The 71,904-nt window shown below is 42.3% G+C and overlaps 3 protein-coding genes across 3 annotated transcripts; 2 read left to right on the plus strand and 1 right to left on the minus strand.

Moving 5' to 3' along the window:
* Positions 1-15,339: 15,339 nt before the first annotated feature.
* SEC61B (SEC61 translocon subunit beta) lies at positions 15,340-20,642 on the minus strand. Its single transcript, XM_069004281.1, has 4 exons — positions 20,533-20,642; positions 20,332-20,429; positions 19,645-19,746; positions 15,340-15,673 (listed from the first exon to the last, which is right to left on the minus strand). Exons 1-4 carry the CDS (start codon positions 20,533-20,535, stop codon positions 15,586-15,588), a joined length of 291 nt encoding a protein of 96 aa, XP_068860382.1. The 5' UTR covers positions 20,536-20,642; the 3' UTR covers positions 15,340-15,585.
* A 236-nt stretch (positions 20,643-20,878) lies between these two features.
* ALG2 (ALG2 alpha-1,3/1,6-mannosyltransferase) lies at positions 20,879-25,326 on the plus strand. Its single transcript, XM_069004280.1, has 2 exons — positions 20,879-21,269; positions 23,165-25,326. Exons 1-2 carry the CDS (start codon positions 20,937-20,939, stop codon positions 24,065-24,067), a joined length of 1,236 nt encoding a protein of 411 aa, XP_068860381.1. The 5' UTR covers positions 20,879-20,936; the 3' UTR covers positions 24,068-25,326.
* A 26,652-nt stretch (positions 25,327-51,978) lies between these two features.
* LOC138105846 (interferon alpha-inducible protein 6-like) lies at positions 51,979-56,199 on the plus strand. Its single transcript, XM_069005920.1, has 3 exons — positions 51,979-52,195; positions 54,953-55,099; positions 56,025-56,199. The coding sequence occupies exons 1-3, from the start codon at positions 52,048-52,050 to the stop codon at positions 56,051-56,053; spliced, it is 324 nt and encodes a 107-aa protein (XP_068862021.1). The 5' UTR covers positions 51,979-52,047; the 3' UTR covers positions 56,054-56,199.
* The last annotated feature ends 15,705 nt before the right edge of the window (positions 56,200-71,904 follow it).

Below are 71,904 nucleotides of genomic sequence, written 5' to 3' on the forward strand. Positions count from 1 at the left end.
AGCTACTGCCTTTGCATTCCTACAAAGGTCCTCAGTGTCCCATGCAGCATGAAACTGTCTTACAACAACCAGAAGTTGTTTAATTTTGACACCAGAAGCGAAAGGACTTATCTATACTGACAGTAGGAAAAGAAAATCACCCACCTCTCTGAGGACAGAAAGCTGGTGCAGCAACATAAGTGATCTGGCAGTTCGTGCATAAACAGGAAGAGAAGAATTCCACAAATTTGATGGCATGTGGTCTTTATTTTCAGAGTTGTTTGATTGACGAGTGACTGTGAAGGGGTGCTGTATACAGGGAGCTCTGCTGATGGGCCCTGTGATCCAAAGCTGGAAGGAGCTCTAGACTGATATCACTGCTACCTGATGACAATTTTCTGGCTCTGGGGGCTATTTCTTCTGTCAGACATGCTGAATGCCATCTCCTTCATTTCATATGTCTTTTTTTCTTAGGCTTTTTTTCCCCCCTGAGTTTCCTTACAGTATAAAACGTGTGAATGGGTATGGGTTGTACTCTTAAATCATGAATGTGGTGTCTCTGTTTCACTCAGATTTTTACAATCCTCACTTTAGACCCAGTAAAATCTACCAGTAAAAAAACTTGTTTTATTCCACTCTCTGGTAAGCTTAAGCTGCAGGTTGAAAACTTCTCAAAAGGTCAGCCTTTGTAAAAAGCCTACAAAAGTGGCAGGGGCCAGAGCCTAATGCCACACCTTCAGACCCTCCATCAGTAAAAGCATGGAAAAATGACTTACTTTCCAGAAGCAGGACAAGGTTAGTAAATAACAAAATTTTTGAACCAAATAACACAGATGTAAAAAAACAAAACAGGTAAGATTTGGTATATACAAGCACTTTAGGGGATTCTTTACCATAAAGTGGTCATGGTTTAAAGCTTTAGATACCAGCCTTTATTCCCACAGATTCCCAGTGAATTTTAAGGAACAAAACTGAGCACACCATGTTCAGTTTACCCATGAAATGCAAAGACCAGATTCCAGAAATTACAATTCTGGCTATATGAAACACACTTATATTCCACGTATCCAAAGTATGTTGTTTAACGTAGTCGTTTGTTTTATGAAAAGAAAATGAAAGACATAATTTCTATAGCTGCTTAATGTTTTATTCCTGGCTGGGTATTTGGACTAGGAAAACAACAGCTTTCCTTTTGGCTGTTAGTGCTTAATTATTCAATGTTAACAGCCAAGAAGTAAGCTGTTAGCCCTCCTCCTCTTCTTCACAGCTTTTCTTTCCCTCGTGGGTCTAAATCTGTCCTTCACACATATGAAGAGCAGTTTGAATTGTAGGGATTGCATTTTGGCCTCACAGGAAATGGCCTATGGCTTACAATATTTCCCCTTAATATCTGTGTGGCTTGTTCTCCAATCTTTTAAAGCAGCACAGTAGCAGCTTAATTTCCTCTGTCTTTGATGCTCTTCTTTAAATACCATCACAGACTCTTCTCCTTCACAGATCTGCTCCCAAGCTAAGCTGTCTTGGTACAATTTCTGAAATGTAATGACGGTTCTACCTAAATCACTGTACACACTGCTAGACAAAGTAAATAAGCTCTAAATCTAGTGGGTTTCCTTCTTGTTCCTTAGAAGCCTCAACAGCAGAAGACTTCACAAGACCTAACCAGATTGACTCTAGCAGCACTTAAAGGATATCCTGTAAGATGGCAAATGCTGGTATCAGAGGATGATGACTGCTTGAAACATCTCCAAATAATATCTCATAAATTAAACCACATATTCAGCGTATGTGGGTCAAGTGCATGAAGGCCAAATCCAATAGTGTCATCCAGAGGAGCGTGTAAGCTGTGCTTTCCTAAAGAGTCTAAAAAGTCATACAGCTTGCCTCTCTAGGATGAGGGCAACTCATGACATAACCACACCCCTTCCTTGAGTACAGCTTTTGCCTTTACCCTCTTCTGAAAAAAAAATCTCTGGAAACAGATTCATTTGCTCCAGCTAAGCATAACAGAAGGTGGGCATGTACCCCTTGAAGACAGGCCACCCCAAGATACTTTTACTTTACCAGTCAGGGATACACAGCTCATGACTGTTCCCTAACCTTTGCTACCATATCATTGCATTTAGGTTATATTATAGACTGCTTGAATTCCCATCAGTCGATAAACTTGCAAACTTAAGGGCAAAGGGAACATATGATATGTACAAAGCCATGATCTTACTGTGAGTCTAGCTGAAGTCTTAATAACAGTCTAATAAAAGAATTACCCACCCAGTTACAATGACACTAATGCTTCACAGTTCAAATTATATTACTTAAAATTGTATATACACAAACATTTTAGCATCACAGAATCATTAATGTTGGAAGAGACCTTAAAGATCATCTCATCCAATCATCAACCCAGCACCACCCTATCACCCCAAAAACCATAGCTTCAAGAGCCATATACAGATGCTACCTCAAGACTTCCAGAGACAGCAATGCTACCACCTCCTTGGACAATTTATTCCAGTGCCTAACCACACTTTCAGTGAAAGGTTATTTTCTAATATCTAATATCTAATATCTCCCCTAGCACAACTTAAGGCCCTTTCCTCTCATCCTTGCACTTGCAACATGACAGAACAGATCAATCCCCACCTCACTGCAACCTCCTTCCAGGGAGTTGTAGAGAGTGATGAGGCCCTCCCTGACCCTCCTGTTCTTCAGGCTAAACAACAACAGCTCCTTCAGCTGACCCTCATAAGACTTGTGCTCCAGACCCTCCATCAGTTTTGTTGTCCTTCTCTGGACACTCACAGCACCTCAACGTCCTTTCTGAAGGGAAGGGCCAAAACTGAACACAGGAATTGAGCTGCAGCCTCAACAGTGCTGAGTAGAGCAGAATTATCACTTCCTTTGTCCTGCTGGCCACACTATTTCTGATACAAGCCAGGATTCCATTGGCCTTCTTGGCCACCTGGGCCAAGGTGTTCAGCCGCTGTCAAAACCGCACCCCAAGTCCCTTCCTGTTGAGCAGCTTTCCAGCCACTCTGCTCCCAGCCTGCAGCACTGCCTGGGGTTGTTGGATTCTCATTGTTGAATCTCATGGAGCAGTCTTCAGCCCATCAATCCAGCCAATCCAGGGCCCTCTGCAGATCTTTCCTGCCCTTCAGCAGATCAACTGCCACCTAACTCGGTGATGCCTGCAAACTTACTGAGGTGCACTTGATCCCCTCATCCAGGCTGTCAATAAAGGTATTAAGCAGGACTGGTCCCAATACTGAGCCCTAGGGAACATCACTTGTGATCAGCCACCAGCTGGATCTAATTCCATTCATCACAACTCTCTGGGCCCAGCCATCCAGGCAGTTTTACCCAGCAAAGGCTACACCTGTACAAGCCATGAGCAGCCAGTTTCTGCAGGAGAATGCTGTGGGCAATGGTATCAAATGCTTTACTGAAGTCTAGATAGATGAGACTTTCCCTCATCTACTAAGTTGGTCAGTTTGTCGTAGGACATCAGGTTGGTCAAGCAGGACCTGCCTTTCATAAACCCATGTTGGCTAGGCCTTCAGGACTGACTCCCACAGGACTCTGGCAATCAATCTCCTAAACACACCAAAGTCTGCCTCTAGGAAGTCCAAGGTGGCAGTTCTGCTGGCACCACTCCTAACTTCACCCAGAATTGAAAACTCTTACCATTTTGTGGTCACTATGCCCAGGATATACCAACCCATTTTTTGGTGGTGTGCTTTCCTTTCCACTGCACCTCTGGGTCTTAACAAGGACAGCTTCAAAGCAGGGGGAGAGGAACAGTGAGCTCCCAGTGTTCAAATCTTTTGCTAGTATGATGTTGATGGTTTCTTCCATCTCAACTTGGAATCTGCTTGGAGTCCTTTTTACATGTTTTCTAGCACCCTCTGCACCTTGCTCTTTCTTCACTGTTCTCCAACTGTTACACATGTGTAACACTGTTCCATACAGTGTGTATTACATGTGTCGGATACTTAGTATTAGTTCTTTTGTTATCCCTAACTGGTTTTACCCATTTCTAAAGACTGCTTTTCTTCAATTGCTTGCAAGGGACCTCTGGTAAGCTTTTCATAGCCCTGGGGCCTCTGGTTATCATCCTGTCCCTGTAACCCACAAGGTGTTTTATTCCAGGATCAGTCATACACAGTTCATTCTACAGAGAATAAGTGCTTGTTATTAATATCTTCTAGTTACAAAAAATATGTAAGATTAGGTGTTGTACCACACAGTTGTACGAAGTGATCAAAAGCTAAAATGAAGTAATTAACAGTTACATGGTCATTAGACAATCATTAATACAGGTAAATAAGCTAAAAATAAATCTACAAGTAGGCCAAGACAAGTCCATACAAAGCCCAACAGGTTCAGAAGTCTCCACTGTTAACTTGGCACAAAGCCTGTGGCCTCTTACAATAAATGGAAACACCTTATCTACTTGGCTACAAGGCTACAGCTATTCCTTGAACCCATGCCTTATGATGGAGTCTCCAGTCAAATTGTGAGCTTGAAAAAAACCTCTCAAGAATTCCTGTCTTCAGATCAAGTGAACCTCTGGGAAGCGACAGGGACTGTGATGCAAATGCTCTCTTTGAGATCAAATATTCAATTCAGACTAGAGTAGAAGGGACTAGACTTCATTACTCATCAGTCAGTCTCCATGACAAATGTCTGAATTACAAATTTGCCATCATACAGGAAACAAACACACATTTTTATTCATTGCAAAAAAAGAGCACAACTGAAGACTTCATGGCTGTGAAGAGCACTTTAACACTCTCTGGTCCAAATGAAAGCTTACTTCTCACCAGAATGAAGTGATTGTACTCCTGATAGGTGCTTACTGCTCTTTCTCTAGCTCCAAATATGGAAATAAACAGTAGATGTGAGTCTTCAGGACAGTAAACATAATCCTCAGTCTCTGCTTGCATATCAAAACATAAATGCAGATTTAGACTGAAGCTCACTGTCTCGGACCTCTCCAGCTCCATTTCAATGTGTGTTACTTTGAAAAAAGTGGTTGTTACTGATTATGTAATGAAAGAAAAAGACACCTATGAAAGCCACATAATACTTAGCTCAGCCCTTACTCTTTCATGGCTTTTTTCTTGTGAGGTTCTCTTATTTCAAGAGAAGTTACTATCAGATGTGGAGTCTCATAGCTCATGAAGAGGCTATGTAAAGTGACCTTTACATCTATTACCTTCCAAAGATATGAGATGGTAATTTCATGCTAACATGCTTCATGTTATTTTCAGGCACCTTCAACACCATCATTCTCATCTACCTCTATGCAGAGCCATTACAAAATTTGGTGAAGAAAATTTCAGTGGACAATGTTGTTTAGAGAGGTGTTAATCAAGGACCACTGAGCTAAGCTCTTCACGAACAGACAGAATGCAATCGTGGACCACAGAGACTGACTTCTGAGATCTGCTCCGGGTAGTTTAGCAAACATTCTCATGTTCTGAGTCTACAATGCATAGAAAAGAGGAGGCCAAGCTTTTCAGGACTGGGTCTTTCATTTGCAACCTCTCAACCACATTGATTTAAGTGACTCCTCCAAAATAAAGGGAACAGGAGAAAAAATAGTAATTATACCTGCAGAATTTTTCAAAAATCATAATTGCCCCAAAAAGTTTAAGATTTCCTGTCTATCCTGTGTAGTGTAAGTATTACAAAAGCAAAGACACTTGCCTACAGATACAAAACAGATTGGAAAACCCCTGCCTTTGTGATTGAAGAATGTCTCCACCTCTTAAATACTGGAAGCTGTTATTGATTTCCCCAGCAGATGGAGTAGCATGTACAGTTTTGATAATTCCTGCAGACTTATTTATGGGACTTATTTATTTGCAATATATACTATATTACTTTTTACCTTATATCATGGAACTCTACTTGGTTCAATGTATCAAAAAATCAAGCTCCAAAGACTGAATAAACCAACAGATAAAACTAAGAATCTTCTTTATCTCCATAAGTCTCCAAGACCTTTGAAAATCTGAAGTAACTTCTATTGAGGTTCTGCTTTACCTTCAGCTCTTCCCATCACCTGCTGTGCAGCAAAGCAGCAGAAACATCACAAGTTCCAGAGGATGCAGACATTCATGTCAGTGTCATAAAGGCTCCACAAGAATCATACGGTCATAGGATAATTCAGGTTGGAAGACACCTTGAAAGGTCATCTAGTGCAACCCTCTATTACCTAGACCTCAAAGGTAGGTTACTCATGAGATCAGACCAGGCTTCCCAGGGCTTCATCCATCAGATCTTGAAAACATCCAGTGGAAAAAGGAGACTGTGTAACTGCTAGGGGCAACCTTAGCTAGACCACCCTCATGGTGACAAGGTATCTCCTTATATCCAATGTATCTCGTTTCAACTTAACCCCGTTGTTTCTTGTCCTCCTGCCATGAAAAGACTGCCTTCAGCTTCTTTATGACCTCTGTGTAGCTCTAGGAAGGATGTTATTAAGCCCCAATTTATCACTGTCTTTCCTATATTGAAGGTGATCACATAGGGTGACAGGTGGACACAGCCAATCTCTGCAGTAAACTGACACACTGTGCCACTATCTTCCGGTATTTCCTCGCGCTCAGAGCTCATGCACAGGCTCACATGGACTTTATACTTTTATGCCAAGCACAGCATTATATAGAGGAATATCTGTAACTTAAGGACCCCAGAAATCCTGAATCCCAGCCTGACCTGTGTCACTGAATTGCTATACAAAAAAGATTAAATTCTTTCATTTCTACAATGCTTCCATGCAAGGACAGCATGCATCTCATAGAAGATACATATATTCAAGGTTCAGCCCAACTCAGCAAGTCTGGCCTGAGACAAACACTATTATTTCTTCTTCTTTAATGTGACAAAAGAACACATCCCCTAATGCACAGAGATCAGTTTTAGAAGCAAATGTCGTAAGGTGGGACCGACTCAATGCTTTCAGGTCAATTTGTTTTTTTCCTGGAAAAGGCAGGATGACGCTAGATCCCCTCAGCAGAAATCCAAGCAGTGCTTTCTGGCAATGAATGAAGGTGGGCACATACACAAAGAAATTGGGAGTGGCACTGATGCAGTGTGGAAATGAGAGCTGGAGCAAAGCACTGGCATTGCTTTGATGTAAACAGCTTTATATCACACACAGCAACGAAGAACATGACCTCTGTTTACTGCCTTTCTCAGCAAGAAAAAGGTCTTGCCTGTGCAAGACCAACAAAGACCAAGACCAAGTCAATTCTTCAGTGAACTACATCCAAACTTGAGCTACACAGAATCACAGAGCAGCAGAATGGCTGGGATTGGAAGGGACCTTAAAAAACATCTAGTTCCAACCACCATTAACACACGAATGATGCCCTCCTACAAAGTAGCCACTGCTACTTTTCAGGAGGTTATCAGGAGGTGAGCAGAAGTGTTATAATTTCTTAAAACAGAAAAGAACTTGAGGGGTTACTCTGGCCAAAGTTTGAAGGCAGGAAACTGGGAGAATAATGAAATGATGGTGGTATAGCTTATTACTAATAGCTAGTAAGTAGCAGTGGTTCTTAGTGCTATAGGGGTTTTACCCAGCAGCATCAAATGAGGGTGAGAAGGGAAATGTAGGATGGGAAGCACTGCATGAAAGCTCTTCTGTCACAGAAGGTACTGGAAATATTTAGCATGGGCGTGCTAATTAGGCATTGCAGTTACACTTTCAAATCCAGGACCTGATGGTGTTAAATGTACAGTGAAAAAATGGGACTTTGTATGCTAAAGTACAGCTTTGACTCCATACATGTGCTGGTTTACAACAGCACAATGGAGTTACACTGGAATGCCAGAACCCATGGTGCCATCACTCTCCCACGTTAATCTGCCTCTGCAGGTTTTTCACAGTTGGGTACTTCACAAAGACACTTAGAGTAAGATAGGATGCTGTGTTTGGAATGTATGCCAGTTTTTATGACAAAGTTCCTTGCAATCTGATCCATGAATTATCAGTAGCAGTACTGTTCCCAACTTCAGCATTATCTGAAAGCCACTGTTTTACAGTAGATGGTGGAAGAACAGGTTTTGGAGCATGAATACAATTGTCTCACAGCACTTTTCTACACAACATGGTGAGTAGGCGGCTTTTTAAGATATCTTTTCATTACCTGATGCTCATGCATTGTAGGGGTAAGGCACAGACTGACTTCCATCAACACCATCTTCCTGAAGTACAGGCGTATTTACATTGCCTGTGAATCAGCTACAGATTTTACTAAACCTAGCATGACTACACCTACAACTTCACTACCAAGAGGTGCCTTTTTATACAGGGAGGCAGATAACTGCTGTACTTATTCCAGTGTACCTTCCCAGAGAAGACATGGGAAGTTCATAAATCTTAAATTGTGGAGTTTGACTAGTGTGTAAAATGCTTTAATGCTGAATTGCCTGCAAGAGCAGGGAAAGTGAACTTTGAGACATAGATATTATTTTCTCCCACTCAGCTTTGATGTCTATATGGCAAAGATAAGCCAGGTGTAAACATTCTAACCCAAACTCCCTGGAAAACATCCACGCTTCAGCCACTACACGGGACCTGGCTGGTCAGCACTGGCAATTACCTGGCATTATATGAAGACAGTTCTCCCTCAATGCTTTTAGCCTCCTGTCTTGAGAATGAGGAGAAAACCACTCAGCCTTGAGACTCTGGACACACAAACGTTCCAAGAGAAAGAACCAGGACTTTCATCCCAACAAACAATGAGCCTGCCAGAGGCTCTTAAGCCAGAGAGCAGACAAGAGGGATGGGAAACAGGATCACTGGTAAAGTTACCTAAGAATCTGTGTGGAGACAAGAGGAAGAGAAGCTGTCCACCAAATGGAGCACTTGGACACACAGGTATCACACAGGTATGCAGTGGCATTAACACATTTTAGCAAAATATCTTAAAGATCCATTTTACTGGCAAAGAAGCGCCTGGAAGAATGGTTACAGTTGTGTTCTTAGAGCCCCTTTTCCTTTCACAGAATTAGTCAGTTCAAGGGGAGAAAGAATACAGGGTGAATATATACTTGGAAGTTTTCTTCCTTCTTCTGGATTCACTGGGAATGCTAAGAGGAAATTCAGAAAAACACACTTTTCAACAGAAATCATACCAGAAATTAACTTTTATGTGTTGCTCTGGCCACCTAGTGCATGTTCTAGGCATCTTCTAGTATAGTCTGTGTGAGATCTACACATAACAGAAATGGTGCAGGCTATTGAGAAGTTAGAACTTTATATAAATCAGTTTATGAGCCAGCAGATAGATCTGAATGCACAGGTGGTGAGTGAGAAATGAATAAGCAGAAGGCCTGGGAACAGTGCCTAGTGAATTTTGGGAAGGCACTCTCAAGCACGTCTGAGTTTTCACTTGCATCCTCCATGCATGAGGCTGGAGCCTGTCCTTATGTGAAATCCAGTATCTCAGTGCCAGATTTACACTCAAGCCCAGACATATCAGGTTTTTTGAGGATGGTCATAAACAGGGACAGAAGCCTAAAGTAATCCTGCAATGATGCAAACTCACTGTCGTGCTGCTGGCAGGAAGGCAATTGGTCTCATTATCTGCATTTCAGCAAGTTTATGAGGACACCAAATTTCACAAAGTGGTAGCTGATGGAAAAGAGCACTGCAATTTCAGGGACCCTAGCAGTGTGGAAAAATGAGCCAACAAAAACCTCCTGAAGTACAGGACAGACAAATGTTAAGTCCTGTATCTTGGATGATGAACTCCATGCAGTGAGACATGGCCTGACTCTCCAGAGAGCAGCTCTGCACAGAATGTCACCATGGACACACTGGACATGAACCAGTGGCACACCCTTGCAGCGAGGAAGGTGGCTGTTGCTCCTACCATGAGAAAAAAACACACAACCAAAACTGATTTCCCAGTGAAAGATGATGATGATGATGATGACAGGGGATACACATCATAAAGTCACACCAAGACAGAGGGCTAACTATGGAGCAAGATGCACAACAAGCATGTCAAGCGAAGCTCTCCTAAAGATACTCCTTTATTACACACTCATTTGGAAAACTGAGTTTTGTGCCCCCAGTGCAAAAGAAACACTAACAAACTGGAGAATCTAGGAGAGGGATATTTAGATGGTGGGAGGCTTGAGCACATGACACACAGGGACAGAGACAACCATACTTGTTTAGCTCAAGAGGCTGAGGGTAAAACAAGCTGCTGTCCTCACCTAAGGTTAGAGAGTAGATGGAGCTAGAGCCCTCCCTGCAATGCATAGCAAGAGGCAATCACTGCAAGGTCCAACAAAGGAATTCTAATTGGATATAACAAACAGTATCTTCACCAGAGAGTGCTTAAGCACAGGGATGGGTACCCAGAGAAACCCTTTCCTTCGAGATTCTCAAAATGCAATTGCTCAAGGCCCTCAGCAACCTGATCAAGCTTTGATGATTACATCATCAAGTTCCTACCAAAGTGCATTTTGCTATGACATATACACATATTTCCAATACTATTTCACACTGTTGTAGCTATCTAGTGGTAAGGGCAGGTTCCAATCTGAATTTCCATTTCATGGAAAATGTTGGCATTTGCAATTACTTTTCATTATAATTTCAATCAAACAAAAAAATCTTTAAGAATTTTTAAATTGCTTTGAGATTAAAGAAAGTTAAACATATTAATTTTAAAAAGGTATTTAATATTACATTTAATTAATTTTATTCATCGTTTACTTTTTGAAGTAAAGGAAGGAATATGGAAACAAAAATGGAACAAAATTAGAAAGCGAGGTCTACCAAACCCCACAACTGCATCAGGTTCAGATTCACACTGAATTACAATAGTTTGGTCCTTTACAAACTTCTGTGCAGTTGTATCATGCAGTTATGTTTTCTCCATCACAGCTGTCTTCCTGAGGTGAGGAACACATATGCTCTCCTTCACTGATTACAACAAATGTCACATTCTAACTGCATGGAGCATTTATGTAAGACAGGAGTAATATTACTTACCAGCCAATCTTGGGAATTTAGGGCAACATTGCGTTAGGTTCTTTTCCTATTACCTTACCAGGAAAACAATCAAAACAGTAGCTAATAAACTGGACAGTCTACAGAATAGTGTTTGATAATTAAGCAATGTTGGGAATGCAGCCCCTCTGAAACCACAGCATACTAACCACAAATTTAGTTCTGATTTTGGAAGCATTTCACTGAGATAATGTCTTAGCTCTGCAGCATTTGTAAACACATTTTCCATCTCTCTATAGTATCTGAGAAGAAAACCAGGTCAGTATATTTACTCAGTGATAAATGCTTGAACTAAAAAAAAAAAAAAAAAAAAAAATCACACTAAACTAGCTGGAATTTCACTTTTTTAAGACAAGAAGCTCTTTGGAGGAAGCAGTGCATGGGAAGCTTTGCTTAGTTCTATTTTATGAAATAAAAGTGTAACTTCAAAGAATTCCTCAATTTTTGTTTGGTCAAAAAGTCACTGATACTATTCTGAAAGGCAGCCATGTGAAAAATCCTTCCAAATAAGAAACAAGGATAATTATTTGCAACCTGCTGCCAAATGTGCGACAGTGGTATCAAATCTGTGGTGATCCACGTCTGAACTTGGATTTTTGACTTAAGTAAAATGGGTCTGTTCTGTTCGTTATTGTTACTACCTGGCATATCTCTGCATCAGAGCCTTATCCTACTACATGGCACAATTCAGTATCTTCAGAGGCCTCCAGAGAAAAAGAGATAACTAAACCACAGAAGGAAGAAGAGAAGATAACAATACATGTCAGGGACGAGATACACTCAGTAACTTCACACCTGCTCTTGCTTTGCCTGCCTTTCCTTTCAGCAACTTCTGAAATCAAAGCAGAAATCACAAATGCTGTACAAGTTTCCCCTCAAAAAAAAAAAAAAAAAGAGCCAAAAGGCAGAGTCCTCCTCAGAGATCTTAAGCTGAGAATCATTAATATTCTTAGTATATTACCAATGTCACGTCTAGAAAAGAGCCTTCTCTGAAACACATCTCTATCAACAGCTAATACAAAGATGCCAATGCAGCCTTATTACCAAAGCAGGAAGTATATAACAAGTTAGACTTTGAAGTCATCTTTCTCCAGAAAAAAAACAAACAAAAACCAATGGAAAGAGCATGTGTGTGTGTGTGTGTTGTGCAGTACAGCTGGCTTCTAAACAGATGGCAAAAGTAAAAGGCAATTCTGAAACACCGGAACTAACGAAGCCCATATACCTACAGATCAACAGCTCGTGGGTGATTTGACTTCTGTGTGCAAATAGGTGCAAGAGCAAAGATAAAAATTTTCCTTTCATAAAAGAAGAAGACTCTCTCCCCCTTTCCTAGGTAACACGTGCAAGGCTTTTGCGCAGGAGAGTTGACCATCAGTTACCTAGTCCATCCAACCCTCAAGAATGGTGTCTTTCAGCTTCTAAGTCTCTGGCAAATTAGACTGAAGCTGCTTACACACTCAGACCTATTGCTGGGAGGGGGAGGGAAGCCTTAAGACACAGATGGACTCATGTGCAACAGAACCATCTCCTTATAAACCCCTTCTTCAGTTGAGGGATAATGGAGTCTCAGGGGTTTTTTTCAGAAAAAGTCTCAGACTTTTTTTTAAGTCGAGGATAAAAGATTCTAGTACTTTATCATCTCTTCTATGGAAATACAAGTTCTTCCAGATATCTTGAATCTTTATTGTTAAGGAGACAAAGTAAAGATCTTGAGGACTTAAGAGCCTTCTGCAGCACCTAAGTAAAGATATTTACAACAGTCAGCTCAGTCGAGCTTGTATTCCAATCACATACCAGTAGGCATAAAAATCCAAAGTCTTACTAATTCATAGTCACCTGATACAAAGCTTTTCAAATGACTGTCCTTTCTTCTTTTCTACCTATTACTGAAAGACTAGCTTTCTCTATCACAGATTAGCTACTGTTTATCAGTATGGCCATAATTTATTCAGGTCAAACAGAATTTCACATTCATTATTAGCCAGAATTCTGGTAAGTCTTTGCCACCTGCATTTCTTTACCTGTACCTCTCTGGAGCTGAAGTTTGATAAACATCAGTTGCAAGACTCCACTACAACTTGTGTACATGAAATACTAAGAATATGAGCATGAATATCCAACACATTCATGTTAATAATTAAAATAAGCACAACTTGAAAACATACAATATAGAGTATCTGGGTTTTAATGAAGTACAACGAATATAAAACTATGGATGTTTCAGCTAGCTGAATCCAACTAAAGTATCACCAGAGGTAAGCTGACACAAAATATAAAGCCAAGAAAGGGTGGGAAGTAATTTGTGCAAAACTAGAGACATTAGACCCATTTGACAGTGCAATCCATGACACAGGCCATTCTAGAAAACAAAATATTTAAGCAAGGACAGCCCTATCAAAATAGTCAACATTTTTATACTCAGTTGAATTAAATGTATTAAAATGTATTTAAATGCACTAAAAATTTATCAAAAGGCTGTACAGCAATAAGCCTTCCGCTCATCACTCTTTCAAGATCATCACTAATGCTGGTCTTTAGAAGCAGCAGGACTCCAAAAAAGAAAAAATATGTGGAGGGCTTTAAATGGAATTACTTGATGTGGGAAAGCAGCTTTTAGGGAACGGAAGTGTTTCAAAGAAAATTGTTTCCTTCTGTATTAGAAAACAGTCAAACAGTGTATTAGAAAAAATAGTAGAGAAGAAGTTACCTCCTTTGATATTACTGTTATTCCTTACCCTTACACTATTTTAGAGTATTCCATTCCTTTTCCTTCGAGCACCACAAATTAGCTCAGCACAGTCTGTTCACGTGGTCAGCAGAACTGACCTGCATTTGGTCTCTCTATTTTCTTGCCTTAAGATGAAATCGCTGACTGTGCAGATTTTATTTTCTTGCTAAGCAAAGCATTTAAGGGAGAGATCCTTATCTCTGCCTTTTGAAGTGGTGAGCTAACCCCCCTACTTACTTTGTTTTCCCTTGTGGTTTAACTTCCCTTCCATATGCGTAGAGGTAAATGATTTATGGATCCTTTTCCCTTTGATACATGATTTATTTGTATCAGTTTCCACCAATTTAGTGTTCTGCTACCCCACTGCCTTTGAGTCTCCAAAATTCCCTGTTCCTCAACTTCCAAACCTCTGAAAATATAACCTTCCTACTATTACATTTTCTAAGATAATTTTCAGTTTCTGCTCCAAGTCTTCTATCTTCCCCTCCACATTTATACTGGGTACTATGGCATAAGCACAGCTCAAAACAATTATCTCTGTAGCCCCGAGACCACATTCCTTATTCTTGTTTTTGTTCTGAACAGTTTGGTCTCTTCAGAAGTAATGCTAATTTAAGAACTGCTTTAAGGAAGCTGGTAAGGGAGGCTGCTTCTATAACATGCAGTTGGCACTTCTATCAAGGCTGCATAACCAAGAATATTGTTTTCCCAAGATAAACTGATACTCAACCAGGACTTGATATGAACAGCAGGCTAAAATAATTCTATTCAACTTCAAGACCATATTAGCAGTGAGAAATGCTAATGCACAGATATGTAGATATCTTTAAAAAGAGAAGGGAAAGCTGTCTGACTGTTCAAAAGGAAAATAAAGAACATCCAGAGCTGGAGTGATTATCTGAAGCAACACTTAGCTGTATCTCAGCCTATCTGCATGTCCTGTTACTTAAAATGCAGTCATTGCTTTTCCAGTCCTCCCATTCTATTTACTTCTCCTTGAGTCTGGACCTCCAGTCATCAAATCACAGAATATCATAAGTTGGAAGGGACCCACAAGGATCACTGAAGTCCAACTCCTGGCCCTGCACAGGACAGTCCCAAGAATCAAACCATGTGACTGAGGGTGAAAAATGTCTTTGACAGTTGTGCAATTTTTCTTTTTAAAATCAGTTAGGTACCAGTTCATGTTGTTCCTCAAGTGCAGTTTGAAAAAACAAGCATACTTATATATCTTTTCTGTATAATGAGCACTGAATAAAGCTTAACTTGCATTTAGGAAATAAATTAAATAAATACAGCTATATTTCTGGAGTTAACAGAAGAACATAACCATCTCAGCACCAGTACGTCAGTTTTATTTCAACAAGGATGTTGGTTACCTTCCCATGTTTGAGAACCTGATTTTGTCTCTTCCATCCACAAAAAAAGATCTTCTAGCATAAAATTACATAGCAATGTAGAGATGGGAGAATCTGGTCTGAACTGTCAAATAGCGTTTACTCAGAAATATGATTATATACGAAAACCACAAGTATCATGTGTTAGCTGTGGTATGCTGCAAGAGGAAAAAATACAGTTAAGACTCTTTCTATTTCCATATACAACTTTTATTGCAATACCTGTATTCTAAGTGTACAGATACAAATATAAAATGACCCATGACAGGCTTTAAAGCTGCCCAATTAGCGAATTGAGAAATTAGTTCGGTATTATAGCCAAAGTTGACAGGACTTCAACAGGTGATAGGAAGCTTCCCCAGTCTCTCTCCAAGAACAACCAGGATCCACCATAGTTTTGGTCCAAGATGTATGCTTTAAGTTGGCAGCTGAGTCTAGGAACGAGTGTATTTGCCCCAGATGTGCAGCATAAACACAGAAGCAATAAAAAGAAGACTCATGACCAAAACTGGAACAGGTCCACTAAAAATAAAGAGAAAATACATTAACATAAAAAAGAAGCCTGTCTTGCCCAAAGGCCAGTCATTATCAGCCAAGTGAGCTTATCAGCTCATAAGAAATCATACAAGAAAACTCCCCTTCCCACAGAAACACCTTAAAGCCCATAGAAATGAGATAGCCATCGCTATCAAAAACTGCTGCTGCTGCCACTGTTTTTAAAGACAGTTCTACACACCCTAAATGTACATTAAAAAGCACAACAGAGTAACAAAAACCTCACTTGTTTAAAAAGCCATTAATGGTTCATTTATTATGCATTACCGTTTTCACAGTCTCTGGAAAAATATCCACTGTGTTTACAACTCAGATAGCCACCTGAGCAGAGATACAGTCCGATGCAAAAACCAACAGAGTCCTCTAGCGGCTACTAAAATTTTGGCATAAAATTCTCATTAGCTGTTTTATTTTAGGGGTTTTATTTCATTTGAAAACAATGGCAGCAGTGGGTGAGAGGACTTCTGCTTTCTTGAAAAACATACACCAAGTGGCAAAGCTCCATCATTAAATCTTTACCTCAAATGAATAAACTAGTATTTTTTTCCTTCTTACTTTTATAGATTGTTTAGAAATTGTATAGTGATGTTTTAAAAAAACAGATTAATCTTAGGGTGCATGTTGATAGCTTCAATCAGCTGTTTCATGCTGTTCTGAGATACAACAATTACATGACTACACACACTCAACACTCCTTCATACAACAATCTCATTTCTGATTTTCAACATGCTATTGGGAAATCTGTTATCCAGCCTGTGTTACCCTCCAGGGTACTGATTATAAGCATGTAAATGCTACCTGAATACAAAGCAAAAAAAAAGGAAACTGAAAAGGGATTCAAAGAGTTTACTGTCATATTCTTCCACAAGATCATGATCCACATACTTCAAATGTTCACAACTGTAATCTTACATTGAGTTTTAAAACTCAATTATTATCTATCATACTTATTTTGGTATGGAGAACCCTGAACATAGACATAAAGCATTTAGCAAATAAGCCAATAACAAAATAAACAAAGTCCACATACATGGTGACTACATAAGCAACCCCTTCAAGGGCTATCTTTCACTAAGCAATAGAATGCAATTCTCAAACCCCAGCATTTTTTATATATTTATACATATAAATATATATATATATTTCCTTTATAATTTATATTTATTTTTGTGCATTTATGCATGTAAGTTTATATGCTACATAGTATAAATCATAATAATATTACGTGCAGAAAGTCCTCACACTGTGTCTGAATTACTGTTTAATTCATTTGAGCCTTTAGCAGTAGGAATAGGTAAGCTGCGCTCTGCCAAAGACACTCGGGAACAAAGGAGCACCACTAATCAGAACAGAACTACATGGAAATAAACAGTGGGGACTGACTGTATATTCAGTGTGTTTTTTAAACATGCAGATGACATTGAACCCCTAGAGAATGATCAGCTCTCCAATTCTGACACATGTATCTCATCTGCTCCAGTCCCAAAGAAAACCTGTTGAAACCCTGCGATTCTCCTCCACACACCTGCATCTTCTCAGCCCACCACAAAAAAATAAATTGATTCAGACACCTCTAAAGATTTGGTACTGTGCATTCTCAGAATGTCTGTCATAAGGCTGCACATTGGGCACAAGCCCAATTTGACTGGCTTTCTATCCACAGGAAACACTGCCTATAGCTCTTAAAGTAGGAAAGCTCAAGACAAGATACAGGAACCACAGCTACCAAGTGACCCAAAAAGAGGAAAAGTTTGGTTTAGTTTTCTTTTCAAAGCATGTAATCTCCAAGCTTTAAAGAGAAAAAATATCATATCCCACTCTCAACCAAATCCCCCACAATTCCCTTTTGCTAATAGTTGTTTTTAAAGGCATACACATCTTGAAGCATCTTGTAATGCAAATAAAGGAACTTTCTTGGGGGGAACCAACTTGCCTATTCAACATATTTATTATTTTGGATGTTGAATACAGATACAAAATACCCAAAGCATCAACATAATTCTACACAACATAAAAATACAAAAACTTTTTTATCTGGAGCAGAATTCCCCTCATTGTAGCCAGTATTAATTAGCCTGTCTTCAGCTGGTTTTATGTATTTTTCATAGTAATTTTAAGAGCTTGCATTTTAAACAATATGAAAAAACGCCAAAAAAGCCCACCTACCAGCACTACCAGGCTAAGCTTTCACATTGCTTTATGCAGTAGTGATCACAACCACTTCTAGAAACAGTTTCAGCTGAAGCACTTCACCGAGGCAATCACAAACCCTCAATAACCCTTTCTCACTTTAAGTCTACTAAACACGACAATTGGTTGCTATAAAAAAAAAAAAATTAAGAAAAATACATGGAAAGCTGTAAGCAAGAAAGTTGCTACCAAGCCATGGCTCAGAAAATGTTACATCTATTGTGGAGTGATTCGTAAAAGCAACTCACTTTTACAGATTTGATTCTTCCATTAAAAGCCTGAGCATACAGTTACCCAAAGTAGCTTCCAAAAAACACTCCCAGTGTTCCAAACCTTAAAACTGGGAACCACTGTGTTGCAACATAAATAGATGGGAAAATCTCTTTACTGATCTACTTGCACTGAAGATAAGAACTAAATGGCCATTCAGCACCAAAAGTGAAATCAAAGGATTCACAAGGAAACCTAGCAAAATTGTTAAAGCTTGTATCACAAGTCTATTAAAAAAAAATCCTAACGCCCTTCTGGTTTTTATTGTTTGGTTTAACTGAATTTTTTAATTGAAATTTAGTAGACCAAACAACAGAGAAAACAGTTGCCCTGCCTATCTGCACAGATTTGCTCTAGAACACTATTGCTGCTTATTGTCTTTTTTTTGCCTTGTCTCCTTTCCGCACTCAGAATGGAGTAAGCAAGGCTGAACTGCAGTACTTCAGTGGTTTGTTGGATACATCTTGTTTTTTGAAGTGTCAAGCACATATGAAAATGAAAACACATAAGACAACTTCAAAGGAAGGATTACTCATGGAACAATCACTGAGCAGCATATAACCAGCCCTTCCCCAAGTGTTCTATTTCTGCAGCCAGCAGCAGCCCTCTTAAAGAATTCCAAAAGAAAATATTAATGGATTTGAGAAAAAAACCCAAGCAACAGGGTCAGCCCTGAGCACCTCAAGACTTTTCAACCCAGTAAGAACAAGAGGTCACGAACTGTAATTCTACAATAAGCACGAATTCCTACTTGGGATATAACTTAGGAGGCACTCATCTGCTGAAATACACCTTCCACCTTTGTTACCCAAGTATTGGGCTGCAAAGTTTGTTTGGGGAAGTCATCCAAATGACTCAAACTGGTCAAAAAAGCAAAAACTTAGGCTCTCTTTATAGTTTAAGGGATATTACTAGGTATTTGACCATAATCTTAGAATATTCATCTTGTAAAAATGGAGATATACAAGGTACTGGCATGCTATTTGGCAGGCAAGTTCAGCTAAAGTAATTTATCTGCAGCTTTTTAATAAAAACACCAGAGATTATGCAAGCATATGGTATATCAGTTATATTGTATTTTCAAGGGGTGCACAGGGTCACAACACAGCTACTGTAAAACAAACCCCAAAATTTTTACTTAAAAGAGAATGAAAGCATGACCATAGATGCCTAAATTCAGAGGCAAGTGATCTTTCTCAACTTCAAAGTGATGCTCACAGTCTTCCAAGACCACTTAGGGTAAGCTTTGGCAGTTACAAAATATAACTTGTACCTACCTTTTAAAAACCATTGTAACATTAAAAACTACTTCTCTGGGGTTACAGATTAAATATGCCATCCCAGCCATCAACTCAGCAAGCTTTCCCATGCACACCAGAACACTGACAGCTTATTATTAATTCAAAGACTGCAAGACTCCATAAGCAAGGGAACTCTACAGCTCCCAAGCCTGCCACTACCCATTAATCCAACTTACACTTTGAGCCCTGGAGAGTCTTCAGTGTAGAACCGCCACATCCCACCAGTCCCTGTGGACGTGGCACGGCCTGCACTCCTTGTCCCGCAGCTGGCATTTTTCCTGTAATGGGCAACAGAAGGAAACAAAGACCAAACAACACGTTAGTACTCCATTAGCTTCTAGGACCAAACAGCCCAAGAGACTCGGCAGAAACAATACACTTCACAGAATCGATTACGTTGGAAAAGACCCGAGTCCAGCCTGTGACCCAACACCACGTCAACCAGACCATGGCACAAAGTGCCACATCCAGTCTTTCCTTACACACCTCCAGAGACGGTGACTCCACCACCTCACTGGGCAGCCCATTTCAATGTCTAACTGCCCCTTCTGTGAAGAAATTCTTCCTGATGTCCAAGCTAAACATCCCCTGGCACAGCTTAAAACTTGTGCTCTCCTATCCTGTCACTAGTTACCTGGGAGAAGAGAATGACCCTCTCACCTGGGTACGCTCTTCTTTCAGGTAGTTGTAGAGAGTGAAAAGGTTTATCCCTGAGCCTCCTCTTCTCTACGCTAAACACCCCCATTTCCCTCAGCCGCTCCTCATAGCACTTGTGCTCCAGACCCTTCCCCAGCTCCGTCGCCCTTAGAAGGCACGAGGGAGGCAAGAGCTGCCCCCACTAGGGAGCCACGGCGGGCACCCACCTCTGCCGGACGGTGGATCCCGCGGCGCGGGGAGCCACAGCCTTGCTAGGGGAGCGGCCGGAGGAGCCGACGCTGGTGGCGCTGGGGTTGGGCCCGGGCTGCGGAGAGAGGAGAGAAGCGGGAGAGGGTGAGAGACGGCGGGCACTGCCGGCAGGGAAGGGCCGCCTCAGCCGCCGCCCCCCGCCCCGGGCAGCCCCTCACCATGGCGGCGGCGCTGACTGGAGCTCGGCGTGGTTTCACACACGCTCCGCTACAGCCGCTTCGGCCACGTCCCTGCCCGCATCAGGCTCCGCCCCCGCGACGCGCATCCCGGGACCATGCGGCTTCCCAGGATAATGCCTGAGCAACGCCAGCCCCTTATCCCTACACCCCTCGCTCGGCGGCCGCTTTCCGAGACCGCTGCCGCCCGTGACACCTCGGTCGCGCCCCCTCCTTGCGCAGCGGCCGGGCCGGCGCGGGACCGCGGGGAACGACGCGTCGGGCAGCGCCGGGGCCGCCCGGCGGGCGGGGCGGGCGGGAAGGCCCGGGAGGAAGGGAAGGAAGGCTGACGTGTCCCGCCGGGGCTGCCGGGCTGCGCATGCGACCCCGTCCCCGCGGCAGCCGTCATGGAGGAGGAGGAGGAGGCGGGAGGAGGGGGTCCGTCCGTGCTGTTCCTGCACCCGGACCTGGGCCTGGGCGGCGCGGAGCGGCTGGTGGTGGACGCGGCGCTGGCGCTGCGGGCGCGGGGCTGCCGGGTGCAGATCTGGACGGCGCACTACGACCCCGGGCGGTGCTTCGCGGAGACGCGCGGGCTGGCGGTGCGGCGGGCGGGCGGGTGGCTCCCGCGCAGCCTGTGCGGCCGCGGGCACGCCCTGTGCGCGGCCCTGCGCATGGCCTTCGTGGCGCTCTACGTGCTGCTGCTCAGCGGCGAGACCTTCGACGCCTTCGTGTGCGACCAGGTGCGGGGATGGACATGGGCATGGGAGCAGGAGCGCCGCTGCTGCCGCTGGCCCGACGGGAGGTGGGGAGGCTGGTGGGCTGCTTTTCACAGAATCACAGAATTCTTAGGGTTGGAAGGGGTCTCTGGCGATCATCTGCTCCAAATCAAGGTCACCTGCCAAAGCAAGGTCACCTAGAGCAAGTGATACAGGTACGCGTCCAGGTGGGTTTGGGATGTCTCCAGAGAGGGAGACTCCACGACCTCCCTGGGCAGTCTTTTCCAGTGCTCTGTCACTCAGTGTAAAGAAGTTCTTCATGTTGATGTTGAAGTTCTTGTGTTCTCGTTTATGGCCACTGCTCCTCATCCTGTCAGTGGGCACAGCTAAAAAGAGTCTGGCACCATCTCCTTGACACCCACCTTTGAGATATTTATATGAGTTAATAAGATCCCCTTCCAGTCTTCTCTTCCCTAAACTAAACTGGCTCAGTTCCTGCAGTCTCTGATAAGATAGATGCTCCAGAACTCCAGATGCTGGAGTATCAAATCCCCACAAAATCTGATTCATTATGTGGAGTGCAACAAGCCAATAATGATACACTCACGAGAGAAACATCAATTGTTCATTTCAGAGCTGTGCAAGCCTGGCTGCTCCTTGGTGTTTGACAAATCAAGGACACCCCATCAGGCTTTCTGTACCATCTTTTATACACAGAAATTCAGAGTTAGTAACTTTCCAAGTTCAGCCTCTCATTATAATATGATTGGTTAATAATTTCCAGAGAGGGGCAGTGAAGCTGGGGGAGGATCTGGAGCACAAGTCTTATGAGGAGCAGCTGGGGGAGCTGGGGTGTTTAGCTGGGAGAAAAGGAGGCTTGGGGTCACCTTATCACCCTCTACATCTGCGTGAAAGGATGTTCTAGCAGGTGGGGGGGGTTGGTCTTCCCGACAGCTAGTGACAGGACAAGAGAACGTAGTCTTAAGCTGCACCAGGGGAGATTCAGCTTGGACATTAGGAAGAATTTCTTCAGAGAGAGTGATTATACATTGGAATGGACTGCCCAAGGAGGTGATGGAGTCACCATCCGTGGATATATTTAAAGACTGGACGTGGCACTTTATGCCATGGTCTAGTTGACAGGGTAGTGGTGAGTTATTGTTTGGACTCAATGATCTCAGAGATCTTTTCCAACCTAATTGATTCTGTCATTCTATACAAGTTGCATAACCCAGTTCACTTCTACACGTGCTCAGGGAAATGGTCTTCACCTGAGCAAGGGTATTTCTGACCTGTAGGTGTGTTTTCTAGTGTTAAAATGAACACAGTTTAGCTATACGATACATGGACCTTGAGTATTCTGCCGAGTTAGCAGTGTATACATAGACACAAATCAACATCTTTATTTACTGCAACCTTAAAGCTTGTTAGTTCCAGGATGTTGTTGACTAAGGAATGCTAGCTGCTGCCTGGTCCTCTGATTGGGTGTCCTTTCTTGCTGATGAGGCTTGAAAGTATACAGAGAATATCCTGAATTATAATAATCTTGATGTATTCCACATCAATTTTGCAATTTATCTCTTACAGTCTGGAGCAGCTGGAGGGAGAGGATGCCACTGCCACTTGGGCTCTGCTCCCAGCACCCCTGGTAATGGCAGGAGGAGGTGGTTGGAGAAGTCTTGGGGCATGATGGGGCTTAGGTGAGGAGTAGGGTGCTCCTCACCTAATTATACGGCCACAACAAGGGGTCCTGGATGAGGGAGTACAACTTGATGTGCTTGTGGAGGGGAGAGGGAGAAGGCACTTGTCTTGCAAAGCACTCAGTCCCAGAGCATGGGTTTGAAATCACACGTACACACTGGTGGCACTGTCACAAATAATTAACCTCTCCTATTGTCCCCTCTCTCCGGTTGCACTAGGTGTCTGCCTGCATTCCTGTACTTAGACTGGCCAGAACCCGTAAGAAGGTTTTGTTTTACTGTCACTTTCCTGATCAACTTCTGACCAAGAGAGAATCTTTCCTAAAGCGCCTCTACAGATTGCCACTTGACTGGCTGGAAGAGTACACGACTGGCATGGCAGACTGTATCGTTGTGAACAGCAAGTTTACTGCCAGCGTGTTCAAAGACACGTTTAAGTCCCTATCTCATATAAACCCAGATGTCCTCTACCCATCGCTCAACATCAGTAGCTTTGAAGAAATTGTTCCTGCAGACATAGCTGACCTGATACCGAAAAAGAAAAAGTTCTTGTTTCTTTCCATTAATAGGTATGAGAGGAAAAAGAATCTAGCATTGGCTCTCGAAGCTTTGCACGAACTTCGAGGGAGGCTTGATTCTCATGAGTGGGATGAAGTTCACCTGGTTATGGCAGGTGGTTATGATAAGCGAGTTCTGGAAAACGTGGAGCACTACGAAGAGCTGAGGAGACTTGCAGCCAAACATAGTGTTAATGACCATGTGACTTTTCTGAGATCATTCTCAGATGAACAGAAAATCTCTCTTTTTAGTAACTCTGTATGTGTGCTTTATACACCAAGCAATGAACATTTTGGCATTGTTCCTTTGGAGGCAATGTATATGAGATGTCCAGTTATAGCAGTTAATTCAGGTGGTCCTTTAGAATCAATCTTGCATAATGTTACAGGATTTTTGTGTGATCCTCTGCCAACCCAATTCGCTGATGCCATGGAAAAAATTGTGAGAGATCCTCTCTTAAAGGACACAATGGGAGCAGCTGGGAGAGTGAGAGTTAAGGAAAAATTTTCTTCAGAAGCTTTCTCAGAACAGCTGTACCAATACATACGCAGATTAACAGAATAAAATTATGTTCCTATATTTTCCAACATTGTGTCTCTCATTTGTGTAGGGGACCAGTATTCATTGTGACTGATGAAGAACCAGGGATATCTGAATGTCCTTGTTTTGCTTCATGTGCTGCCTTATGTCACTTGGCACAAAGAAGCAAAACATTTCCCACTGTGTCATTAGAAGGTTAAAATTTTCACGTGGTAGACTGATCTGCCATTGCAGGACTTTTGTGTACTATGCCTTGGAAAAAAGTTAAATGACAGTTACTAGGAAAATTACTGCATGTTTTTCTTTAATACTGTATGGTATGGCTGATTCAATTTAAAAGATGTGGATTTGTCCAGATAAGACACGCACAGCTTCAGGTATTTAAAATGGTCATCAGTAGTTTTTAAGCAAAGGAGCTATCTCAGCTGAAGTATGGAGAGAATTGTACAGTCCAACCAAGTGCATATTTAAAAAACACGGTGCTGTTAGGTGTATGGATGCTATGGTTTTAAAATGAGTGACCTTTCACTGTGCTTGTCCAGTTGCATCGTGTAGTCCCACTGGGTGTGGGTGTCAAAAAAGCATAGAGGTGTGTGAGCAGGAGGAAGTGAGACTAGAATAACACCAAGGATATCAGCCTACCTCAGACAAAAATGTTAGTGCTGAAATCTGTGTTTCTTCATTACCTGCAGTGCTTGAAGATGCAATTTTACTTTGGGAATTTCTGGTTTGTAGATACTGAAATAATATTCCCTATATTTAACATTTCATTCTAAATGATGGCACACTTTTTAAAAAGGTCTTAATCTGGACCAGGCAATAAAGACATTTTATTTTGCTTAATTCAGTGGTAACTTCATGTTCTCCTAATGCAGTGAGTGCACATATGACAGTAATGTGATTTTTTTTTTTTCATGCTGGTCTGGGGCAAGGCATATATTTTTTGTTCATCTACCTCTCTTAGTGCATCTTTATTAATTAGTTGTTCTGTTTGGTTATAACACACATAATCCATACAGTTAGATTTTAAGGGTGAAAATAGATTGAGTAGCTACAAATTCTTCATTCTTTGAAATCCAGTGTTATCTATAAAATGCAGTTTGTAATGTGGTAGGAAATACAATTTATATCTGAATTCTGCAATTTCTATTCAAAATAATTTCAGGCATTTCCAGATTAGCACTTCACAAGAGAGAGACCATTCTTTCTGTTGCTTAGGATCAAAACCCAGGTCACAGTATACTTATAAGCCTTTTATTTGAAATAAAACAAACAAAAAACCACGAAGTTTGTCCTTGCCTTTAATCAGGAAGTTAGAATACTCAATTTTTATTCATCATGGAGTGAGAGCTCACAGGTGGTCTCACAGGCCCTATTTCCTACATTTCTATTCAGTCAAAAACTGTCAAGTGTGAATCTATACTCTTTCTAGCCTGTTCCTGCATTTCTGCTCCTTTCCCACCCTTAAAAGTTTTCCTAAATCTTTGTGCAACTTCTTCATCATGGGCGTAGGAATGGATGACTGAAGGACCAGAAGACACGGTGAAAACCATCTGTGGTCAGATTACACTCTCAAGACACATTTGGCCTGGGTTTTATGTTCCAGTTAGAAGGTACAAGGTGGCTGGGGCCAGTTCCTGTGCTTGGTTAGTCTGTGTTACATTCTCCTCTCTCAGTTGCACTGGAGTTAACCTGGAGAGACACATCGGTGTACACTCACCAGCATAGCTGCAGGGGTAGCTCCTTTTCTGCTCCAGCCTTGGCCTCCAGGCCGTTCCTGAGCTGTGTTGCTGGCAGGCATGTACCTGGTCCTATATCCTGCAGCTTCTGTTCCCTGAATTTCATGGATTCCACTTGGACCTGACCTGCCATCTCACGTTTCTGGTGATCACTGTGACTGTCAACAGCTGCTACTGTCACCAGGCTGCCCTGCTTGGGTACTGTGTCCTGGTCAGTGAGGTCACTGTCCTGTGATGTGATCTCCCATGGCTTTTCACTGTCATCCCTTGCAGAGCAGCCCCAGCCCTGCTGCTTCATGGCAGGTGGGTTGGACCACCTCAAGCCCAAGGCTGACTCTTACAGAGCCTGGCCTTCAGGCTCCCCATCAGCTGCAGATTGGCCTCAGATTCCTGCAGGAAGCTGTGGTCAATGTGTAGATGTGCAGCACAGCACTGTAGGCTGCTTCAAGATCTCTTGCTTCCCATCTTGAGAAACCTGATCTAGTAAGAGATATTCCTGCCCATGGAAGGGAGGCTGGATGACATGGTCTTTAAAGGTCCCTTCCAACCCAGACCATTCTGTGGTTTTATGGTCTTCCAGAGCCATTCAGTGGGGACTGCACAATTATATTAGGGTTTATTAGTAAGATATGGCTAATCTTTACAGCCTATCCATGTACCATATATCCCAAGGGACATCAGATGATCAACAGCAGTAATATCCCAGAACAACCTGGATTGTGGCCATGTGGGACACAATGGCCCTGTGATCCAAAACCAGATGACTTAGTTCATTTAAACAGTTTGCAGTGGCCAAGCACTGGAGTGCTGGAGCTCCATTGGGGGAAATAGTTGGTCACTAAATACACAAATCAATTGACTCTGGAAACTGAGTGTGAAGAGCAAGCCAATTTAAAGTCTATGTCTGTCTGTGACACCCACAAAATGAGCTGGGTAGGACTCGCCTACCCCAGAGCCTGGGGCAGTCTACCAGTTGTATTCTGGTGGTAGGTCAGCACCACCGTTGGTTCTTCTGCTGCCTCAAGAGTGCGCTACCACTCCTCAGAGACAGCTTGGTTTGCCAGGTGCCGTTTGTCTTGGAGGTCAAAATTCCTTTTTGTGGGAGCGATCTGTCTAAAGAAAAAGACATGGGGGCATGGCTCCTGCTTTGGTCTCGATTATGGGACAGTATGGCCCCTCTGGCCCAGAGACATCTGCTTCCATAATGAAATGCCAGCCAAGACCTGGGCAGGACAGTAAAGCAGGATGTGGTGAATAACTTTTTCTGTTCCTCAGGAGCTGTGTGTGCTTCTCATGTCCATGGGAAGTGAGGCCCCTTCCAAGTAGGGACCACTAGAAGAGCCATGATACTGAAAAAGCATATTTTGAATCACCAGAAGAAGTTGGCAAATCCTAAGAAACTCTGCACTTCCTGCATGCTAGAAGGGAATGAGCGGGAAAGTGCTTTCTGAACCAGATACAAACACTATAAGGCTCTTGTGATACTGTTTGGTCTCTCCTGTACTCTGACCACTTTCCATGGTTCTGCACATAATGTTCTGCATACTCTGCTTGTTAACTGTCTCATGGTGTTCTCGGCATCTTCATGTTCTCCAGTGCTCAACAGGCAACAGGCTATGCCAGGAAAGGTCTGAGTCGCAGCAGTGGTGACTCCATGTCAAACCCCAGAAATCAGATCTTTTCAACAGCAGAGGGTGGAGTTCCTGGGATACCTGAGGGACCCCAACTACTGGCATGTTGATCCCAGATAGGCTGAAGCTGCCTTAAAATGGCAGGCTCCTGTGAAGGGTCAGAAAGCCCCATGCTTTTTCTTGACAAAAAATGTGGAATACTGGCAGTGGAGGTAGAGTGTCAGAGGAAGAGATTTAATCTGTGATTGTCCTTAAATGTTTTCAGATTATGCTGTGACTCGTGTTTTTATGTTCTTATGAGCCCTGAGGTTGGCTCAGTTAGTTAAAGCAGGGTTCTAGTAATGCCAATGTGGTGGGTTTGATCCCTGCATGGGCCATTCACTTACGAGTCAGACTCAATGATCCTTGTGGATCCCTTCCAACTCAGACTATTCTGTGATTCTGTGAAGATATTTTTCTGTTCTTTTGAGCATCTCTTCATCTAGTCTCATATTGTCACAGAATCGTAAAGTGGTTTGGGTTGGAAGAGATATTAAAGGTCATCTAGTTCCAACCCCTCTGCCATGGGCAGGGACACCCAGCACCAAACCAGGTTGCTCAAAACTCCATCCAACCTGGTCTTTCCCTACGGCTATTTTAAAGACTCACAGATGAAAACAAAGTTTCAGGTTTAAAGACTCACACATGAAAACAAAGTTTTAGGTTTACAGAAGAAAGGGACTTCTCCTTTCAGAAGTGCAGGCACTCCGTCAGTTCCTTATTTTATGACAGTGTAGCTTTGTTTCCTCTCTCCTTCCTCTCCTCCTTTTTGGAAATCCAACAAGAATCTTGGTTATGGACATAGAATCCAGGATATTTTTATCAGTGACAAGCTTCCTGTCAATTAAATGGACATGAGAGGACACTAAGTTCCCCATATTTTACAAGTCAGCATGTTCTAGGATGTATCAAGTACCTTTCATTGTGCTGTCTCTAGACCAACACAATACAAGAAAACAAGGCTGACCAGCGCTGAGTTTCCAAAAAGGCAGGTTTTTAAACAATAATTATTTGTACCAGTTTTGAACCTATTCCAGAAATACATACTTTTCCCTCCCTTCTCCTTTATTTAAATTAAAAAATTGTTTATGAGAATTTTCTTTAAATCAAATTGCATATGCCTTGTGCAATCTGCTGTCAGAAGAAATATTAAATATTAGACTAGTATAATTAAATATATTATCATTAGTCTACAAGAAAATGGAAGTTCTCAATTCATATCCCACCAGTGTGGTGTGAAGGATGATGCAGCAAAAAGAAAATGGCAGCAAGGAGGATTTAATCTCCTTTTCCTCTTCTCTTCTCTTCTCTTCTCTTCTCTTCTCTTCTCTTCTCTTCTCTTCTCTTCTCTTCTCTTCTCTTCTCTTCTCTTCTCTTCTCTTCTCTTCTCTTCTCTTCTCTTCTCTTCTCTTCTCTTCTCTTCTCTTCTCTTCTCTTCTCCCCATATTAGCATATCCTGCTACCTTCTCTTACACCCCAAATAAATAAAAAGAAGCCAAATAAAGAAGTTGTTTAAAGCATAGTTGGAAAAATAAGGGCGGAGTATGTACAGGGTATTGGGTGTGAGCAAAGAAAGACAAGGAGAAAGGTGATTAGGCTTTAGAGTTTCTTCACTTACCAATACTGTGGGCTGGAAAGTGCAAAGACAGGGTTTTCCTTCTTCAATTTACCTTTAATATCTCTAGTCAATAAGATAGGTTGCAAACAAATAATTTAATATGCATATTTTTTATACACTCTTTTTCAGATTCTAAAAAGAAATCTGAAAATTTCATGATTAAGCCAACCTGACCATGGTCCTTTTTTTCCTTTCCCTTCCCCCTTCATTGCTATTTTTTACAATTTTACACAATATAAAAAATTTATAGATTTTAACATTTGCATGGAGTCTATAAAAACCTCATGCTACATTATCATATTGGTAAACTTTATTATTTTTTATTATGGCTTTATTCTCTCTCATGGTTGAAATGGCTGATATTTTATTTTGAATTGTAATTTATTATACAGTTAATATCACTGGGGTATTTTTAATAAAACAATAACTAGAATACTGAAAAAAATATAGTATTAAGGAAGGGGTATATTCAATAACATGAATGTTAACACAAAGAGTAGAGAAGGAAAGACATTTTAACTCTAGTTATCTGCTTTTATGGTGAAAGTAGAATGTGTGACCCAAAAAGAAATAAATTGTGGGTTAGTCTCTATTGATTTATGGGTGTGCAGTTCTTTAGTGCCCATTATCCTATGCCCAGGATTAACTGAGTTGGTTCCAGATTTTTGCACTGTTGGTTGTATGAGAAGACCAACAAGTCTGACCTCATGAACTCTTAGACAGATCTATTAACATTACTGTATCTTTATGACCCCAATTTCTGTGCACCGAAAGACAGAAAAAGTATAATGACTGACAAAATGAAAACAGAAATAATTTGGAGTGGTTTTACTTGGAGAAAGGGAGCAAAAGTTGCTAAGTTTAAAAACCCATATATAAGATAATCAGTCTCGGGGAAATTGGTGGCACACACCATATTTTGACTTAATGAACTTCTCCCTTCACAATTTTGCACAGAACTCCTGCACTGTATAGCAAGCTTTGTGAAAGATAAAATTCTGGTCTGATTTACTCTTTTAAATCTTCAGCCTGGCCTAGGATTAGCCCTGTAAACAAACCTACAGCTGAACAAGGTGCTGTGTGTAGTAACAAACAAACCTCATAATGATTGACTGCTGGAAGAGATCCTGACCATCACCTCCTTGAGGAACACAGGACAAGAGGACAGAGAACTATGGAAGCATGAAACCTGTCTGGAACATGTCTCTCACTGGCACCCCTCTTTTAGCGCCTGGCGTGAGACAGACCATTTACCTCCTTCATCCCCCTTTTAACCTCCCTTTTCTTAATAAAGTGAAAGCCCAGAAGCCTAACATGGCAAAGGAAAGCTCACTGGGACCTAGTGACTGGAGTCTGGCAGGACATTTGATGCCCCACCAAGGTGAGAGAGGTCCAAGCAGAGTTCCTGCAAGAGCAGTGCAGAATTTGCGGCTACTGAATGAAGTGGGGGCTCAGCAGTGGGTGGGGAGAATGAAACCATGTTGGTGCTGACAAAGGAAACAACATTCAAATAGGTCAGGGAGAAATCCAGGGCAATCTCCATTCCCAGGTATCTCAGTTTCTCTCCCACCAAACCTTTCTCTTACCTCTCACACCTGTCTGGATTCAATCAGGATAGAGTTAAGAGTGCCCAGGGAGAGGAAGAACTGCTTGGTTGCTAAGGAACAGGGAGCCAGGAGCTGTGTGCCATGAAGTGGGCATCCCACCAGTGTCCAGGCAAGGTGAGCAGGGCAGGCCTGGAGATGTGTGAATTACAGAGCATAGCTGTTGCCCAGCTGTGAACTAAGCAGAAACAAAACCAGAAAGTAGCCTTTGCTCCAGGCAAATGACTGTATCAGCTGGGTGAATGCACTGGCTGTGTAGCTGTTGAGTTTATTGGTTTAATGAAAACAATACAAATATACCAGCACAGGTCAATCCAACGTGGAGTATAACTTACAAACAACAAAAGTGGTGGTCCAAATACAGTAAATGCTTAGAAAGTCCATCAATAATTGTGATTAGGAGCTGGAAGCTATAGTAGATAGCACACAAATAATACTAGATATAAGAATTTGCATTCAGACAAATCCTGCTGAAAACAGAACATAAATCTAATCTGATCCTTGATCCATATTCGGACCTCTTCTGTTCTTTAGCAGAACCTCTCTATTTCTAAGTATCCCAAACCATGGAAAAATTAATTAAGAGGCCACCCAAAGAGCACATAGAGTGCTTGAAAGACATGAAAATAGACAACTCTCTTCCTGAAACAGTTCCAGTCCCAGGAATAATGTATGCATTGACATAAAAAGCAACATACTGGGAGAATTCTGCCGACAGGAGATGTTCCATTCATCCAGTACCTGATTTATTATTACTTAAAGGAGAGGATGTTTTGTCACCTATTCCAGCAGCATCTAATTTTCTGCATAGAAGTATTCTTCTAACATTTTTGTGGGAATTCAAGACAAGAAATTGGTGCTTTTAGCTTAAGATACTGTCCCTGTTTGAGACAAATTTGGAGGAACGTCCAAAATGAACATCCTCTAATAGAAGGCAGGTTCAGAAAGAATTTTCCTTGAAGGAAAGAGAAGGGAAAAAAACTATTTATATAACAGACACAGTGGGAAAAGAATAATGCTAAATAATAAAACCTCTCTCTGTGGAGAGAATCTGGTAAATTCTCAGAGTTGTTTCTTTGGGTGTGGTGTCTCTCTCTCTCTCTCCCCTTCGGAGCTGTGTTGGTATGGGCCCCCTCTGGGCCTCGGTGGAAAGTTCTCCCAGTGAGCTCTGGTGTTCTGAACAGTTCCAGAAGAAAAGAAGGAGCTGAAGTTCCAGGGGAAAAAAAACTTGTAACTCTCCGTCTCTCTCCAGTGAAACAGAGCGAAAAGCTGTCTGAAAAGCAGCAAAGGGTGCTTCCTCCACTCTTGCTGTCATAGAAGCACACAGAGGAGTAGAGTGACCTTGGAGCACAAACTGATTTGAAAAGTTTGTCTGGCTTTTTTTTTCTTTCTCTCGCACCCAGTTTTAAAGACACAGAAAGGCACCGGATTCATGTCTGGGCATAGAGCGGCGATAGGGGATACACATCATAAAGTCACCCCAAGACAGATACCAATTTGTGATTTACTGTGAATAAAATCTTCATCTATGAATTTTTAATCACTAAAGTTATATGTAAGTCCATTATAGGTGAGAGGGTAAAATTCCCCATCTTGAATTCCTGTTATATTTTATAAATAATCTGGGATGCTCAAGTCTCAAAGTACTTCGTGTATACATGAACCCACTGTGGAGACCTGACCTTTTGAGTGAGAGACATCCAGTCCAAGCTGTCCTCCATGGGGATAAAAATGGTCACAGTAACGTTACCTTCTGCCTATATATTCTTAAAGGGAAGTCAGTTCCAAGAACTTGGGGGTTGTGGGGTTGTTAGTGAGACAACATTTCTAGAGGCTGAAGCAGATATCAATTAGAATTAAATTTGCAATATTGTCTGCAGTGAGTAAGGGCACTTGCCATTAATCTAACATAGTAGTTTAACCCTGCAGCTCTAAATACTTCTCTATTTGACAATGGAAAGAGATTTTGATTACATACCTGTTTAAAATTAGAAAAAATACACTCTGATTCCTACAGGTGAAAAGGTTCTCCAAAACATAATATGAAAAAAACTATCGACTATGGACATCTAAAATAAAGATGAATAATAGAGGTGGAATTTTTAAAAATTAACAAACAACAGTCCAGAAGGATTAGAAAACATGCGTCAATCTGATAGGAATGACTAAACACAAACATTCCTTCCTTTAGAGTACAAAGAACCTGATACCTACACTTTGAGACGTTTCCTTGATTTTTCTCTGGTTCCAAGCATGAGTATTTCCCCAAAAGTAACTTAAAGCAAAAATCTCTGGAGCAAAGGAGACAATTTCATCTGCTCCTTGCAGTTTCCATGAAATGATTCATTGTTCTGCCAATCCTAATAACAGATCAAGAGAAACTGAAACCTGGGACCACTGTACATAGAAGAGCAGCAAATTTCAAAGAAAAATCCATTTTGATGAAACAGATCCACTAGAGTACAAAGGAGTCAGAAAAATATTAAAATAAATGCCTAATAAAAAGGATCAGAAAGATACGCAAAGGCCTGAAATAAAACACTCTCTGCCAGGGTCTTCTTCAAATCAAGACCCAGGAAAAACCAGGACTTTTCACAGGCAATCATAACAAAGGCAGGATTTTCAGCAAGAAATATGCTTTTCTCCAGAGAAGGTGGCTTCCTCCTTGAAACAGTCTCCTGAAAGGCATTTTTCTCAATCAGACATAAAATAGGTCCAAATCACATATATTTCTTAAAGAACTAACTTGGAGGAATAGCACTGAGATATGTAAGAAATTATATATAATTTTCTTCACAGTAATATGAATCAGAATCTATATACATCTGTGTACACATTATTTATTTTAATGAACTGGAGGAAGGCACAGCCTCTTCAACCTGAATTCCAAATAGATAAATATATTCTGATTTAAGAAAATATGTAATAGAAGATCTTCTTATGAACTCAGCTGATACAGTAATATCCTTCGTATCTTCATCTAGAACCTGATATATCAGCAGTTTGGGTTGCCAACCATGAAATCCTTTTTATGTGCGAACAACTGTGTAATTGCTTTGGACTTGCAGAAGAGTTTTTCAGAAGAGAGGAAAAAGTACTGTAAACCCAAGCTGTTGTGTTGCTGAAAGCAGCCACTCCTCAAGTCCAGAAAGGTTGTATTGACATCAATACCTTGTGTTTGCTGTCTCTTGCACTCCCTGTCCCCTCGTCCGATAACTGTTTGCTTTTATCGGGTTTCGTTTCCTCAATCTCTTCACCTTTGTACTTTGCCTCTGTACTGTTACATGTGATACAAGAAACATCTTCCTGTTACAAAATACTCAGGAATCTGTTCTCCTTATCTCTTTTTCATCCTAGAATGGCCTTCGTGGTCACCATGTACAAGAAGAAAAGAGCAGGAGTTGCTGCCTGCTGTGATTAATGCTTCATGTGATTGTGTGTGGCATTGAGATGCTATTCTCTTATGAGTGTGTGAAAGCCCTACAGAAGAGTGAAAGAGAGATTAAATCTACAATACGCTTTGCTCTGTGAGACCTCTTCCAATGACCACGGTATGAATTTGGAAAAAAAGATTCCTCATGCTCAGATACCATGTTGGGGTTTCAGTTTAGTCCTAGTTTTTTTCTGTTAAAGGAATTTTTTCCCATAGCATGTTGCTAGGAGATAAATGGCCATACTTGAGAGGAGATAGCCATACTTAAGAAAGACAAAAGGGCCCGTCCAGGCTTTTGTTCTCACCTGGCGGGCAGTTCAGTTCGCTCTCAGCGTCTGGAGAGAGAAGCCGCGGAGAGAAGAGCTGCTGGTTCCCGTTTTCGGCGTCTTTCCTTTCTGCTGGGAACAACACCGGGGATCCCAAAGCTGCTTTTCCCTGCCCTGCTGGAGGCTGGGCTGTGGCCGCCCGCCCCGCTGCTGCTTCGAGCCTTCGCTACGCTGTAGCCGTGCTCACCCTGCCTGCCTGGAGCCCCGGGGGGTTCCCCTTTTGGATACATCTCGTCTGCCACCCGGGATTTGTGTTTGTGCCTGCCGCTCCAGCCTACCAGTCCAGCCTGCTGTTTCCGGGAACCGGGACCAGCTGCCCACCGGTTTGTGAAGCTCCTTTGTTCCATCCTTTCCCGGGATCCCAGGGCATCAGAGCGGCCGCGTGTTCCCCGAGCTCGCTCCGGAGCGCCCCCTGCAGCCGCGGGGGAGCCATCGCACCTGCCCTGCTCACCGGGAGCCGCCAGCGATCCCTGCCGGCTGCGAGCGGAACTGCACCCGAGGGGGAGCAACCTGACAGCCGAGAGGGCTGGGACTGGGTTTGTGTTTGCTGTTACTGTCATAGTTGTTGCTGTTTTGTTTGACTAGTTATATATATATATCTATATATATATAGTAAAGAACTGTTATTCCTATTTCCCACATCTTTGCCTAAAGACCCTTGATTTCAAAATTATAATAACTCAGAGGGAAGGGGTTATCTCTGCCACTCCAAGGGAGGCTCCTGCCTTCCTTAGCAGACACCTGTCTTTCAAACCGAGACAGATCTTGGCGCCCAACCGTGGGGCCTGAGGGCATTAAGAGAGAGAGGTGAAAAAGGAATAACAGTTCCTGGATAACTTAATTTGGTGTGTTGGATATAGGAACCTTGGTAGGCAGCACTATGTGGTCTACTTTGCCCTGGTTCGGGCGGCATGTGGCCGTGGCTATATTCTTCCCCTTTGCAGCTCCTTACTTGAATATGGGTCCTCTGACTAAGGCTACCATTGCTGTTATCCAGCTTGTGCTATGGGTCGAGAAGGTGAGGAATTCATGGGTTTTTAACTTCCTCCGGAATGTGGGCACATGGATAAATGGCTATCACATACTGAGCGCATGTTTTTGGGGTTATGTTAACAATGGTACCTTCTGTGAGGAAATGACACCAGGGGAAGTTTTCCCCCAACCCCTCAACCAGTTATTTGGACCCACCCCATCAATTTTCGAAGGGTTTAGATTCCCTCTGAATACTAACCACCTGCTGCTGGTAGGCCTACTCTATTTAGCATTCAAGGATAAGTTGAGATTGGCTTGGATAACTACCCAGACACCAGCCCTAGAGACTAGAGATCCTGCCCCAGAGCCTGATCCTGCCCCAAAACCTGACATGGCCCCAGAGAGTAAAGTTCCTACCCCAGAGCCTGATCCTGCCCCGGAACCTGACACGGCCCCAGACACTAGAAATCCTACCCCAGAGCCTGATTCAGCCCCAGAGCCTGACACAGCCCCAGACACTAGAGACCCTCCCCCACAGCCAGATACCGCCCAACAGCCCACCTCAGAAATGGACTACCCGAAATGGGTGGGGGTACTGGCGAAAGGGATGCAGGAGATGTGCCAGGAGATGGGCCAGGTGCGCAAGGAGATGTGCCAGGAGATGGGCCAGGTGCGCCAGGAGATGGGCCAGGTGCACCAGGGGATATGCCAATTGCTAAGGGAATACACCTCCTCAGCTAGTGAAAAAACCTCTCCCTGCCCCAAAAAGGGTGAGTCTGACGGTGCAGCAGTGGAACCCACGGATGTTACAACCACCCAGGTTTCAGCTGAACCCCAAGGACAAGTACAGCCAGCAGCAGTCGCCCCTGTGCAGAGGAGGAAGTGTAAGACCAAATCAGTACGACCAGTTAATGATGATGGGGAACCAGGGCCCTCACAACCAGCAGGTGAGCCAGAGCCAGAAATCATCATTGAGTCCCTCTCGTACGACAGTCTCCGTGGTATGCGAGATGACATTGTGCGAAGGGGGCGTGAGCCTTATACCACCTGGCTGCTTCGGGTTTGGGACCTCATGGGCACAAGTGTGCAATTGGATAGTGGTGAGGCAAGGTATCTGGGATCGTTGACCCAGGACCCAGGTGTGAACCAGGTATTTGTGAGGGAGCCAGGGCCCCTTTCTCTCTGGGACCGGCTCTTAATGAGTGTGAGAGAAAGGTTCATTCACAAAGAAAGAATGCAGGAGTACCATCATAGAATGCAGTGGAAGACACTTGAGGAAGGGATCCAGCAGCTAAGAGAGGTGGCAGTATTAGAGGTACTCTTTGGGAGGGATGGACAGCACGGTAATGACCCCGATAAGGTCAGGTGCACAGGACAGATGATGTGGAACCTGGCAAGACTAGGGCCATCGCAATACACCACCTTCATTGCAACCATTGATGCTGACAATAACCGAGAAACAGTGGGCTCTGTTGCCAACAAGCTCAGGAATTATGACAGCATGGTCAATGGTCCACTGAAAGCTCATGTCTCTGCTGTGGTCCAGGACCTCAAAGAGGAGATGAAGGAGATGAGGAAAGAAATGAGGGAGGAGATGGAGGAGATGAGGAAGGTCAGTGTGGCACCAGTGCGAGTCACAGGCCCCCAGGTCAGAGCCCGTCGTCCCCCTGCGAGAGAGAGAGGGTACACCCCACGAGCTGAGCTGTGGTTTTTCCTGTGTGAGCATGGGGAAGACATGAGAAGGTGGGATGGGAAACCCACTTCTGTCCTGGCAGCGCGGGTGCGTGAACTCAAGGAGGGAGGCACTAACCGAGGGGGTTCCGCTAAGGTGAAAGTAGCCTCAGCCTCCCGTGACCGAGCTGCCAGGTATTACAGACAGGAGGATGATATGTCAGATCCCCTCGAAGGTACCTCTAGTATGTATGCCCAGGGAAAGAATGATAACCAGGGCTAGAGGGGCCCTGCCTCTAGCCAGGAAGAGGCACGGGAGAACCGGGTTTTCTGGACGGTGTGGATCCGATGGCCTGGCACATCAGAGCCACAAAAATATGATGCATTGGTTGATACTGGGGCACAGTGTACTTTAATGCCATCGGGACATGTGGGGGCAGAACCTGTATCCATTGCTGGGGTGACTGGGGGATCACAGCAGTTGACCCTTTTGGAAGCTGAGGTGAGCCTGACTGGGAAGGAGTGGCAAAAGCATCCAATTGTGACCGGTCCAGAGGCCCCATGTATTCTGGGCATAGACTTCCTCCGGAATGGCTATTACAAAGACCCAAAGGGACTCAGGTGGGCATTTGGGATTGCTGCTGTGGAGGCAGAGGGCATTAGACAATTGAATACCCTGTCTGGACTATCAGAGAATCCTTCTGCAGTTGGGCTCCTGAAAGTGGAAGAGCAACGAGTGCCAATTGCCACCTCGACAGTGCACCGCCGGCAGTATCGGACAAATCGAGATGCTGTGATTCCCATCCACAAGATGATTCGTGAGCTGGAGAGCCAAGGGGTGGTCAGCAAGACCCACTCACCCTTCAACAGCCCCATTTGGCCTGTGCGCAAGTCTGATGGGGAATGGAGATTGACTGTGGACTATCGTGGCTTGAATGAAGTGACTCCACCACTGAGCGCTGCTGTGCCGGACATGTTGGAGCTCCAGTATGAGCTGGAGTCCAAAGCAGCGAAGTGGTATGCCACTATTGACATTGCCAATGCATTTTTCTCCATTCCTCTGGCAGCAGAGTGCAGGCCTCAGTTTGCTTTCACCTGGAGGGGTGTGCAGTACACCTGGAACCGACTGCCCCAGGGGTGGAAGCACAGTCCCACCATCTGCCATGGACTGATCCAGGCTGCACTGGAAAAGGGTGAGGCCCCAGAACATCTGCAGTACATTGATGACATCATTGTGTGGGGGAACACCGCAACAGAAGTGTTTGAGAAAGGAGAGAGAATAATCCAAATTCTCCTAAAAGCTGGTTTCGCCATCAAGAAGAGCAAAGTCAAGGGGCCTGCCCGAGAGATCCAGTTCCTGGGAGTGAAGTGGCAAGATGGACGGCGTCAGATTCCCACTGAGGTCATCAATAAGATCACTGCGATGTCTCCACCAACCAACAAGAAGGAAACACAAGCTTTCCTAGGCGCCATAGGTTTCTGGAGGATGCACATTCCTGAGTACAGCCAGATTGTGAGCCCTCTCTACCTGGTTACCCGCAAGAAGAACGATTTCCACTGGGGCCCAGAACAACAGCAAGCCTTTGCCCAGATCAAGCAGGAAATCGCTCACGCCGTAGCCCTTGGCCCAGTCAGGACAGGACCAGAGGTGAAGAACGTGCTCTACTCTGCAGCCGGGAACAATGGTCTGTCCTGGAGCCTCTGGCAGAAGGTGCCTGGTGAGACTCGTGGCCAACCGCTGAGATTCTGGAGCCGAAGCTACAGAGGGTCCGAAGCCAACTACACTCCCACAGAGAAAGAAATCTTGGCAGCTTATGAAGGAGTCCAAGCTGCCTCAGAGGTAATTGGAACTGAGGCACAACTCCTCCTGGCACCCCGACTACCGGTGCTGGGGTGGATGTTCAAAGGAAAGGTTCCCTCCACGCATCACGCCACCGATGCTACTTGGAGCAAATGGATCGCCCTCATCACGCAGCGCGCCCGAATTGGAAACCCAAGTCGCCCTGGGATCTTGGAAATAATTACGAACTGGCCAGAAGGTGAGACTTTTGGGTTATCTTCTGAAGAAGAAGAGGAGCAGGTGACGCGTGCCGAAGAAGCCCCACCGTATAACGAGCTACCAGAGAGTGAAAAACAATATGCCCTCTTCACTGATGGTTCCTGCCGAATTGTAGGCGCTAGCCGGAAATGGAAAGCCGCTGTATGGAGCCCCACACGACAAGTTGCACAGGCTACGGAAGGAGAAGGTGGATTGAGCCAATTTGCTGAACTCAAAGCCGTTCAATTAGCTCTGGACATTGCTGAAAGAGAGAAGTGGCCAAAGCTCTACCTTTACACTGATTCATGGATGGTAGCCAATGCTCTGTGGGGTTGGCTGGAAAGGTGGAATAAGGCAAAATGGCAGCGCAGAGGAAAACCAATCTGGGCTGCTGAGGAGTGGAAAGACATTGCCGCTCGAGTAGAGAAGCTATCTGTGAAGGTCCGTCATGTAGATGCTCACATTCCCAAGAGCCGGGCTAATGAAGAACATCGTAATAACAAGCAGGTAGATCAGGCTGCGAAAATAGAGGTGTCCCAGATAGACCTGGATTGGCAACATAAAGGAGAGTTGTTCCTAGCTCGATGGGCCCATGATGCCTCAGGCCATCAGGGCAGAGATGCCACCTATAAGTGGGCACGAGACCGAGGGGTGGATCTGACCATGGACAGTATCTCCCAGGTCATCCATGACTGTGAGACATGCGCTGCGATCAAGCAGGCCAAGCGGGTGAAGCCCCTGTGGTATGGTGGGCGGTGGTCCAAATACAAGTATGGGGAGGCCTGGCAGGTTGATTACATCACACTGCCTCAAACCCGCCAAGGCAAGCGCCATGTGCTCACAATGGTAGAAGCCACCACAGGATGGCTGGAGACCTACCCTGTGCCTCACGCTACTGCCCGGAACACCATCCTGGGCCTTGAAAAGCAAGTCCTTTGGAGGCATGGTACCCCTGAGAGGATTGAATCTGACAATGGGACTCACTTCAAGAACAGCCTTATAAACACCTGGGCTAGAGAACATGGCATTGAGTGGGTGTACCACATCCCTTACCATGCACCAGCAGCTGGGAAGGTTGAGCGGTGTAATGGACTGCTTAAAACCACCTTGAAGGCGCTGGGTGGGGGGAGTTTCAAAAACTGGGAGGTGCATTTAGCAAAAGCCACCTGGTTAGTTAACACCCGAGGCTCCACCAGCCGAGCCGGCCCTGCCCAATCCGAACCCCTACAAACAACAGATGGGGATAAGGTTCCAGTGGTGCACATGAGAGGTATGCTTGGAAAAACTGTTTGGGTAAAGTCTGCCTTGAGCAAAGGCAAACCCATCCGTGGGGTTGTTTTTGCTCAGGGACCAGGTTGTACCTGGTGGGTGATGCAAAGGGATGGAGAGACCCGATGCATACCGGAAGGGGACCTTGTTTTAGGGTGAACTACCCATGGCTCTGTACTTGTATCAGTATCAGCATGTACATATGTATATAATTTAGGTGATGCTTGTATTTATATGGTTAAAAAGTTAAGTTTCATGTAACATGTTAGTATGGAAAAAAATTCGGGGTGGATAATGTTGGGGTTTCAGTTTAGTCCTAGTTTTTTTCTGTTAAAGGAATTTTTTCCCATAGCATGTTGCTAGGAGATAAATGGCCATACTTGAGAGGAGATAGCCATACTTAAGAAAGACAAAAGGGCCCGTCCAGGCTTTTGTTCTCACCTGGCGGGCAGTTCAGTTCGCTCTCAGCGTCTGGAGAGAGAAGCCGCGGAGAGAAGAGCTGCTGGTTCCCGTTTTCGGCGTCTTTCCTTTCTGCTGGGAACAACACCGGGGATCCCAAAGCTGCTTTTCCCTGCCCTGCTGGAGGCTGGGCTGTGGCCGCCCGCCCCGCTGCTGCTTCGAGCCTTCGCTACGCTGTAGCCGTGCTCACCCTGCCTGCCTGGAGTCCCGGGGGGTTCCCCTTTTGGATACATCTCCTCTGCCACCCAGGATTTGTGTTTGTGCCTGCCGCTCCAGCCTACCAGTCCAGCCTGCTGTTTCCGGGAACCGGGACCAGCTGCCCACCGGTTTGTGAAGCTCCTTTGTTCCATCCTTTCCCGGGATCCCAGGGCATCAGAGCGGCCGCGTGTTCCCCGAGCTCGCTCCGGAGCGCCCCCTGCAGCCGCGGGGGAGCCATCGCACCTGCCCTGCTCACCGGGAGCCGCCAGCGATCCCTGCCGGCTGCGAGCGGAACTGCACCCGAGGGGGAGCAGCCTGACAGCCGAGAGGGCTGGGACTGGGTTTGTGTTTGCTGTTACTGTCATAGTTGTTGCTGTTTTGTTTGACTAGTTATATATATATATCTATATATATATAGTAAAGAACTGTTATTCCTATTTCCCACATCTTTGCCTAAAGACCCTTGATTTCAAAATTATAATAACTCAGAGGGAAGGGGTTATCTCTGCCACTCCAAGGGAGGCTCCTGCCTTCCTTAGCAGACACCTGTCTTTCAAACCGAGACATACCAGTACCCAATCACTGCAATATTACAGCAGCTTGGATGGAAACTTGTGGGATATGCCCAGCCCTTGCCCTGGAGGGATCTCTGCTGAGACAAGAGATTTTGCAATCGCCCAGCAGGACTCCCTGGAAAAGCAACCACTTCTTGGGTCATGGTGAGGAAAGGTGGACCCACAATCCTTTGAGAGACACTATGCAGATCTTTCTGTAACCCATTGGTCTGTCCCAGACCCTCTGTAACCCATTGGTCCCCTACTGATTCCCTGTATCCCTATAAAAGGAAGCCCCCTGGCTCTGTGGGGGAGAGAGCTCGTCCCTGGCTTTCCCCTTCGCCGGAGGGGACCAACAATAAAGCTACCTTCCTGTGGAACCAGCCACACGGGCCTTCTCGTCTCTCTCTGGTCTGGTTTGGCCTGACAAGCTTAATCACTAAAGAGCTGATAGCTTCTGCAAGGGCCCCTCTGCCAGCAGCTGAGAGGAAGACACTGGGCCTCGGGAAGGCGATCCCTTTCGGGACCATCTCCCTGGACCAGTCACCTCTTCCTGGGTCAGAGCTGCTGACCCCACCACCAGCTGTAATAGAAACTCCTCTGGATCATAAGCAGATGATAGACAGTCAGGAAGATAACTCCTTTTACAACTTAATTAAAATCTCCTCTCTCTTGCCTGCAGGATTTATCTAGTTTTCACCTTTCTCCTTTAAGAACTCTTTATTTCAGATTCTGTCACTCAGGCAAAGAGCAAAATCATTTATAGTGGCAATAGAAAGTTGATTAAAACAAACAACAAAGGCTCTAGTTTCAGCAAGTTAAAAAACACTTAAGAGCATTAAACAGACAAAACTAAGGCAGGATCTGAGTCTGATAGATTCCCACAGTAGGTTTCATGTGTTTCCTTTCCATAGGGCACTACATCTTTGCTCCATCATAGTGATTCTGGGCTCAAAGTGAACCTTAGACCTGTGCTGTTAAACACTGATGCATAAAAGGCCAAGCAATTGATTCCCAATGTTCCTGTAAAATTACAGGCTACATCACGCTCACTCCAGGCCTTTACAAGGTGAGCAAAGTAACTAAGTTCACATTTGAAACTCTCACCTCCCCAAAACATTCAAATTGGCCATTTTACTGTGCTTGGTGCTGGTCTTCATGGACAGGGACAGGAAGGATAAAACCGGTTTTTCCACTTTGCAATGTTGTTTGTATTCCTTCAGTAACAGACTCCCTTTGCTAATTGCAAAGAATACTTCAACCCCTACAGAGGAAAAGAGCAGGAGAAATGGATGGGGGTGGGCCTACAGCCAGAAAGTTATCCATAGACTTTCAGATGACATCTCATTTAAGCTGATGAAACTCACTTTCGCATGAGTTGTGACATAACCATGGCAGGAACTGACAAGTGTCAAAATCTTGTGGAACAAATAAGATTTCAAGTCCTATTCCTCTGTACCAAAGAAGAGCCAGCAAATACTACACATTTATTCTGCTTTTTCCAATGGCACTAACTACTCTCAGCAGCTTCACTGGCACTCTGTAAGCATGTCCAATTCTCTCGTTTACGTAGAAAAGCTGCTGATATTTAAACTGAACTTTCATGGCTTTTCCATAGAGACACATTCCTAAATATCACTCTGCTGTGGGGAATAAAGAGTTACTCCATGCTCCATCATCAGGACTGGGGGTTCTGTGCAGATTCTGGAGCCTCAATGTTCTAATGGCACACCAGTGTCTTAATAGAACAAACCAACAAGCGTGGACCTTGGCACAAAGGAAAGATAATGGTAAGAAAGAGATAGATGTAGGTATAACTAGATCATGGTGTCAAAGTGCAAATGGGGAAATTTCCAGCTTTTTCCCCCTCACAGTCACATAAGGCACTGGAGGATACTGTGACCTCTTTCAACTAATCAGGTCCTACAGCCTGTTTTTTTTCCAGAATAATGCCTACCTGAATGATAGAGATAAACCACACGACAAGGTGATTTCCTTGTAGCCCCTCTCATCATCACACAATGCAATCAAGTCGGGGCAGTGAGTGCAGTAAATGGGTCTATATTGTGTAAGGAGAAGAGATGAGAGAGGATTGCTCTTGAAATGCTGGGAACCATAAAAGCCCTGTGATGTGGGCAGCACAGGCTCACACCAGTCTGCTCAATCATCCAAGTAACAAAACACATAGAAAATCCATCTAGGACAGAATGATCCATCTAGGACTGTTCAACTTACCTGCAGTAAATAGTTTTTCCAGTGTCTTATCTGCAGCCACCACAAGCAACAGAAATCTCTTCATTATTTATTGTTAGTACCTCATGATTTGACATTTAATTTAAGTCTTTCACTGTGTCTTGCCCAGCAGCTTTAGCATTATAAATAGGGAAGCACTTTCTTTCCCATTTAAGGACTAGCCACAGGGATTTAGATCTGTTTGATGAATCTTTCCATAAGGCTTGCATCATGTTGTCATAAATGGGTGATGTTCAGATTTCAGGCTTCTCTGTTATGAGAAAAGTTGCTTAATTGCTGAAGGCACTATTGCTTCAAGGCATTTATCCATGGGCAGACATGTTTCCCTAAATACTGTAGAGATTAGGAAGTTTTTTCTTTTGTTTACAGTTGCAAACTTTATTACGAACAGTTTTTTGACAGGGTTTTTTGACAATTTTTTTTTCTGTTACAAAAGCTTCCATGGCACTTAGGATACCAGGCATTTTGACACAGGGAGCAGTCAGGTAGGCCACAGACAACATGCCCTTGGCAAATCCATGTTGAGTAGTGCTGATTGCTTTCTTATACTTCACATGCTTAGGTATGGCTGCCAAGAGGATGTGCTCCACGGTCTTTCCAGAGAGGGCTTTTACTGTGTGGTTTTCTCACTGTCCTTCATCCTTATTCATGCTGCTTTACCCTTCACCATACCTCAGATGCTGTATTGCATTTATTTGTAGCCTCCATTCTCAAACCAGAAGATTAATGCCAAATCCAAACATCCTTCAGATGCAAAAAATTTCCAATAAACATAAAATAAGAGCTTTCTCTTAATTGAAACAGGCTGTTAAGGCCTAGAAGAATCTAAAAGAAGCAGCCACTCATTGCTCCTCCAAGAAAGCCTCTCAGTCCTTTCAAGCATGGTCTGAAACCTATCCATGTATCTTGCAGCTGGAACTGAGAAGTAAATCAGGCCTTTTGCCCATGTAAGAGATTGACCATTTTGTCAATAATTGCTTTTCAAAGCACCCATAAAAGCATTTCCAGTACTTATGCTTGCACAGGTACTTACTTGTATTAGTGTCAGAAACCTCTTTATCTATATTAAATGCTTATACTATGCTTATTAACATAATGCCTGAGTAGCATACTACATATGGCCTCAGAAATCTCCTGAACACAGGAAAGTAGTAGTCCCTTTAACTTACAGGCAAGGAGAAGTCCATATATTTTAAGCTCCCTGTGCTCAGCTTCTGTCTTCTGACAAGTCTTGCCCTTTCACTTCTGAAAACAGGACTTTGTTTTGGTCCCTTGGACCCTACAATGCTGACCACAGACAGACATAGTTGGAGTGCACTTCTTGGATGCAGGAGCTGCAGTCTGGGAGATCAGAAGAGATCTGGCAAGTCACATAGCTGATACCATCACGGAACTCCCGTCCTCTGGCTCGGACTATAGATGGTAGGCACCACAGACTCCTTTTCCTCCTCCTTCCTCTGGCAGCGGCTTCTGTGTGGACTGAACCCACCAGGCCTGCCCTAGGATCTGCTGGATCAGGTTCCCTGGCTGAGGAAGCAGCTGCCCTGAGGGACCTGAGCCATTCTGAACTGCTCAGCACTTTCCCTGGAGCACAGACTGTGCTTATCCATGTGGGATCCGTGAACTAGGAAAGGTGCCCATACTTATATACACTTACTCAGTGTTTGCAGACTGCGTGTTTTGAAATGGCTTTATTAAGGCACCAATTGTCATTACATTTGAAGAGCAGTGAGAACTCAGTGTTGTTAATAATAGTACTTCGACCATGAATTCTATTGCTTCACATTTTATCTTTGTTTTCAACATATTTCTTCCAGAAAAACATATCATCTTATATTTCTTTAAGAGAGGGGTATAGCTTATTAGTGGCTTGTGTACTTGATCTATTATCTTCATGAACCTGCTTCCTAGATTTCAGAAAGACTTGGAGTTTTCCCTCAAGTCTAGACATCTTGAAGGCTGTATGAACTGATTGAGACTCTTTTCCTTCCCAGAGGCTAGAATAACCTGTATTCCTGTACTCTGAGGTTTTGTTTGTGCAACTGGGCATGGAAAGACTGCAGCCTCAAGGTCAAACAGCATTTTAACTTGGCAGATAACACAGTTTCGTCATTTATGTATGCATTTTGTTTTGCAGAATAATATATAAGGGAACAATTAACCTTTACCTCTCTTTTCAGGCTTAAAAAAAATCAAAGACCGTGCTGCTGACATTTATTTGTTAGCTGAAGTAACTTTCCTTACTTTGTAAAACAAGACTTTTAAGCTTAAGGAAAAGATCTGCAGTGCAGGAATAATGGCTTGTGTTAAATGTCTTTGGAATAAAAATATTGCTTCCCTCAGAACACTGGCACTGGCTATTCCATGACATCTTTCAAGTACCACTGTCCTTAGAGCCTTGAGAATGATGCCTAGATGTCCATTTCAGTCTGTCAAAGGCATGTGGCAGGTCAGGATAGGAAATTAAAGAGTCAGCAGGAAGCCCAATGTACTAATGAAGACTTCCTTGAAGGCAGAGAACAAATGGGACGTGACTCCATGTCTGAGTGGTGCTTCTGCTCCTGGTTCCTATGGTGCTGCTCTTGAAGGGCTGAGTCCTGATCTGGGTGAATCCTCTGAGCTTGAGCATGCAAGGCAGAGCTACTCCCTCTTTTGCAAAGTCTGTTTTGAGCAGGGTCTCATTTCATATGCTTGGACTATGGCACAAGTCCTGGCACAAACTACAACATTAAGAGTGACTATGCTCTCCAACATAATATTAAGGTAAAAAGCAGAGGTGCCACTGTGGGGTACGATCCTGTCAGAGGGAGCTTTGAGGAGAACAGGCTGGAATTTAGATGTGCAAAGTGGGCATTAATAAGATTTTTGCCACCTAACTCCATTTAACGTCTAAACCTAATCTTCTCAGGATACTTATTCAAAGGCTTTTTTTCTGGATTTCTAGCTGGAAATTCCGTAGAATTTCAGCTGATATAAGTATGCAGTGCATATAGATGTTACATGTCTGTAGTTCTCCTTCTAATAGCACACAAAATTAAAACTTCCAAAGCTGGAATTTTCTTCTCCCAAAAAGCCACCAGTGCAACTTTGTGATTTGTCTCATCTGTAATGCAGAGATGATGGTGTCTTGCTTTCAGCAGATGAAAATGATTATAAAAATCCAAATGAGACACACATAACCTAACCTTAAAAAAGGATGACATATGAAAATATTATATGACTTACCTGTAAACTTCTTTTTGACCTTGTCTGTAAAACTTCTGAGTCAATCACTTCCCAGTCTTTCCCTAGCTATAGTAAATTTGGCTAGTAAAAAGACTGACAAGTTAAAGGAAGTGATTCTTCACTCTGTTACACACTCATGAGTACTCATCTCTACCTTTGAAAGACAGATAAAGACCATGCAATAATTAATATATTCTAAAAAGAGATCCGGAAGTTCTTGAGAAGCATTATTATTTATTTCTGAGGAAAATTGATTCATTATATGACTAGAGATTCACTAGACACATACCTAAATTAAGTTAGAAGGTAAATTTCTTAGGTATCAGAGAAGCGGCCCTACAATCCTCTGATTTTGTAAGCTAACAATAGCTTTTTAGCTACCTATATCCTAAAGGTAGGGTTTTAATAAGGAGGAATATGAAGAAGATGGAGCACCTCCTTGGAGGTGCACAGATAAAGGGCAACAACAGATATAATTTGCAGAATTCTGACTAGATATACAGGAAAAAAAATCACTTTAGTGATAGTCAAATAATGGACCAAGTTCCACAGAGAAGATGTGGAATCACCATCTGTGGAGATACTTAGAACTCAACCAAGTGTGTCTCTGAGCAAGTAACAGGATAATTCCCTGGCTGAACTTGCAACCTAAATTTCTGTGTGATTCTGTGATTATGGCTACATAAAGACATCTTTCATTCACATGAATCATGTGATGTCACTGTGTGAGCTCGTATCAGTCCCTTGATATCATAATATCAGTCTTTTGGGGTTCTTTTCTGTTCTTATTTTACACTGTATCAATCCTCACAGACACTGGAAATTTTTAAATCAGATAATTGTGTTTGCTGACCTACCCTAAGCATGACGATGGTCGTATGTTAAATGCAATTTCATTAACTGTTTTTTTGGGAGACTTTACCTAATATGGCTTGATAGCAAGATACCTATTTTTTCACAGCAAATGTGGCTTTATAACTAATAAAACTAGTGCTACCTGTATTGTGAAGAGTTTTGCCTTTTTTGGCCTATCTAGATGGCCCCTTATTCTAGTGGAGTTACTTTGGAAGCATCTTGGAATATCTGTATCAGTTATAGGCGGCTTGTATGTATTTCTTCTTGGGTGAAATGAAAAATTTAATTATACGAAAAAAATGCAAATTGCTGCCAACTGTGTTAACTGTGAGAGAGTTGCATTATCTTCTAACATAAATTGTCAGTGAATTGAAGAAAAGACGTTTTGGAAGCTGATCTGATTACTGTCAGGGAAAGTGCTCAAACTCAATTGTTGGCAAATGTCCAGTACCCATCACTGAACGATCATCACCTCATCATTCAGTCTTCTCAACTGACATGCAAAACAACATCCAAATATTCATTGCACATCTGTGCTGGACAGATTATGCATTAGCAATTCAAATCAATTCAATGTACAGGCAGTTTCTGTAAAGGCGTCTGTTTGGGTGAGATGCCTTGTTGTCTGGGACGGATAATAAGGCAACCCTGTCTAATCTTGGAGAACAATCAACCCATCTTGAGAAGGTGACGGACTACGTATGCTCTTGCCCTGACAGCACTAGAACAATGGCCCCATAATGCACTTGACTCAGCTGGTAATAAAATCTACTTTTGATTAGCAGCCATGGCTTGTGTCAATCACTGCATGATGTACCATTGTCCTCTGGTCCTGAACACAGTTTATTTACAGGGAAACAAAAGCTTTTTGGATATGGCTGCTGCCCAGAGATTGCAAAATAGATTGAGCTGTCAGCCTCACACACTGGATGAAGATTAATGAGTTGTGCAGACAATAAATATGAAGCAATGACCATAAATATGCTAATAGGTATTATCCATATACACTATAATTGCTACAAAAATTAAAAAGTAGTGTAAAGGAAATAGGTCAGAGGGTGACAGATAGATAATCTTGGATGCTGAAGATCTTTGGTTCAGTCAGATTCTCTACAGGTTTATATCCTTCAATTAGACCCTTCAAAAGATTAATTGTTTAAAAGCTGTTTGAATAATCTCTTTTGAAACAGAGGTTTATGGGAAAATGTTTATGAAAAAGTGACTTCAATGAACATGTTATTGAAATAAAAAGGTGACTACTAAAAGTGGAGATTAATGTCTCTGATCAGCTGCCCAGCTTCACTATGAGGTAAATATTTCTAAGTGGCACGCTAGTGGGGACTGCAAGGAAAACATGCCAAAGAGACACAGCAGTTTATTTGCACAGACACAAGTGATTAAGGTCCTTCCAAGCAAAATATAGAAGAGTTGCCTGCACATCTGATCGCATTGGTTTGTTTGATGTTTTCAGCTTAGCAATTTTCCTTTTTTTCTTTTTTTTTTTTTCCTTTTTAATTTAAGAAGAGAAGAATGCCCACCACTCAAATTTTCAAGCTACTTCCAACCAAGCCTCTGGCTTTCCAATTCCTTTCAAAGAGGATTTTCGACACCGAAGGGTTTCATTTGAAGTTGAAACTCAGAGAGTTAAACTGTTAGTTCTGTGTTTAAGTGCTTCAGCACCTAAGGCTACTGAAACTGTAGTGACACTGAAAACAAGGGCAGTCATACTCTTGGTATTCATGGCTTTGACTCTCTGTTCTCTCAGGCTTAGGAGTGCCACGGGATGTTTTCAGGTCAGCTCACACCACCCACCTCCTCTATGAGTTTTAGTTTCTGGTACAGGGAAACTAACTTACCCAGATATTCTCACAGGTACAATAGAAAGTAGTTGTTTGTTTTTTTTTTTCTTTCCATACTTTAACTAAAAGTTGCATCCATTTAGCTCTTAAATTATCACTGCTCGGATTTTGGCAAACAGTCCACAAAAACTTAAAACTACCTGACTGCTACTGTGCAGTCTCCTTGAAAACACAGCTGAACTTTAACTACACTTGCCTAACATCTTGGAAGTTATCCTTTCTAACTACAAATGCCAGTAAAATAAAGCACACATAAACAAACAAACAAACAAACAAACAAACAAACAAAAATATATAAATATATATATGTAAAGGTAGAGAACCATTTAGGAAATGTCTCACACAAAGCTGTGGAGTGAAAGGAGAAGCACCTCTTTCTGGAAGAATTAACGGAGAGAGAGGACCCCTGGAAGCTGCAGGCTCAAGGACTGTGTCCTTGTCCCCAATCCCACTTCAGCAGTGACACTGCATCTTTCTAAACTGGAGGCTGTGATGTCAATGTCACACGTTGCAAGGGCACAGCAAGGTGCTGTCCCACCAAGGGAGCTGAGCACAGCAGATCCAGAGATGACAGATTGAACCAACAGTCCAAATCATTGGGCAAGTTGGTAAAGGCAAGTCCAAGGCTTCCCTTGAATTCTTCCAGTGGCTTCCCTTTCCTTATTACACTGAGTTTCTTCATCCTATTTTTATGAGGCTTCTAGTAATTTCTTCTTTTCCTGCTTATTTTCTGGTGTCTCCACTGATCTGAATTGCCTTGAGGCACTTTTCTTGCAATAAAACTTTTATTATATCTAGTTTTAATTATTTTTAGTTAAAATTTTTAGTTATTTTTTGTGTGTATCCATTGTGTTTTGAGTTTTAGGACTGAGTAAAATATCACCTCTTATAGAGTTTCTGCAGCTTGTAAAGCCTTCATTTTCCATGGCTTTGTCAGACTTTACCATTATTTCCTAATGGGCTGTATGGAATATTAAATAAATTGTATTAACAAAGAACTGAAACATTTTACCATTTTTGAAGGAAGGATCTGTAGCAGCATGTACAAAGAAAGTGAAATTTCTTGGTTTTTTGTGACTTTGAAGAAGACCTCTAGCATTCATTGTCCTATTCTTACATAGAATTTACCTGCATTTAAGCCTCAACTTTATGTATTTTATAACATTAAGTAATTCAAAATGATAAATGAGGAACCTGAGAAATTATGGGGTTAAAGATACATAATAACTGACATTAGGATTAAAGAAAACTGACATATATGAACTAAAGAAAATTTGAATGAAAGAAAAGAGTTAAAAGATCACTTCTGCTTAGGGATCCATGGGCCAGATATTCCACTGCTCAGATAAATAGCACATATAAGAAGAGAGGAACAGATTTCATATCCTTTGTTCTATAACCCACCCTGTACAAGACATAGATATCACACTATTGTGAAAACGCTATAGTTTTATTCTGTATATTTCCTCTTTGAGAGCCATTCCTGTGGTAGTGTGACCTAATCAAATATTCTTCTTTACCTTAGGCAGGTACATGGATTTTTAATGAGCCTTATTTAAACTCCTGGCTAAGAAAGGCTGTGATAAAGGCATGTGTGCCATTTGCAAAGGCCTGTTCATTAAAGACAGAGGCTCTGCTTTAGTGGGACTTGTGTGAGGAAGAACAAAACATCTGTGTCAGTCTGCTCATACTACACAAGGTCCTCTCACAGTTCCTTCCATATAGAAATTAATTCCAACCATCCATTGTTTTTTGAGTTCTGATTTCCAGCTCTGTGTTTTCAGGGGTAGTTGTACCACAGGTGAATTCTGGGTACAATAACCAGCCCATCTGAAGTCTCTGCATGCCACCACTTTACTGCATTTTTGTCTCTTGTCTTTACTGAGAGTTGTACGAATTCTTTAAACAAGGCAGTATCTTCTACAGGTGCAATTCAGTACAATAGGGTGCAATGGAAAAGAGTGAAGAAGCAAAGCTTTCAGCTACATCAGGTGCCAAACAATGACTCATGCTCTACTAATTTCTTTTAGTATCATAAGGGGAAATTACTTGGTTTGCCTAAATTCCAACATGACAACAGCAATAAAAAAGCCTATTGACAAAGTTCAGTTTTGTTTCCTGGCTGAGGAGAAGTTTCAGTTTCTATTCTTCTTTATCTTGGCAGCAGTTTCATTTCTTCACTGTCAGCTGGAGAGTGTATAAAAGGATGGATTGAGCATTCCCTGAGTGCTTCACTGGAATTCTCACCAGCAGACAGCACCATGTCTGACCAGAACGTCCGCAACGCTGGATTCACTTCTTCTGGGATCGCAGCAGGATCCCTTGCTTCATCAATGATGTCCCACGAAGCGAGATCCTCTGGGGGAGGTGTGCCTTCTGGAGGCCCCACTTCTACTCTCCAGGGAATGGGTATGAGCAATTCTGTGTGTGTGTGTGTGTGTGGTTTTGTGGTTCAGTGCATAGGATCAGACAACTTATTCTCCTTGAAAATAAGCTTGCCAAATAATCTCTTCTACATACCTGTATTGCACTGAAGAAAAAAGATTCCTCTGTTTAACTGTGTGCTGTGAGTGGGATATTATTGAGGGTGTTTTCTGTGTATGTACAGACTATGCATGAATGAACACATACATACATGGTATTCATGAGATTTTGGACAGTGTTTATTTGAAGTTTGTGCTATCTCTCCATTCTGCCAGGAATCATCAATAATATGAAGAGTCATGGTAGCAACAAGCAATGAGCAATGATGCACTTATACAAGGACGTGATCTGTGTACCTACATTTAATATAAATTACCAGATTTCCTTTGCTCTTTACTCACATTCATCCATACAGGGAGAACTAAAACCTTATGCAAACTCTGTAGAGGACAGAAATTAGTTGCAGTCCAAGAGGCGAATTCATGAAGGGAATGTATACACATCCTTGACAGACCCTAAGTACTAAAATGAGGCATAGCTGCCTTTCACATGAGCTAACTCTGCAGATGTTTGCTGTTTTGCTGCTTGCATGGAGCAGTCCCTGACCGGATGATTCCCAGCAGCGTGGCACTTGTTTAACCCCAGATCCCGTGGGATCTGTGCACAAGGTATTCTCCCTGCCAGACCTGCCTGTGTGACCTGATTCAGCAGGCATCCTCTGAGCAGGCATGACTGCACAGAACAGAGTGCCCCATGCAATCATGCTTTACCCAGCAGCACAGTAATTAGCTCTCTGACCTTGGATAGAGGCTCCAAAACCCTTTCTGCCTTCAGGGTCTCAGATCCACATGTCCCATGTGTCAAAGATATGCCAGCCAGCAGGCTGATTGTAGGCGGGCATCTCTGACATATTGGCCTACCACTGGTCTACTACTTCCATAATCAGCAGGTAGAAATCTGAAGGATGGAGATGAACATGACTTCTCCAGCCATAAAATGGGTGGTTGACCAGGTGAGCTGGCCAGGGTTCAGATTCAGGGCATCTCTTAATAGCAAAAAATGTGTTAAGCTTGACTGAGAGGAAATAAGTTGGATTTTTTTTAAAGATGTGATTTACATTGCTGCCAATATTATTCATAGAGTGAGACTCTCTAGACAGTGAGGGAATAAGTGACAGAAGGGTCATTCAGAGACATACTGCATGTGACTCCTGTGAGGCATTTTTTAATTTTTACTTTGTATGATTCGATCAGTGAGTTTAGGTTGCTAAATACAGTGTTTATTGAATATTCAGCAGGAAAGAGCTTAAGGGATAGTAGCAGCCAAGGGACAGAATATGAGAGAAAGTCGGGAGAGGAGGGGGACAGAGAGTGAAAAGAAGAGAGGAGAGCTGCTCTCAGGCACCATGCTGCCTTAGCAGCAGAAATCCTGGTATGCAGGAGATGCCAGTGGCTCACTCTAGTCATATGTTAGACGGCTGCCTTCTGTTACAGATCACAGTGGTACAGCTGACCTCAGTACACTCATAACCAGTGGCAAACTCTTCAGTGGAGATGCCCTACAGAGAGCATGAAGATGTCAGTTCTAAGACTTCTATCTGTGTGCTGAGAATTTTTATAAGAAACAGAAGCAAAATAAGCATTTAACTATGCCTAGTTTTATTCTTGCAACCTCTGTGTTAACGATGGACTTTTATGAAAACCACCATTTTGGTGAAGAGAAGTCTGCATGACTCAAGGAAACCTTAGCCATGCCGACAGGAGATACTCCAAAAGAGCTTTTATCCATGTGGAAAATGCTAGCTCTGTAACATTGCCAAGACAGGTGTGAGCTTTGGCTCCCTGCAGCAGGAGAGCTTGCCACACATTCTTTGCCTGATTGAGAGCTAAAAGGGCCTGATTTCATTTCCGCAGGTGCTCACTGAAATCTCTCCAAACACATCTTCTTAACCTTTTCATTCAGACTGTAACCCTTCCTCCCCCCAGAACAAACACGCTCGAAGGAGCGGCTGATTCTGCAGTGGGACATGAGTATTGTTCAGTATCACTTTACAGAAGATGTTATAACAAGCTCATCACCAAAATATTTGAGCATCCTCCAGGAATGCATTAAGCATTATCAGTAACATTTGTCGTCACTAATGCTTTACTCCTCTCCCAGGAGAAGAAGAGTTTGCAATGGAGTGTTTTGCTCAGGGCTTATTTAGACTGAGTTGAAGATATACATATAAATTTGCCACTGGCTACCACAACTTGTGGTACTTGAATTTTACAGGTATCTATTACAGGCTTGTGTAAGGGAAAGTGAAGTGAAAGGAACATGTTCCTCACCTGGAACAGAAAGTGCAACAATTCCTGGTTTCTACAGAAGTTTGTTCCACAGTCTTCAGGCAGTTCCACAGAAAAGTGCAGTTTCAGCAGAGGCAAATAGTGCTGAAACAATTTTGGCGATCCAATTTTGTTTATCAAAAACAGTCTGTGCAAGAGCCATAGATGTTCTTTGTGTTCTGGGAGCATCCACAGCAGCACTGATAATATCCTTTCCCCAAGGCGGCAGCTAAAAAGCAGCATACTGACAGAACAAGTCAAGTAATTAGCAGTCACCTTGTCTTTTGATACATTTGCTAGCCTTGAATTTTTTTAAAACACAGTTTTAAATTAGTAGTTTTAAGTAGTTTGTAATTGACCTGGAAAATTCCTTCCTTTTTTTTTGTCAGTAACGTCTCCTTTATAACTGTTCTAGGTGCCAAAGGCACGACCCATTCATCAGGTTTTACCAGCAGTGGGATCTCTGGTGGATCCAAGGCCTCCAGCATGATGTCCAAGGAGGCCACATCTTACGGAGGTGGAGTTCCCAGAGGTGGCACAACTTCCACTGTCCAGTCCATCTGTAAGTGAGAGCTCCCTTGATAAGATGAATTCACAAATGACTTCTGAACAGTCAACAATATTTCAGCTCATTTACTGTACATTTACCAGATGAAAGGATGCAAGTTACAGAAGTGGCTGCTTTGTACTTGAAGCAATATTTCTACTGTTTGTTTCTTTAAACTTGGTGGGAAGAGGAAACTGGGGCATTATTGGAGATAACTATGTGTAGTGGTTTGGTCATGCTTGCTAACCTATGACACTATGCCACAGAATTGCAAAGGTATGAGTGGACAGCAGAGACGGAAATCTGAAGCACAGTGACAGAAAAAAAAAGCCCAATGGACTTTTAGATTATGCTTTCATCAGCACCACAGCAGAAGTTCAATAATTCTTTTTCAGTCAGAAATTCAGGATCAAACCAAGAGCTCCACACTTGAACATATAAAGCAGGTGTAGTAGGAAAAAATAGTGAAGTGTGAGAATGGAGTTATCAGACTGACAGACAGGAATCATTAGTTTACTTGTGGCCTTTTAGAACAGCTTAGCTTTCTTTCCTTTAAAGGAATTAATTTTGTCAAAACCAGAGGAATCTGCCTGCACTTACCAGCTCAAAGCAGAGAACAGAAATCTTCCTCATCACTCTGCCAGGTTAATGCAACCCACACCTAGATAAAACAAACCAAATTATGAGAGAGCCTAGTCTATACCTGAATGCATCAGTAAGAATGCTAATTGTGTTAGTAGGATCCTGTGGGGTTAGGAAGAGAATTGGAGACAGGATTGAAGTAGTTTATTTCAAAAAGCGTCCTTCAAATAATAACACAGACCTTTGATTTCTGACCTGAGAACGTTTGTAGCCAATGCTTGTACAGTCTACATGTTTCCCTGTGCTGCAACTTTGCTTTATACTGTCCTCACAATTGTTTCTCCGTATTTGTCCTTAGCCATGGGTGGAAAGGGAGGAAGACGCTGAATAGAAGAAAAACATCAGCCCAGATGTAAGCTCTGCAAGCAGTTCATCCTTCACCATTGGCTTTGACAACTTCTCCCCTTCACTGATCTCCCTGTTATGAAAGGCAAAGCTTTCCCCATGCACAAATAAAGTTTCTGTTAAAATGATGGATTCTCGCATTAAATTAATGGGGACAGAGATGAGGGGCAGTTCTTTTCTTGATTAAATTTTCTCGGAAGCACATACAAACACAAGCCAATGGAAGCTAAGGTACTTTGGGCTTCAAGGCTCTCTCAGGAAAACCCTGGGTTTAGCAACACTGTGCTCTTGAATTGCAATTAGCTTGCTTTGTTTATTTTACAAAAAGTAAGTACAGTGCAAAAGTCACCCTGCTGTGAGAGAGAAGCATAGAAACACTCAGCAAGGGGCATCCAGCAGTTCCTTCTAGATGTACTTCTAATAGGCTATCAAATTAAATTCTACTTAATAAAGGAGACACATAAGCAAGCGAAAACAGGTCCCAGGACTGATTTTTGTATGCCTCTAGAGTTTCTAATCTCCCTTTCACTATAATTTCTAGTCCCTGTTTGTTTGCAGCGAGCTGTCAGCTTTGTCCCAATCAGAGTGAAACTACCCCTGTAAATTTATGATACGTGAGAATAGATAAGGAAGAGAGCCCATTTTCTCTGATACTGGTCTCATTGCTGGTGCTTTTTGCTGTTCCCCACACCTGACTCCTTTCCTTCATGTGTGCTCATACAATGATGTTTCCCCAAATACACATAACATTGTGCATTCCCTATGCAAATTCCCACATACATCCACGCTTTCATCTCCCTTCTGTCTTTCTGGCTCCTCATTCTCCCTGCCCTATCACCTCCCTCCCTCTGTATTTCTAACAAAACCACACAGCACAGCTTCATCTTCCCTTTCCCCACTCCAAGATGGAGGGAGAAAATCTCACACCTTCAGGCCAGAAGTTAAGAGGTGCTGGATTTGAGGAGCTGCAGTCAGCGATTTTCTCCAATGACTCCTGTCACCCTGGTTGAGCATTCCCATCTCAGCTGCATTTCTCCACAGCTGGGAAATGTGTTTGCCCCCATGCACTTAATGCTGTCAGATATGGTCTTCTCCCTGCTGCCTAGGCACCTTCCAGAATGCACACGAGAAGTCAGTGTTTGCCTCCAGTTGCAGCAAAGTTAAATTGAATTATATGATGAGTGGCGAAATGGAGGAGAGACTAACGAAGGGAAGAAATGTATCTTCACTTGCTGTGCTATCCAAAGCATTAAAAGGCAATTGAAAAACAAGGGCTTCATTTCATAGGCTAGAGCTGATGTCCTAGCAAGGAGCTATCTTGGGCAAATGCTTAAAGGTAACCAGGACTTGAATTCATAATATCATAGAAAGCTTTAATTTCAAAGAGACCTTGGTGTGAGGAGAATGAGGGAAGTTCTCCAATCTAAACTTCTCCTAAAGAAGAGTTAGTCTTAATGTTGTACTTGTTTGCTTAGGACTTTGTCCAGCCATATTTTGGAAATCTTCCAGGAGGAACCATCCTACACTTTCCTTCCTAGGCCTAATGCAGCAGCCTGGGACTACTAAAATATAGCTGTTATCTACCAACAGGTCTTTATTCCCCTCTATGCCCTTAGCACTGGCATGAGTTGAAGCCAGAAGGTCTGCCCTGGCTTTTTCCCATTCAGAAGGTATTCCCCATGTGCAAATGCCAAGTTATGGTCCCAGACAACAGCAAGGGCCTTGATCCCCACAAGCTGACATTCAAACACCTGCTCAGCACTGATGATTATAGATGAGTCATAAGAATGAAACCAATGTAAGAATGACAAGAAATAGTAGAAAAAGTCAAGTACATACATAACTCATCAGACAAACAGTTTTGTAAACTGATGCTGTATTATCTGAGAAACAATGTGTGACCATTTCATGGCAATTAAAGACCTTGTTTCTTATTCCAAGGGGGGAGATTTAGAAGTGGGTTGCAACTTCAATGTTGTCATTACTTCACCTCAGGTATATTTTTCTTATTAAAAAATGACTCACATTAATGGGAGCTGACAAAAGGTACTTAGGCCTAAAAGAAGGAAACCAAAGCAAGGATCCTTAATCACTTATCATTTCTCTTTTCAGCTTTTATGTAATTCTGGTGTTAAAAGTTTGAATTATTTTCCCATCTTTAGATCTTCTGTTGAGAACTAGCCTAGATATTTTTGCCAAAGCAGGGGGAATTCTCAACTGCGTTTGAAATCCCTTGACTGAGTCAGCTCTAACAGATCTACAGGAGAACAAAGGTACAAGCATCCCCCTGGAACCTTCCTCACACACTGCTTCAGCAAACTCATATGCTCAGAACTACAAATGAACTATTTACATATTTAACAGAATATAACTGGAAAGGTCAAATAACAACAAATATGGCAATTTGAATCCTTTACATCTCTCAATCAATCTTTGCACAACAAATAGATGGAAAGGGAGAGAAAGGAAAAGAGGCAGCAGCGTGTGATTACCAGCGCAGTAGCACTGGAGCAAGACACTGCAGAGAGCACATAGCTCTCTGCACAGAAATCAATTTCTCCCATGGGATGGGATCAATAGTTGTCTGACAGGACACTATGCAGGCAATTTAATAGCATTTTATCTAAATGAATCTATTCCTCCCCCCAACTGGCCTCACAGTTCATAAGAAGTCTCTCTTTGTAAAACAGATTTATTTATTTTTTATAATACAACAGGAAAGTATTTATCATTCTGGAGACACTGCCATTGTCTATTAAAAATCATTTATCCCTATTAGTTACTCATTACCTACAACTCTTTCCCAACAGCTCTATTCTAATTAGCTAACTTGTGGACACACCCCATAAAGATTACTTTCAGTTACTCTGGAAAAATTTTTCTTACACCCAAAACATTCTAAATTATAGATCAGCCTTTCAGGAAAAATAAGCCCACACAGCAGGCAAACTCAGTTAACTCAAAGGAGTATTGGTATCTGAAATGACATTTTTATGCAACAAAAATGCTTATTTTTTGAGAAATTATTTATACACAGAAATTGGTTGTCCAGTGTATCTATTTTAATAGTACTTAATAAATAATAAATAATAAAGTCAATCTGATCTTATTAGGAGATATCTGTGTGAAGTAAATTATAATGAATGAGAAACCTTAATAAGCATAATTCCAAGGATGGATCTTTGGCACTCTGGGAGTTTGGTATTGTGCCCCAAAGGCTCTTGTAAATCCAGCTGCAGTTCTTGTTCATCATTTAGAAGATTAGGGGCTGATAAGCGACAGTCAAGCCTTATTAGAACAGGCTAAGGCAACAGGAAACATTAATTGGGTAATTTAATGCACAAGGAGACATTAAATGCCTGCATTGTGGTTCAGATGCTGTTTCCTCTATTGATTTGTTCACGTCTTGTTCTATGAAATTCTCACAAATTCTTGGTGGACAGGGTGGAAGACAAAGCCTAAGTTTAAAAATACCAGAATATTTTTGTTATTTGCTAGGGCTTCCCTTTACTCCTTGTGTTAATGAGGGACCCATCAGTAGCCCTGCTCTTGCAAGCAAAAGAAAGAAGACTACTCCCTTGTCCAAGGACTCTTCCACCAAAGGAGGGGAGAGATCCAAGGTCTAGCAGCTATCTGCAATGAAATGCTGTCTCACCACCTCACTTGTGTTGTGGTTTCTTCACAGTGTGTGCATACAGCAGGAGCTCTGCAAATCTGGGAGGAAGCTCAGAATCTTTTCCTCTAGAAATCTGGGAGCACTTAACAAAACTCTCTTCTCTTGCACTGTTCTGGAGGAGATGTAGAAATAGGTGCTGGACTGATCTTCCTCTGGAAGTAAGGAAGGTGAGAGGAAGGTCCTGACATAGCTGTTTCTTCTCTGTCTAATGCCAGAATTAATCCACTTATGTGGGTAGATATGCTCTGTTCCCTCAGTGGTGGATATTGGTGCCTAGAACACCAAAATCTCTCAATTAAATTCTAGGTCCTTATTTGGGTCCCACGTTAAGACTTCCTTCCTGAGACATCTTTCCCACAGCTGAACAGAAATGAAAAGATGTACTCTTACAGTGGAAGACATGAGAAGGGGACAGCCTTTCCTTTACCTCACTGACCTGGGCACTCTTTGTCTCTCATTTTCTAGCACTGCAGCTTGGGAGATCAGGGGTGATAATTCATGGACACTTTATTTTAATAATTTACTTTTGCAGCAATTTAAATATTAAAATGCATTTTGAAGACATGCAAGCCTCATTAATTTCAAATAAACATTGTACATTATGCTCTGTTTAACAGCATTCTATCCCACTTTTTGTAGCTGGTCTCTCCCTTCCACCCAGCAGCCTGGCAATGTTCCTGCTGCCAGCAAATTTCCCTGTGTCCATGGCATGGGCACATTCCTCATTTCCTGCTGCAGCAAAACTCACTGTGTGCACAGCACCTCTTCAAGCTTCCTCAGGACTGTCACATTTGAAATTGGTGTCTTCTTCACACCTTCCCCTGTTTTAAAGAAGGAAACAGCTTCTCTGACTTTATTTACCATCCCTAAAGTCATAGAAGCCTTGGTAGAAGAGGCAGGGTCCACTTACAGCCCAACATATCCCCTCCAGCACGGCATTAATCGGTGCTCTGGCTGTGCTCCTTGCATCTCCGTGAGGATTTCCCCAAACACAGTGATCCAAGACTGACCACTGGACCAGAAACCTGGAACAAGACCCAACACATTCCTTTCAGACCAGCAACTGGGTACCCAGTGTCTGGGTTAACAGGGCAGTCCCTTTCCTCTTCAGGAGAGGAAGACAGTACTATTTCTGTGGGCTCTCATTCCACTGAAGTTTTCAGTGTTGCAACTGTTGAGAAAAGCAATAAAATTGTGCAGGCTGCCCACAGTGATCTATTTCCTGAGAACCTCACACATTAAAGGACACAATTAATAATTCCCTTTAAATACACAACAATTTAAAAAATCATCCTTATTACTATAGTAATTAACATTAAATCAATCCCCATTCTTCTCTGTATCTCTTTGGGGTAAAAGTGAGCATTGAAATATAACCTGGTTTAGTGCTTATCTAATAAAAGTAATATTTTATCCAAGCAATCTTCTTTTTACCCACTGTTCAGTGGTTGTTGGGTTTTGTTGTTTGTGGTGGTTTTTTAAAGAATACCTGGATGTGAAAATAAATAAATAGATAAATTTTCCTCAATGTAATAAAATTTCATAGCAAATGTTGTTGCTAAAGAAAAAGTGTATGCTACAAAAATAGTTCTTAAAATTCAGATGTTGCTTTTTGCAGTCTTTTGCTATTGGAATTTCCACCCAGCCAAGATTTTTACTGGCCAGTTTTAAGCTACCTCTGCAATTTATGTTTATACATAAACAGCTCTGATTTTAATTGCTATCAACTTCTTATACTTGATAGATGGTCTTAAACATTTTTTGCCTCCAGAGACTGCTTACTTTGCCAAGTATTGACACACTTTCAAGATTTATACTTCTCTAAGGAACAAAGTTTACAATAAAATGTAATGTATTCCGTGGCTGTGAATGGTAATGTTGCTAAACAGTCCAAAGATATTTCACAACTGGTAGTTATTTTCCTCTCCCATCCAGCCCTGCCCTCCTTTAGTACTACTATAGATGTAGGTTTTTAAAGAAAACTGAGATCCCTAATTTGCCTAATTTAATGTTTCAGAGATCCAATATGACTTAATTTAGGTTTCCTTCCATTAGAGCCATTATTGGATTAATGATTACACTTTCTTTTTACCCAATAATTATTTTAAGAGGCTAACTCATGTGGAAGGGATTAATTCACTTCTGGGATTGGAATAATCCCTTTCAGAGCTCAAATATCATACTGCAGCCAGAAAAGGGAGTGATTACAGAACTGTAAACTATAATGTCAAAATACAAGTAGTTACTAATTACTGGACAGACAAAATTCAGTAGATGATTGAAGTCACATCTAGATTTAAATATTTGGATTGGATCCAGTTTCCTGGTAGCAATCATGGGTCACAACGCCCAGAGAAATCCCAGAGGACAAGGAAGAGTTCTTAGAAATAATACATCAATTTGTACCATCTCCATGAAACTGCTGTGGCATTGCAGCAGAAGTAGCATCATCAAGCTCTAGCAGTAGCTCTTGTAAAATCAGCTGAAAAGATCACCGAAACAATTCACGGATGTTACTTTAGTGACAAAGTGCAGCTCTCAGCCTTCTAAGAGTACACTTTCAAGAGAGAAGATTTCATTTCCTTGTTTTATTTTTTTCCAGCCATTTGATCTCTTTAACACAGCCTTTTATATTAATCCATTTTGTAAGTAGGTAACTTAATGTCACAGAGCTCCTTTGCACAGGCAAAAGAAAGATGTCTCAAAGGTGAGCAAATATCCCAGCCATAAAAGGAAACACCCTCCAAGGGTTGCACCACCCCTCTTCCTCACTGACCAGGGAATGGAAAGGATGCAGTCCAAGAGGGTCTCTAATTTCCCTGGGATAAGTGATGTAGCAGTCTGTAAGAGTAATTTGTTGTGAAGTTTTGAATTTAAACATCCCAGCTCTCAGTGAGACTACAATTCCACATTATTTGGCTTTTGTGCTAAAGATGGAGACATTCCCTACAATTTCTGTAAGAGATACTAAAATTTCTAGGAATAGTTTATTTTGTCAAACTGACAATTTCTAATTACTAATTTCCTTGCCCTGGACCTTCTCCCCCTCCTACCCATCTTACAGGGATTTTTATGACCAAAGAATAGTTTAAACCACAGACAGAATAAAAACTGAGAAAAGCAGAACAGAAGTTTAAAGAGCCAGAAACTAGCAGTTGCTTGAAACTGTTAATAACCAGATATGGAAACAATGAATGATAATGATCAGAAAACAGAAGAGACCAAAAAGGAAAATACTTTTTAAGATTTCAACCCTGTAGAAGAAAGCAATAGAAACAGAGACCAAACTTAGGATATGGTTCAAAAGGAATGTGCTAACTTATGCACTTATAATCTTCCTTAAGCATTTATAGAAGTTAATTTTTACTTTGGCCCAGTAGTTTGTGTTTCAAAGACTTTTTTGCAAAACCATTAGTGAGTTTTCAACAAATATTTTATTAGGGTGTAAATTAACTCTAGAAACCTGATATTGCAAGATATCAAACCAATAATTCTTCTGTAGTGCATTTTATTTACGCTTTTTAGTGCAAGGATATAAATCTGAGGGTAATTTTGTACCAGTCCAAGAGAGGACTTAGGAAACACAGATAATTCATTTCTGATTATTCATGTTCATTTTATCTTTAGCAGAAACAGATTATGAAAATAATCTTTTCCACAGTTGATGCTTTTTTGATGAATTTTAAATTATATGTGGAATATTCTTAAGCAGAAAGATACTGAAAATATAAATTTATTATTAGTTTTACTCCTCTTGGCTCCTGTGCTTAAAAAAGGTATACACACAAAGAGGTTAATGGCACTGTGATTTTCAGATAATCTGTTTTTAAACTACTGACTTGGAAACTGTGAGATTAATAGCACTGGGAACATCTAAAGGTAATAGGATTACAATTTAATATTAACTAAGTGTTTCTTGAGGGTTTGCTGTAGCAGTGCCTCATCTCTGGGATCCACTAGAGTAATTAGTCTGTAGTGGCATACAGTGGTGATGCATGATAACTGCAGCTTTTCCTGCCACAGATAGGATTTTCCATTCACTAGCAAATAGTTTATCTTTGCAGTATCATCATAAACACGCACGGAGAAATCTTGTAGTTCTTTTTGCCCTAAGTTGATGCTGATTAGGGAGAGACCAGTTCTCAAAAAGTCATACCTGAAGCTGTGTGTGCCCCAGTCACAGCTGACCAGGGCATTGAAGTGAGGGTTTGGGAGGCTTTCCTCCTGTTGCTAGAGGATCAGGTTTTATCCGTAAACAGGGGCAGTCAACAGCGGGCAATCTTGCTAACATTGAATAAAGTGTTGTTTACATCAAGATTAAAAGGCCTGTGTTTCAGTAAAGCTGAAGTACAGCTGGGTCAGCTGAGGACCTGGATGGAAGGATGGCAAAAAGGCACTTTTTACCTGGCACTGCTCTTCCTGCTCTCCCAACAGGAAGGTGCATCGTTATTCCAGGGATGCCCAAACCAGCAGAAACAATGCATAGTAAACTAATGATTAATATTTGCAGGGTCAGAGGGTTAAACAAGAAATGGTCAGAAGCAAAAGTTTATCTTACACTAAGTACTGATCCTTAGGAGCTCAGACAGACCCATTCAACAAAGCCTTTCATGACAACCAGGCCCTGCCAGCCCCAGAAATGCAGTGAGGACTCTGCAACCAGAGCCCCTCATCCTCCAGGTCACACAGAGGGACCTCGGCCCACACTTTGAGGACATGTGCATCTCACTGCTTTTGTGCAGGCCTGAGTGAGTAAAATCTAGGACAGATTTGTATATTTGGTAGCAAAATGAAAACATTTTAGCTAAAAATGTAGGCTAGCAAAAAAAAACCCCAAACCCATAATCATTTGAAGGAGGATATTTTAATGATCCTAGTTTGCAGGATGTCCTCACAAAACACAAAACGTGAGAATTTGATGTACTTCAAGAACTGCCTCTTGCAGAGTGTTAGTAGGATTTAAATGCTGTTACTTGTACATTTTAAAATCTGTTTCAGGTAATGAATAACTTCTGACTTTGATTACAAGGATCCATTCACCTAGACCATTCAGATCTACATAGGAGCTCGTGTGCTGCCTCCACTTAAAAGTAGTGTTATGCTCAGCATCTCTTCCATACTTTGATTCAGTTCAACTGTTCAGATTTCCAGCTATTTTTACCAGTAATTTTCAATCCTCTGCTTGGTAGGAAATGTCTTTATACCAGTAGGAAAACTGTTAATGGTGGGAAAAATATAATGAAATATAAATAGTGAAAACCAATAACAAACCCATCAATGTAATACACAGAAGATTAAAAAAAGGCTCTAGTCATAATTTATTTCAGTTTCAAAACAGCTGAAGCTCGATGAATTCCATTAGGTTAGCAGATGTGAGCCTATCTTACACTGACAAAACTCCTGTGAGGCAGAAAGTTTTATTTGGGAACACCTGAGTGCATGAGGAACCAGAAGAAACTCCACAGCCGTGCAGCAGAGGAGGGACCTAGGATTTATCAGGTGGCACTGACACAGAAATTTTTTTCCCTAGAGAGTCACAGAGGCTCAAAATTTAAAGTCATTTAAGTCACATTCAAGTGAGTTAAAACGTAACTGAAGATAATTTTAAGTCACTCACATGACAAGAGCCACTGACTATCCCCACAGCTCGACCCTATGTTCTCTCACCAGTGTATCCCAGGGTCTGTAGGTGATCACTACAAAGATCAGCCCTAGCTGTGCTGCACTCATACACAGGCTTCCCTTGTTGGGAGTCCTTTGTTAGAAACACAGTCTCACAGCATCAGAGACACACAGAGGAAATGGAAAACAAATTTCCTAGTATCAGTGAAACATACAGTAAAAATATGTGACCATCTGCCAAGAAACATCATCAGAGGTGAGAGTGTAGGTAAGATACATATTTATGAGAGAAAAAGCAATGGCACTGGACCTTTGGACTGAAGGGAAAAGAACTCCTCAGCAAGGGGCAGCCAATAAGCATCTCCTTCTGAGAAAGTACAGCACCTGAGCACAGGGTTCTCCTTGTAGCCATGTCTTAACCACACTGGGTCATAGAAACACTGGCCAGAAGGGACTTCTGAAGGTCATGTCCCACTCAAGGTGGAACTTGATCATGTCAGCTTTGCCCAGCCAAGTCTTGAAAACTTCAAAGGACAGAGAGACCTCAAAATATTTTCACATCATGGCCACTGATTTCAACAGAATTTAGAAACTTAAATACACACAGAAACCTGTGTTTGAAACAATACGACTAAACAGGTTTTCCACTGTTGGTAAAAATAGTCACTGCTTTTTGAGGCTGTGATAAGTAAATCTGGGTCATCTGTATTACAGGGTTATCAGTATATCTTGTAGAGCCCAGCCAGCTCCTTCTGCCCTCTGCCAGCCACAGAAGCTTCTGTAGGTGCACCTGTGCATCTGTCTTGCCCCTTGAAAGCAGCAGCAGAATAAGGACAGGGCAGCATCCATTACAGGACTGTACCTGCAGTGTACGAAGAACTTTAATGTTTAATGGGTCCCTTCTCATGATATTTGCAAAAGCAGGCAGGCAGGCATTCTCTTCATGTGGAGGGAGAGCAGCATAGCCCACCCAGGAGCTGTTTGTGACCACTGCTAGTGATGGCTGCCTGCAGTGAGATAGCTAACAAAAGTATTAAACATTGATACATTTCAGGGTGCCAATTGACTGCGCATTTTAAATAGGCTCTGGTATTCTCTCCAAGTGGAAAGATTTATTTTACTTTAAGAATATATAGGGCTGTGCTTTCAGTACTTTTTCTTTGTTTAACAAGCAGCTCTCTTGCTGAAAACCCAGTAGACCACAAAACCAGTCACAGGCTTTTATCCAGGATGTCTGACCCATCGCCTGACAATAATTAGTTCAGGTTAATTACAGCAAATCTGTAGATTTGCAGCCTGAAATAATCTCATCCCCTAAGCTGAACCCTCCAGAGGTTTCTTTTATGAGCTCTGCATCCTAAGGGTGGACTTAAAGTAATGAATTTGTCTCTAATAAGATTCATAGGTTTGTTCCCTAAGCAATGGTGTCAATTATAGAATCTAACACTGATGGCTTATTTTGCTGAAAATAGAGAAATTGAGAGTTTTTAATGAAGCATGCAGGATTTTTACCGCTTTTGTTTAACTCTTTGCGTTGTTGGAAAGTATAAAAATATAATTATGCCAAATATCGTGCCACTTTCTAAGTATTTCTGTGTGTGCGAATAGCTAATTTCCTTCTGCTCTATAATGGAAAAGGTTAATGTAATGACTCTGAGATTTCATTTGGAGATGTTCCAGAAGAGTGTCTGAGTATTTGCTGCACTTAATGGCAGGAAGTAATAAGTGAGGTTATGTATTGGTGAAAAATATTTCATGTACTGAGAAGATTAATACTGGAAAGAGGCACATGGGACACAAGCCTGAGGCTTCCTCCGCAATTCCGACACAATATAATATGTCCATACTTGATACGTGCCCTTCTGTAGTTAGCTCTTAATCATTAACAAAGCAGACAGCAAATCTCTGGGGGACATGGTATCAGGAGAAGAGAAGGAACCAGATGTAGGATTCTCCTCTCTCCTGCAAATGAGTGGCAGACACCTCCACCTGGGAACGCTGGACCAGATGGTTCTGGTAACAGCAAGGTGTCTGCATAGCAAGATAATGCCATAAGAACCTTAAAGGGTTTGACTCTATCCTGAGTATTCCAATATCTACACTAATTTCTGGGCATAGTTATTGTACTTAGGAAGATGAACCACCATGTCACAGCTTTATTTCAGCATTTTATTTCACCTGAGATTTCTTACATATGAAAAATTTAGCATCAATGCATATGAAAGATTTAGCCCTTTATTTCAAACTTCTAAAATTTAATTTAATTGAGATCCTATTCCTGCTGTCTGAGTTAGTCCAAGTCACAAAACTAAGGTTTCAAGCTAACAAGAAATAGCTCCAGTCATTGATTTTATTAATTCTAATAATTAACTTATTATTTTGCTTTTAATAGTGAGTTTTTAAAAGGGCATGTAGAGAGGACATGGGGGAATGGCTTTAAATTGAAGGAGTGTGGGTTTAGATTAGATATTAGGAAGAAATTATGTGCTTTCAGAGCAGTGAAACATTGGAACAGGTTGCCCAGAGAAGTTGTGGATGCCCCATCCCTGGAAGTGTTCAGGTCCAGGCTGGATGGGGCTTTGAGCAACCTGGTCTAGTTGAGTATGTCCCTGCCCATGGCAGGGGGGTTGGAACTAGATGATCTCTAAGGTCCCTTCCAACCCTAACCATTCTATGATTCTATTCTCTGACTCTATGAAAGAAGAGGCAATGTTCAAGGACTCTCTACACCACTGGCAAGACATCTTTGAGGATGGAACTGGAAGGGGGTAAACATGGCAGTATTCATCACTGGCAGGGTTGATGTGTTTAAGGAACACAGTAACTGTTCACCTACAACAATTCCTAATACTTAAAGCACAATTTACTTCAGCAAGCTAAATTGCTGGAAAATTTAAGCTAACCCCCCACCGCTGGCAGACTGCCACGCAAGCTTGTTCTTCTTCCTGGCCAGGGGTCACACCAGCAGGTCAATGCAAGCTACTTTTTCAGAAAGGCTTTTAGATCAACTGTGGTTTCTCTGCACCTTCAGCAGACTTGGTTGAACTTAGAGACTGTTGGGTCAGACTGGAGAGGCTGCCATGGTCTCCTGACACTGGGAGCGGGGATTGAGGACTGTATCTCCTCACCTTCCCCAAGTCCATGAGTTCGCCAAATTCTCACATTTTGCTGACTGCCATGCATAATCTTCCACTGATCTTCTCTCTGAAGGCTGCTTATCTAATGAAGTCTATTTCAGTACACATTTGAAGCACTAAAGGTATCCATTAGGAAGACTATTATTTAGAAAAGAAAAAAAAAATGCACCGGATATAGAAGATTAGAAAGAAAACTTTCCCTAGGTTGAGCACTGATCAGATGCTTGCAGTGACACACTATTTTAGCTGGAAAAGGCTGGAGTACTGTATTTGATTTACTTGTCAAGGTTCTGGATAGCATAATCTCTTCCTATCCTTGTCTTGACCCATGAGCTTTCTGTCCTATTTTCCCCTCTTGTCTTGCTGAGGAGGGGGAGTGAGAGACCAGCTTGGTGGGCACCTGATATCCAGCCAAATTCAACCCACTGCAAGTACCAAGACCTAAATCTTTAATGGAAAAATTACTTGATCTCTTCTTTTCCCAACAAGGTCTGGGATTGTATTTCTGGAGAAGGAAACTCTCAGAATGCAAACAGGTTGATGGTTTGTCTCAAATGGCAAGTGCTTCAATATCAGCTGCTGTTCTCTACCTCAGGGCAGGGATCTGAACCTGCAAATTAGGTGTTGTATGAGGGTATCCACTCTGCTGGAGGGAAGAGAGGGTCCACATCAGCCTGTCTGTAGATCATGCTGCCCTCTTACTCATTCATGCAAATAAATACAGACAAGCTATTGAATGCTGTATCTGCAGCCTGGTGGTTCCAACGCTTGTCTAAAACACAGCCTGGACCTGAGACATTTTACTGGAGGGAAGTGAGGGTAGGAGGATCATATTGGAAAATTTTCTTCTGACGTTGAATAAAATGAAAGTTCTGCAATCTCTCATGTCTCTCATAAAGCTAAAAAATTGGTTTTCAGGTGGCCCTATGGACTGACAGGTGGTATTAATTACTTAGAAGACTGCTTTGGCCACCTCTGAAAACATTTCCATTATGAAGTTATCAAGCAGGGGTTTAGAGAGGGGAGGCACACAGCGTGCTCTGTTCTGTTAAACCTGTTAACACTGCGACGTATTTTGCCACATAACAACCCTTCCTCGTAGAAAGACCACAGGAAAGCTCCGGTGTACAAAACAGCCATTGTTTAATCCTGTATTGCAGGAGGAACCCTCCTCACTTGGAACCTGTAACCTGTTAATTGCCTTACCCTCATTTATATGATAAGTGGTTCATTTCCTTTATTGTGATTGAATCCCCTCCCTATATTACAAGAAAACTGGAGCTGCAGAGTGCTTGATTGGATTTCATTGCTGTAGGCCATTTCTTAAACAGGTTACAGGTTGACAAACATAGAAGGGGGATCAATATCCATCCTTTGCCTCATTGACAAGCTAATCTTTTCAGTAAACATTTCATCAGTACCTGCCATTTGTATACATACCTGCCTCATGAGGATGGGGAAAGCTCTGCTTTATAAGGTTTAGGTAACTAATAAATGAAAAGACAAGAATATAAATTGGGCAAATCATTAAGACAGCATTTTTAGGAAAATGGCCTTTCATTGCCTGCAGAACATAACCAAACACATTTCCAACCACTCTTAATTTTAATTAGGTTGCATTACACTCAGGCCTGGTGTCAGCTCCTGTTTCTTTAACTCAGCTTGTACTGCTCTCTCGGAAAGGTCTGTCCCTCAGCCCAAAATCTCACACTTGCCAGAGTTGAAGATATTAAATGAGCTCAGGGGAACTAAAGTGTCTCTTTTTCAGGCATGTGGCCTGCCCACTTTTTGCCTGCTTTTTCATTCCAGTGCAGATAAGAAGGGCCGCCACACTCAGTAAAGTGACATCCTCCTCTCTTATCAGAGGTAACAGGGCTATTTTGAGTGAGAATTGAAGTTGAGGCTCTTCTAATCATTTAAAACTCATGAGTCATACTCCAAAAGAAAGCAAGAGAGTGATGTTATATGTGTTGGGAGACATTTTTTTGTTTGCTTTTGTGTCACATGTTGAGGCCTCCTTCCCCCACAATGATGTGGGCTAGAAACTGGCATTGTCTCTGACATAAACAAGGGCCAAGAGAATCACTATATTTAGGCTTCTCTTACAGTCCTGCATATTAGAATTGCATGGCTGGATGACAAATGCTGCCAAAATTGGTGATGCCGGATTTCAGTCTAACTTGAGACGAAGCATGAACATATTGCCTGCAGGGTCTGGGGTGAAGGAAAATGAACAATAAACATGAAACTTTGGGTTGACAAGAAAATTAAGTAATTCTGATGTGGATACTTTAGTAATAAGTTTATTACTACCCTCCTGTCTTTATTATTAACCAAAAAGTAGTGATGCAAACAGGCTCTGAAGCATGGCAGGTAATTTAATACTTTTACTAGCCCTTCCTCTGCTGCCAGGATCCAAAGCTACTACTGGCTGTGCTAGAGGACTGTGCTATTTCCTCCTGCACTTCTGAAATGCCACCAGCAGAAGGATGTACACAGGAAAAATACCCCTTTCCAGGCAGAAAAGCCTCCCTCCACTGCTCACCAAGGCTAACAGAGTGGCTGTGCTGGTGCAACCCAGCCATCCATGCATGTGCTACCTTGTCTAAGCTGCTTCTGATCACAGTTACACGACTTGACATTACTCCAGCTTTAGGCAACTTAAGGCTTCTAGACCATCTCCACATAGAACTGCCAGTGGATGCTAGGGTGGGAGATACTGGTTCTCTGCAGTCATACCAATGCAGGCAGGATACTGCACCAGCTCTGCTCATGGTGTGTGTTTGTTCTTTTGGACATCTTTAATTTGCCATCTCACAGAGTCCTGCAAACCAGAAAAGCCCCCTGCAACAATTTTGGAGGCAAACTGTTTCTTCAATTTCTCACTAACTTTCCTGTTTCCTTTCTTCTGTGACATAAAGAAACTATTAAGTCACGCATTAACACTTTCCAGTCAAATAAATTTTGCAGAGAGTAGAATATATTAGAGGTGGGGATTTCCCCAGGTGTAACTTTGCCGACACCACTGAAGTAATACTAGAAATATTTTGGTCCTGAATCTTGCTAGTGAAAAATGAGGTGATACCACTACTCAGTGGCAGCACTGTAAAGGTCAGGGGAACACATGCATAGCTCCTTTTCTTCCCAAGGGAGTATTTCAGTAAGTATTTTAAAATACATAGTAACTAGAGTGACACATCTCGGATGTCTGTTCTATCATCTATAGAACATTAGGAAGAACAAGTGGAGAGCAAGAGGGCAGTTAATATTCAGCAATTTGAGGAAGTATTGAATGTGATGTTTTCCCAGCATATTGGATGCCCTCTTTTCTCCTATCAAGCTGGTCCATGTAGGCCCGAGAACTTTTGTTTTCTAGATTCTTCAATTAGCAAAAGTGG

The sequence above is a fragment of the Aphelocoma coerulescens genome, chromosome 2, assembly GCF_041296385.1.
Source record: "Aphelocoma coerulescens isolate FSJ_1873_10779 chromosome 2, UR_Acoe_1.0, whole genome shotgun sequence".
NCBI classification, from domain to species: Eukaryota; Metazoa; Chordata; class Aves; order Passeriformes; family Corvidae; genus Aphelocoma; species Aphelocoma coerulescens.

Coding starts and splice junctions, on each gene's coding strand:
- SEC61B (XM_069004281.1), bottom strand. Junction 19,747..20,331: donor GGATCCACCGTCCGGCAGAG/GTGGGTGCCCGC, acceptor TGCCCATTACAG/GAAAAATGCCAGCTGCGGGA. Junction 15,674..19,644: donor GACTCTCCAGGGCTCAAAGT/GTAAGTTGGATT, acceptor CTTTATTTTTAG/TGGACCTGTTCCAGTTTTGG.
- ALG2 (XM_069004280.1), top strand. CDS start 20,937: ATGGAGGAGGAGGAGGAGGCGGGAGGAGGGGGTCCGTCCGTGCTGTTC. Junction 21,270..23,164: donor ACGCCTTCGTGTGCGACCAG/GTGCGGGGATGG, acceptor CGGTTGCACTAG/GTGTCTGCCTGCATTCCTGT.
- LOC138105846 (XM_069005920.1), top strand. CDS start 52,048: ATGTCTGACCAGAACGTCCGCAACGCTGGATTCACTTCTTCTGGGATC. Junction 52,196..54,952: donor TTCTACTCTCCAGGGAATGG/GTATGAGCAATT, acceptor TAACTGTTCTAG/GTGCCAAAGGCACGACCCAT. Junction 55,100..56,024: donor TTCCACTGTCCAGTCCATCT/GTAAGTGAGAGC, acceptor ATTTGTCCTTAG/CCATGGGTGGAAAGGGAGGA.